At 45.7% G+C, this 71747-nt stretch overlaps 2 protein-coding genes across 2 annotated transcripts; one reads left to right on the top strand and one right to left on the bottom strand.

The window, feature by feature from the left end:
- Positions 1 to 22498: 22498 nt before the first annotated feature.
- On the bottom strand, positions 22499 to 25905 carry ZIC1 (Zic family member 1; the record flags this gene model as incomplete). The annotated part of the gene is made up of 3 exons (XM_080825046.1): positions 22499 to 22696; positions 23370 to 23533; positions 24924 to 25905. The coding sequence occupies 3 exons, from the start codon at positions 25903 to 25905 to the stop codon at positions 22499 to 22501; spliced, it is 1344 nt and encodes a 447-aa protein (XP_080681172.1).
- A 6187-nt stretch (positions 25906 to 32092) lies between these two features.
- On the top strand, positions 32093 to 45696 carry ZIC4 (Zic family member 4; the record flags this gene model as incomplete). The annotated part of the gene is given in 5 exon segments (XM_080801483.1): positions 32093 to 32206; positions 32208 to 32228; positions 33395 to 33479; positions 39991 to 40608; positions 45209 to 45696. Coding segments are annotated over 5 exon segments (1326 nt in total).
- Between the last annotated feature and the right edge of the window lie 26051 nt (positions 45697 to 71747).

Here is a 71747-nt window from a genome sequence, read left to right as displayed (position 1 = left end):
GTTCCTTCCCATCAATAAACACCCTTTTTAAAATTTCTTTTCAGTATTCCAGAATTCATTGTTTATGCACCACACCCAGTGCTCCATGCAATATGTGCCCTCCATAATACCCACAACCAGGCTCACCCAACCCCCCAACCCCCTCTCCAAAACCCTCAGTTTGTCTCTCAGGTCCACAGTCTCTCCTGGTTTGTCTCCCCCTCCGATTTCCCCCAACTCACTTCTCCTCTCCATCTCCCAATGTCTTCCATGTTATTCATTATGCTCCACAAGTAAGTGAAACCATATGATACTTGACTCTCTCTGCTTGACTTACTTCACTCAGCATAATCTCTTCCAGTCCTGTTCATGTTGGTACAAAAGTTGGGTATTCATCCTTTCTGATAGAGGTACAATACTCCATTATATATATGGACCATATCTTCTTTATCCATTCATCCATTGAAGGGCATCTTGGTTCTTTCCACAGTTTGGCGACTGTGGCCATTGCTGCTATGAATATTGAGGTACGTGTGGTCCTTCTTTTCACTACATCTGTATCTTTGGGGTAAATACCCAGTAGTACAATTGCAGGGTCATAGAGTAGCTCTATTTTAATTTCTTTTAATTTCTTAAGGAATCTCCACACTGTTTTCCAAAGCGGCTGCAACAACTTGCATTCCCACCAACAGTGTAAGAGGGTTCCCCTTTCTCCACATCCTCTCCAACATTGTCTTAATCAATTTTGGCCATTCTAACTGGTGTAAGGTGGTATCTCAATGTGGTTTTGATTTGAATCTCCCTGATGGCTAATGATTATGAACATTTTTTCATGTGTCTGTTAGCCATTTGTATGTCTTCTTTGGAGAAGTGTCTGTTCATGTCTTTTGTCCATTTTTTGACGTGATTATCTGTTTTGTGTGTGTTGAGTTTGAGCAGTTCTTTATAGATCTTGGATATCAGCTCTTTGTCTGTAGTGTCATACGTGAATATCTTCTCCCATTCCGTGGGTTGCCTCTTTGTTTTGTAGACTGTTTCCTTTGCTAAATAAACACTCTTTTAAATCAACTACATTAAATAGAATTCTATTCCCTGTGATGTTTGAATCTTGACTTAAATACCAATATCTTTTCTGTAGTATAAACTAAGACAATAACCCAACATTGGAAAAATTATAAAATATAAGAAAGTGTGCTCAATGGTGAACCCACTGCTTTTAATTAAAATATATAAGAAGGCGGGGCGCCTGGGTGGCTCAGTGGGTTGAGCCTCTGCCTTTGGCTCAGGTCATGATCTCAGGGTCCTGGGATCAAGCCCCGCATCGGGCTCTCTGCTCAGCAGGGAGCCTGCTTCCTCCTCTCTCTCTCTGCCTACCTCTCTGCCTGTTTGTGATCTCTGTCAAATAAATAAATAAAATCTTTAAAAAAAATATATATATATATATGTAAGAAGGCTAAGACCAAGCCTGATTCTTTTTGTTGCAGGATTGCTCAAATCTGTATTAATTTGCATACCCTCATTATTTAAGTTTCATCACTGTTAAAGCTATTCTCAATATTTATTCAGCAAAAACTCCTTAATTCTGCCATACATTCCCATCAATTAAAACAGCTGTTTTCAGCCTGAATATCTCAAATCCTTGGTGGAGAGAGTTTCATGTAATTTGCTCCTACTAATAAAGTACATAAATTTATGACTTTTTTCCCTTTTTATAAACTTGAAAAGTTACAGTTCCTTGCATTCCCATATGCATTCATTAGCGGAAGAGAATATGGTGGGTTTACAGGTGGAACGACAAGATTCACACATTATCATCAGCCTGTTTTACTATGTCCCCAACAAATAATTTGAAATATCCAAAGGGGATATGTGACACAAGTGTGAGCCTCTTAACAGACCAGTCACTGACTCAGAAAGGCATTTTCTGGAGTTAGGGCATCCACAAAAACAGCACCTATTACACTGTTCCATCTCACTTAGTACTATTTCATTTATTATTTTCTGAAACTTTTTCTACTTGTTTCTTTTGTTTGTTTGTTTTGTCTTTCTTTTTCACTTGAAAAAATTCCATGGGCTCACTATTTCCGTAGGCTCTAGAACCCGAGATGCCTGTTTTGTTCCTCACCATTTCCGTAACACCTTAGAATATGCTGCACCCCACACAAAACAGGTACTCAGCAAAGACTTGTAGAGAAGATTAAGGGAATGGTTTAATTGACATGCCAAATGAATTCCCACTCTAGCACCTTTAGATTTTGTCTTTCCTAAGCCAGACTCCCCTTCCTCTTGTTCTCTTCATGACTGGTTCCTTCACATCATTTAGGTCTCAGCTTAAATGTAAGCTCCTCAGAAAGGCCACTGATTACACTAACCTCTCCACCCCTCAACGCCTCCCTGTCACACTACACTGATTTAGTTTAAGCATGGCACTTACAACTATCTGAAGTTCCCTTTTGTATGTATTCCTTCCATCTTAATTGTTGTCGCTACCTACCCCCACCACAGGAATATAAGCTCCATGAGGAACTTTGATTTATCACTGCATCTCCAGACCTTAGAAGAGGGCCTGGGACTCAGAAGTCATTCACCAGTATTTGTTAAATGAATGAATGAAAGGTTGAGAATTGCAGTTTTAAAATATATATGTAAAATACATGCCCACTGCTCTTCAGTATTAGGCAACAGACAACAAATTAAATTGCTATATGCGTAAATAATTTTTGAACAATTAAAATTTCACATAATATCTAGATAAAAAAGATTGACAAATTATATTTCCAGGTGTATTTAGAATCCTGGTTGGGTGCAAGTTGCTCATAATCAGTAGCTTGTTTAACTTTGACTATCCTCACTTACTAGTTTCCAAGAAAGAAAATCTTTCTACCTTTCCTTATATAGACTAGAAAATGAAATTGCAAAGGAGATTTCACTAAAATTAAACCACAACTATTTAGATTTGTTAAATGTATGCTACTGTCCAGTGTATTTTTGTATACAAACACAATTCCTAAAGGAAGAAAATGTTCAATTCTAAAATCCCAACAAACCCCCCCAAACAAACAAAACAAACAAAAAACTTGCATGTTTATATCCACAAACAGAATTTAGTTTCACTTCACAACAGATTCAGATCTAAAAGCGGGGGAGGGGTCCCTCCTCTGGGACAGAAAAATCACAATTATAATCTCCCCAAGTCATCTGTTACTGAATTGGTGCATAGTAAGCAGAATGGAACTGTTAAATATGGAGACATTCACCACTAAGTCAATCCTATATTATGTCCTGCAGTATTTCCACTATACAACCATCACCAACCAATAGGTGGGCATCTGTAAGATCTCCCTTATACTCATCACTTTTGGGGAATCTTTTCTAATTAACTTCATTCAGTCAACAATTCGGACAACCAGTCAAAACAGATAAAAATGCTTACCCTCATGGAGTTTACATTCTAACTACATCACATTTACTTTATAGATAGATAAAACTAAAAAATGAATAAAAAATAAATAAATATAGATAAAAATGGAATGATGAATAGCAGATACTTGATAGAGATGAATATATAGAGTCAGAGATACACCAACAGATACTATGGTTGGTACATAAACACATAGTTATCCTATATCTCCCAGGGCAGTCAGAATTATATCACTAAAGATTATGTTTGGGATATAAATCAGTTATGTTGCTTTCCAATTGTTTTCCTGTAACATTATGTGTGCATGTTACCCTCATTATGGGCTTCCCCTGAGCAGAAATATGTTCTTCATTTTCTTTGTACTATGTTCAGGGGCAAGTTGCACAGTGCCCCCAAATAGGCTATGAGTTCATTAATTGAATGTTTGTTGAATAATACATTGCATTTATAAGGTGTTTTTAACTTTTTAAAAGGCATTTTCATGCATATTATCATTATTAATATCATGTACATATTCTTACTCTAATGCTAGATCAAGAAGAAGACAGCTATTATAGTAAGGGTAATGGCAGTAACACAAGTAGTATGTTTGAGACCACCAGCCTTGTTTGCTAAGACTCTGTCCAAGGTTGTTGCTGTTTGCCTTTTGTTTTTGGAATCTCTATGGAAGTCCAGACTCTAGAAATCACAGCACACCAGGAAGTTTAAAATTACAGCAACAGAGCAGGAGAAAGGAAACAACTTTGGGCCCAGAGAAAAATTGAAATCCAAGGGCACAATCTAGGGCTTTACTCAATGACTTTCAAACTTTACTTTGTTAAAATGTAGATTCCCAATCAACACCCTAACCCATATATTCTCATTCCTTAGACATGAAGTGAAGTGCAGGAATATGAATTTGTATAAATACCTCCCCCCCCACAAAATATTCTGACCCAAAGAGCACCTGGGTGGCTCAGTCAGTTAAGTGTTTGCCTGTGTCTCAGGTCATGATCCCGGAGTCCTGGGATCGAGACCTGCATCAGAATCCCTGCTCAGCAGGGAGTCTGTGTCTCCCCCTGCCCTCACCCTTTTTGTGTTCTCTCTTACATATCTCTCTGTCAAATAAATAAATAAATACAGTCTTCAAAAATTATTCTGACCCGGGGCGCCTGGGTGGCTCAGTGGGTTAAGACTTTGCCTTTGGCTCAGGTCATGATCTCAGGGTCCTGGGATCGAGCCCGGCATTGGGCTCTCTGCTCAGCGGGGAGCCTGCTTCCCCCTCTCTCTCTGCCTGCCTCTCTGCCTACTTGTGATCTCCTTCTATCAAATAAACAAATAAATGAAATCTTAAAAAAAAAAGAGGGGGGTGTCCTGGGTGGCTCAGCGGGTTAAAGCCTCTGCCTTCAGCTAGGGTCATAATCCCTGGGTCCTGGGATTGAGTCCTGCATTGGGCTCTCTGCTTAGTGGGGAGCCTTCTTCCCCCCTGTATCTGTCTGCCTCTCTGCCTACTTGTGATCTCTGTCAAATAAATAAATAAAATCTTTAAAAAAAAATTATTCTGACCCAAGTCTTCTGAGAAACACTGGTCCAGAGAGAGCTTCCCTGACTGCAAAGGCTGGGCTGGGGGCCGGGGATGGTTAGTCAGTTCAGTGAATGGCTTCCACAGCTTGGCTTAGTATCAAAAGTCTGTTACAACAAGCATAACAGAGTGATAAGAAAAGCCATCCTTTCTGAGTGCTCTCATAAGAACCACTGCTGCTGGAGATCTACCCCAGGGAGGAAAGAACTAGAATGCTTCTAATGACCTAGTTTCATGGTACTACCTACACTGGTTTGAATCCTTGGGGAGATTTGGGTCCCAAGCAGGAAAATCTAGCATAGTCAGAACATGGAAGAAAACTATGACAGGATGCCAATCTCTGGGCAGGACAGCTTGAGAGAAAGATAATTTTGTACTTTAAAGGGTTTAGTTATTCTTATCCCTAATATTCTAGATCTGGTTAGAAAATGGAGAAGGGCAACATAAGCTAAAACTAGAGGTCCACTATAAAGACTGAAATCTGAAAATCATAATTCAATTCCAAGTTCCATGAGTTACATTATGAGGATGCTGTGTTTTCCATTTCCATCAGGAATGGCCTAGAAATCAAGTGTGAAGGACAGGTGTGTTATGGAAGGAGAAAGAATGAGGCAGAAGTTAACCCTGAACTTCAAGTCTATATTTCTCACCAGAAAAGTAGATGGCACAGCATTATGCTATCACAAGAATTTCATTTTAAAATCTATAGCTATCATTATTTTCCCCACATGATAAGAGAGGTTCTACCATAATCAATGCATAAAACAACCACAAGTAGAAAGTAACAAACAGATCTTTTCATTGATATTGGAACATTTAGATGACAAACATCCAAGTAACTGCAAGTTTAAATTATTAAGCTACATTTTTGCGGGCAAGCTGTTATGAACTGATATCTAATATATAGGGATATATGGAAAAATATTAGCATTTATTTAAATCAGAGGAAGAATTTTTATATATGTAAAAACTAACATCGAAAGAGGTTCATTGTCTTTTCCAAGTACACACTTGGTTAGTCCAGGATAAAAGAAGTAAAATTTTACCTTGTTAATTTTAAAGTCCAAACAATTTTTAATAAAAGCCTTTTGATTTCTCTGCAGAGAGATAGATGATAGATAGATAGACAGACACTTTAGTGGAGTTCTTCCTGAACTTTTATCTTTTTTTTTCCTGCTAGTTTATTAAGAAAAAAATTAAATATATACAGAAGTAGAAAGAATATTATCATGATCCCAAATACCCATCACCCTGCAATAAAAGTCTTAGTTCTTACACTCACTCATACCCACCCCTCATCCAAGGTTATCTGAAGCAATTCCCAGACATCACATCATTTCATCCATAAATAGTTTAGCATAAAGCTCTAAAAGATCAGTTCTCTCTTTTGAAAAATCAACCACAACACATAGTTTCATATAACTTAATGAGATAAGGAAACATACATTTAAATCACAGTGCATAAATTCATATTTATTACTATATTGATAATTGGGGTATGGCCTTGGGTGGTATAAAGCTGAAATTCAATGCATTTAAGTGATAGTTTTTCAAGTACAATGTTTTTCCATACCAGTACAAGTTCATATGATTTCTTATTAAAAGGAATTCCTAGTCATCACATTTTCCCCAAATCAGAAACTTTTGAGTGAATTATTCTCACTCCATTATCAGTACTAGACTCTGGAAATTGTGAGATTTCCCACTTCAGGCTTTCATCTTCATTGATTATGATGATAATCAACCGAATTATTCTTTTCCTCTTGATAACTATAGAGCTCCTTGATTCCAGTGGCTAATAAAAGCTCTGGTATTGGAAGCAAAACTGTTTAAAGGATCAAGAATAGCAACCCAAAGCTCAAACTCAAAGCTCAGTGTTTCAGAAAAACATACTAGTTGCCCCTCTGCTTCAGAGCAAACATTAACTACATATTAGTTAAGTAACAAATATTTACATATTAAATAATATGATGTCTAGGATGTGCTTCAAAATAATCCTGGGGAAGAACAGTGGATGGAAGTACAAACTACATTGACTGTGAGTTGATAAATGCTCAAGTTGGGTGATAGAGATTTATTACATTATTCTATTTTGTGTATGTTTGAAATTGTTCAAAATAAAACGTTTTACAAAAAGGATAAAAAACACATGAAAATGACAAAACCAAATCCTCAAACATACCTTGCAACCCCTCTTGCCTGAACCGACTCACCCAAACAGCTAGCAAGTACAAATCATACTGATCTGGGTTGTACCACTTTGCAATTGACCCAAAGAACAGCAACCGAAGAAAAAGCAAAACAAAACAAAACAAAAATAGAAACAAAACAAACAAACAAACAAACAAAAAAACCAGGAATCTGAATAATATATAAACTAACCAGTTATTTCTAATTCTTTGATTAGTTACCAGTTAGTCCTACTTAGTTTCTAAAGAACCTGAATGCAACACTTTTCAGAAAACATGAATTATTCCTCGGTTTTGTAGGGTGACTATGAAATCTTATAAAGTGGACATGAAATTTCCTTGGAAAATACTGCCAGAAAATCACGTCAGTCTTAGGGAAAGCGAAAATACATGGCTTAATATTTCAGAACAAATCGAAAATTCATGAAAAATTAGTCATATGCCGATACTACTATAGTAAATATTTTTTAAAACTGAATAAAAATTTAAAAAGAACCATAATAAAAATAAGAAAAAGATTTATTTGTTAGTGACAACAGAATCTTTATTTAGATTAAACAAATAATAGAAAGAGAGAGACCCTGTACAATTCTGCAGAGGGGAAAATGTCCTGGTGACCAATCCATGTCCTCTTTTGAGGTATTTGCCTGGAGTTGTCAGAACTTGGTCTCTGCTTGGTCTGACCCACTTCAATCATTAAAATGGACACCCTGGTTGCTGAAAAGCTCTGCCCAGCCCCAGAGCCCAGCATTCACAGAGTTTAAGTCCATCAAGGGAGCCCAGGCTAGCTGATTACAGATGGGCACTTGGACAAAACTTCCCCCCAAAAGACAAAGGCCTGGCAAGGATTCAGGCATCGAGCTCACAACACCACTACCACCATCCTGAGAAAGGTCTTTTGAAAATTTCATATTACCTTAGGTTCCAGAGCAAGCGAGAGAAGAGAAGAGGGGGAGGTAAAGGGGAGAAAAAGAAAAGGAGCAAAAGAGGGCATGAAGGAAGGAGAAGAAAAATCCATGACACGATATTTTGTTCTGATTTTCTAAATCAGCAAGTGACACCCAATATCTTCTTTTTTTTTTAATTTTTTTCAGTATTCCAAAATTCATTGTTGATGCACCACACACAATATCTTAAGAGAATCAAAAACTTAAACATTTCCTAATCGGTTTTGTTTATGCCTCTCTTACGACAAATACCACATTTTACTTTATATTTTGACTAACTGTATATGTCTCTCCTATTATATTCCTGGAGGGAAGAAAGCATTTGAAATTGATTTTTGAAATGCCATAGTTTCCATAACAATAACTATACTTATCTTTAATGTTTGCCGGGTTCATTAATTAATCAATCAATTGGCCTAGTCAAGTGCAGTTAACTGATAGGTAAGTAACAAGCAGCAGCTGCAGAACCTGTGGATTGGATGGTGTACACCCTGGATTTAGCTCTTCACACTGATCTAGCAAGGAGAGTGTGCAGGAGCATTGTGTTTTCTTCTTATTCTTGTTACTTTGGACTGTGGGATTTGTATAGCTTTCAGTTCATTAATACATATAGGAAGCATATTTTACACGATTTGCATATGAGCAGAACTTAGCTTAAACTTCCCAAATCCAGATCCTTAAACAATTAAATTTAATAGTGTTTCCATCTCCTAAGCACCCTCTGCCCCTGGCTTATGAAAATATTCTTTGTAAGTCACGTAAACAAAACACTAGAAATGTATTTCATTTCCTTGCCAAACTAAGAAAGAGAAAAAGATAGGTTCCCTGTATCATTCCTAGTTTAATAGAATGTGTATATCTGAAACAAGACTCATAGAAAAGAAAACCTTAACAACGAGGTTTTACAATTAGGAGTTGCTAGTTTATTTCATTTATATCCAAATCAGTTAAGAAGATTTCCCTGATTTCATTTTTTTTCACAAATAAAATTCTACCATTCAAAGTTTTTCTTTCTTTAATACATAAACAAGACTAAGTAAGATCACTACTTTGAGGACTATATAAAAATGTAGTGAGTATCTTGTCTAGGGCACTGATTTCACAAGTGAAAAAGCTAAGTAAGAACCAAGAATATTAACTGACTTTACGAGGTCAGCAAGTGAAATCATGATTGAAGCAGTATAAAAATTGTACAAATCACTTATTTGAAGATACACACACACAATAACCTTTAAATGTGGTCCTTCGATTCAATTATTGCCTTAAATCTGTAAATATTTATTGATTCAGGAACTATAATAATACTAGCTGACTTTTTTTTAATCTAATGAATATCCTACGGTTTTTCTCAACCAGGGTGTTATATACATAGTCGGGAATATATCTCAGGCTCATAAATTTCAGCCTGCTGTACCAAAAATAGCAGAGCTTTCTGGAAAGATTTATAGTATATAAAAGTAGTAGGACGGAAAACAGAAACAGCACCAAAGTTGTTGAATACCAGCTAACTGTTGTCCTCGACTCCAAATATTTTTTTTTCCAGCTCACACACATTTTTGGAATTTTAAATAAAAATTTAGGTATAACAAGCCATAAAAATAGGTAATAATTATAAAAGAAAAAAAAATGTTTGACCCTGGACCTTTGTTTGTTTTCATTTCCCTAAGTGAGGTTTCTTTTGATTTTTCTTTTTGTGCACAAGCATCTCTTTTCTAATATATTTAACACACACAATTCTTGGAAATTTTTATTGATCCATGCTTATGGAATTTTGTACATTTATTAATGTGACCATTTAAACTGTCCTTCATAAAGATTTCAATACTGCAAATATATTTATAAGTTTTATAAGAATGTGCTCCATTTTTACTCATATTTTACAAAATAATTATTGCACACTTCAGAGGAATCTATACATATTTGTTAAATGTTTACCATATAATGATTGGTTAAAACTAAATTACTAATCTGAGAATAAAAGGTCATCATCACAGTTCTGAATCAAAAGCTGCCTGCAGGACTCTAAAACTTCCAAAGGAAAAATTAAAGTTCAGTCAGTTGTTTTTCTGTCTGTAAAACACTAAGCAAATTACCTGCCTTTCAAAGTGCTTTTCAAGATATTTCTACCTCCTATAGATAGAACTAGAAAGACTTTTCATACTGGCCCTGTAGATACTGACAAATACATTTTATATTTATGTGTATGAAGATAATTTTATATTTTTGAGAGGTGCTACTTACTAGTTTTATGCAGTGATACATGGCAGCTTCATTTTTATATGCAGGATCTCTCAAACAACTAATTCGACAAGAGAATCTCAAAAAAGTTATTTATGCCAAATAAGATAATATTCAAGAAGTTTAAATTTGTGGATTATTGTTCTTACTTTCATAAAAATTATCTTAATTTGAATGAGTTTTTAGTTTAATTCTAATATCACTTTGTTCTTTTTCCAGAAAATCACCTCACATCACCTGTGGAATTCTGTCATATAAGGCATGATTTTTTTTTTTTTTTTCCTTTTGTGGAGAAGAGCCCAAGAGAGAATTCGCACCACAATGACCCTGCTGTGCCCTATGTTTATTCGGCAGTAATCCTCAGGGAAAGGATTTTGAAAATGTATTAGAGCTAGAACCAAGAACTGATGTTATTTTGAAGAAGTTAGTACTGCTTAAAATTCTATTTTAAGTCAGATATTATATGTGTAATTCCTTTTAAAAAAAAGAAAAAAGAAAGAAAGAAAAGCTGCGTTTGATGTTACAAATGAAAGGTTTTGTTCCCGATACCGAATTACACTATTCATTTATCTTGGCCCTATTGGTGTAGGTGGAGTTTTTTCCCCTCCTTTTTTACTCAACAACAACGATAGTATCAGATCTCAGACTAAGAATCTGACCAAACAGAAAGGATGATGTGAAGATGTGAACATCCTAGATCCAGCTTTATGAAGCAACGCTCCCCCACCCCACCCACACACATGCACACCCTTGGTTGATAGAGATGATTAAGCTCCTCAAGCTTGAATCTATCTACAGGGAAGTTGGAGCATGCAGTTCCCACACGCACAAGTATTGACGCTTCCGCCAAGAACCCTCAAACCAGTTACAAAGTGAGGAGCTCAAATCTACAAAAGGGTGGATCCAGGGGGCAGACGGGAACGCAGGAGGGTGTGAAGTTAATAACTATGCTTTGAGAAACCGAAACGCTTATTATATCAAATACATGTTATATATATTATATGTATAATGTACATATCATATATATTATATATTATATAGCCAGCTCCCACTTGAATAATAATAGCTTGAGCTTTCTTTGCAACATTTATCGTCTAATAATTAACGATGCCCGCGCGGGGCACCTTGTGGCCAGGGCTTGGGTTCGGGCGACCGGGAGCCCCTGACGTCAGCGGCAGCGCGGCCTGCGTCGGGTCCGCGAGTGGACCAAGGCCGTTGGGGGGCTTTGGGGAGGGAGCCCGGGGCAGGGCTAGATGTAACCCCAGAAAGATGGAAAGGGGCTTCCTTCACGCCAGCCAGAAAGTCACCTCGCATTTAGAACCTCAGCGTTCGTGGCTCCGGGGGGCACTCGCGGGTACCCCAGACTTGTGAGCACGTCTGGAGGCCCAAACCCAGGTGTAGGCTCCCTGGGTTAGACGAGGGCGGGGGCTGTAGAGAAGGTTGCCAAAGAAACTAAGAACAAGTCTGTAAGCGGCGATCGCTTTCTTCCTTCACTCTTACAAGATCGTAAATCAGCGTTACACTGTTTCCACCGACACCCAAAAGTGGACCTTAAAATGAAACACACCCTCCGCTTCCACCTCAGCTTGACACAACTTGGAAGTTGGTGATCCTGGGCAGTTTCTCGCCCAGAGGCCAGTAGCTGGTGATCGCAGCCTGGGGGAGGAGGGTGCTGGGACCCGCCTCTGGGGGAAAATGAACTCGATCGATGTCGCAGTTCACTAGCCACAGTCTTTCCTTTCTCTTTTCTCTGACAGCCTTTCCCTTCTTTCTCCACTCTCTTCTTAACTCTTAGACTAGCTTTTACAACCCTTCCAAGCCTGAGAGGTTCTCAAGATTTGGGGAAGGTGTGGTTTTTCCAAAGGAGGCCAGGACGTCTGTCTTCTCGAAAAGTGTTCATTCAGCCCGCGCAGTTGTCCTTGTCCTAAGGATTGGGAACCAGCGTTTAGCGAGCCATAGGCCTGTGCCTGGGACGCTATCTACAGAACTCATTCTGGAGCAAATCCTGTAGCTCTGTAGGCCCTGTCTGGATTTCTTCTATGTAGGCTTTTGGAGAATGATTTCTGCCCATTAGTTTCCTTATTTTTACACTATCTTTTTTTTTTTTTATGATAGTGTCTTTCTCGTTTAATTTCCCATCTTTTCATCTACACTCAGTGGACACAGGGGGATGGAGATAGAGATTCCCTGAGCAAAGACACGAGGCCAAAAACTGTTTCGTGTACGTTTTCGCCTGGAATAAATTCGAGTCACAGGAACCGCCCCTGCGCAAACCCCGCATAACCCAGCGGCGGAAACCAGCACTCAGGTGCAGAAAACTTCCTTTGCTTCTGCGGTACTCTGCGCAGGACAGCACCGTAAGGAAGTCAGCGGGTAGAGGGTCGAGAGGCACAGAGCAGAACACCATTTCGCTTCGTCCTCCCCTGCACTCTCAGAGTGGCTGGGAACTTAGATAAGAGCGAATTCCCCCCCCCCCCCTTTTAGCGGGCTCTGCTATTGGGGGAAAGAAAAGAAAGCATTTTCTGTCTGTGCCTTTTTAAGTTAGACCTTTAATGTCGACTTAAATAAAATGACACCTTCCTGGGTCAGTCAATTAATACCGCGGGAGCCGCGGCGCCTTCCAAGTGGCTGCAGCAAAGTCCCCGACTCCAGCCCCATCCGTGTGGCCAGGGAGCTGCAGGTTCAGCCGCGGCGCCCCTGGCCAGGGTCCTAGCCGCCAGCCTGCCTTCGCTTTCTGGGCTCCAAAGTCTGGAGACAAATCGAACCAAATCAAGTTGAGGGACCCATCAACTTTGAAATAGCTTTAAAATCTGCGATTCTCCTCTGTATGTGCCCCACTGCCTGGCGGATATAAATTCTGACACTCTTACTAACTCTACTGAGTAAAATGTTAACTCAAAATATATGAATCTCAAAGAAGAATTATTGTCATAACTGTGCCGCTGCCTTCACAGCCTTGCCTGGTGTTAGGATTTGATACAACAGAATTCATTAGAATGAATGATTAACCTTATTTATAAGCATTTCCTCAAAGTGGCGACTTGGAAAATTTCAGGAATTGTTCAAAGAAGGTTTTTGGTTTTATGTTGTTTGTTTTTTAAGGAGATAGGAATGTGTCTTTTACGGGGTGTCCTTCACTGCCCTTTTCAGGCAGCGATTGGCCCTCCTGACATTTAGTTAAGCCTCGGGACTTAAAAAGATCATTTCCTCGTACACTAATTTGAGCAAAATCTGGATTCAGAGTGTGGGTTTACACGCCCAGCTCGAATGTCTAATGTATCAAATCCTCGTTAACGAACGGCCCGCTCCGTGGCCGTGTCAGCCAAAGGTCAGCCCCGTGCAACAGGGCAGCGCGGTTCAAAAGCACTCTTCCAGAGCCCAGCCTACCCCTCCCCCCAAAAATCCATCTTTCACATTTCAATAATAGAGCACACAGAGTTCCAACAAGAAATACCAAAGCTGTTTTTCTTTCCTTCCTTCTTTCTTCGCATTAGTGACATGTAAACGACGTGTCCTAGGGCAACTACTGAAAAATTTAAGTTTATTCCCCCCCCCCCCCCGAGGAAAGGGAGTGGAGTTAGTGGACAAGGTAATTGTCGAAATGTCCTCAAGAGGCACGTATATTTGAGAAGCGTGACTGAGAAATCTTCACTTAAAATAGTAACAACAACGACGACGACGACGAAGACTTCACAGCATTCAAATGGAAACCATGAGTAAACTTTGTTGGATACCTTAGGGATTAGAAACTGCTTTGGGGAAGGGACGGTTCTCCTCCCCTGCTACTAGCCAAATACACACACACACACACACACACACACACTTTAGAGACCAGCAGAAAGCTCCTGCTTAAAAAGGTAGGTTTTGGTGTCTACAGGGACAAAGAGGATCCAGGAGAGCGAGGATCCTTTTCGCTTCCGCCTCACTAGGGAGCCCCGCGACATTTCTGACTACCTTGGGGTCCTCGGCGTTCATACACAGCAGCCGCAGAGGCTGGATTGGCGCGGCTGCTCCAAATCAACCCAACTTCTCAGCGCGCGCCTCGGGCCACGCGCGTGCACGAAGTCGCGGGCCCAGTCAGCTAGGAAGGTGGAGGGGCGGGGTGGGGGAAGAACGCGACTTACCAAGTCTGGGGTCTAGATTTCGGGAAAGGTTGGCAGCAGACAGAAGCCGGGCAGATAGTCCTACCGAAGACGGGCAATATGGGCAGGGACTAAGGCGCGAGTGGGGGAAGGAAAGCGCCTGTCTGGTTTGGGGTCCATCTTGGCCCCGGCCCGCTCCCCCGCCGTCGCTTCCGCAGACTAAACTCGGACTGACCGGAGGAGGCCACAGAGCCCGCCTCGCCTCCATCAGGCCAGAGCCTCCGGGCCTCCGGGGCTCTGGCGCCGACCCGGGGGCGCCGTGGGGGTGGTTGGGGGGGAGGGGAGAGGCGTCCCCACTCTCTGGCCCGGGAGAGAGCAACCACGTCGCCAGCAAGGATGCTGGCGGCCAAGCTGAGCAGCCGGGCAAGTCCGTCGCGCCCGGCCGCTGGCTAGCAGACCCCGGCCCGCTCCCGCCCCCGCCCCTCCCTTCCGTCAAGCCCCTCGCCAAATGAAAAGGGTTCTTTGGGCCCTGGCCTTTTGGGGAGGAACGCAAGAACCCACGCTGAGTTTGAGCTTTCTGCTCACAGTGAGCCCGACACAGGTCTTCATCATAAGCATGGAGTCCGTGGACTCTAGATCCACCCCCCCCCAACACGCAACAACGCGTTCGAACACAAAGGGACCCAAATCGCGAAAGGTTCCCTGTGAGGTGGGTCTTGTGGCGGGGAGGGTTCGATCAAGCGACTGCCATCGGGACTGGACGCTGGGCTCTCCGGCCTCTGGGGAACTCAGACAAGAGAACTCCTGCTCCAACCCGTTAGGCCAAATCCCCGGGTGTGCGGGTGACGGGCTTCTGCCAGGTCTCTGTGGGTCCAGGTCCCTGTGGCTTTTCTCATGCCATCTTCGTATTATCAAGCTCTGAGACCTAGAGCCTGGGAAAGAGGAAAGGCCTTGTCCTGGAAGGAACATTTCCAAAACCACTGGGCCGCGCGCCCTTAAGCTGAAGACTTAGTGAGTGGTGGCTGTCAGAAAAAATGATGCTATGACACCCCACTCCCCTACCCCGCCCCGCCAAGAACTGGAAGGGTGAAGCTGGCCCTGGGTTACAGTGCAGTGACACAAGGCCTCTCCTGTTGGCAGTGGGGGAAGCAAGAGGAATGGGTGTCATGGAATGGGTCCACCCATTCACTTACAAGTAAAATCCAGAGGAGGATTGGAACCTGTGGCAGCCATTATCTGATGACCCGGGACCTAGGATTTCGACTAAAACACCCAAAGACAGAACTCTATAGAGGCTGATCTCAGAATAATCCAGGAACCCTCCACCACCCCTCCCCTTTGTTTACAAGCTGGTCACTCCACCGGACAGGTTACATACTGACTCTGGAACTGTCAATACAATGGCCACAAAATATCATGTAACGTGCAGGACTCCAAGAATGTCACCAGTGCCTGAAACTCCTGATTTCTCTCGCCGAATCCCACACTTTCCAGGTCTCTCAGTCAGGGCAGTTCCTCTACCAGTCATCAGCTAAGCACGTTTGAGCTTAACAAAACTACATCAACTAGAGAGCTGACAAGCATCATTTGGGAAGGGTCGATGAAAACCTTAGACCAAGCTGCTGCTAGCCCCCTAAATGGGTAAGTGGTGGCTGGGACACAGAGGAAGAGCAGCTAGGAGAGAGAAAGGAAAGGGGGAGAGAGGCAGATAAGGGGACATTCAGGCCTATAGCTGGGCAAAGAGGGTGGGCGCTAGGAAAACCCCTTTTCCCCTCCCCTCATCTCAGACTTGGGCTCTGTTTAGGCACCAGATAAGAGGAAGGTACGTATTCTCCTTGGAACTAAGGGAGAAGAAGGGCCAGGGTGCAGCTTCCGGCTTAGGAGAGGACAGGCAGAGGGAGAATTCTCAATGTGCTTGTCTCTTGGCCGGGGCTTACGCACATCGCAGGGCACGACCCTTGGGATGAGGGAGACTCTGCCTGGCCCGCTCAGCTCGCATTTCGGGTAACAACAGCACAGGCTCGAGCCTACGCTAGTCTGCCTGGCTTTGTGAACTCACTTAAACCAACGTGGTTTGAAAACAAACACGTGCAGCTTCCTCGCCGCACTATTTTGGCAGCCCGGCCAGCGGCTTTCACAGGCCTGAGCCTCTGAGAGGTTCCCTCAGCAGCCCGCGTGGGCAAAGGCGCCTCCTGCATATTCATCAGCACGTGGAACCGCGGGCCGCGGGCCGCGCATGCGTACAGCTCTCCCAGCCGCAGCCCCGGCCCGCGGCAGCGACTTGGAAAGCGCCCCACCGGGCTGCAGGGTGGCGCAAAGGGCCCCGCGAACGCGGACCGTCCGGCCCTCTGTGGAGGTGCTTTGGGGAAGTGTTGCTGTTTCGCTCCCCCCATCCCGACACACACATCCACCCAAAAAAGCGTGTTTATATTTTTTCAGGAAATTCTCCAGGACAAAAATCTCCCTTGACTCAGAGACTCGTCCACTTCTATCCTTTCTCTTGGTTTTACCTTCCTCCACAACTCAGTTTTCTTTGCGAGAAGCTAGGCTTTTCCAGGATAGAAAAAATTTTAAAGGAATCAGGATGTGAGCTTTTCTTGCCCTCTTTACTGTCTGTATGTTTTCTGTAGCTTAATGGGAATTGTCACACAAAGGATAGATTTACTAAGGTATCTAGCCTTCAAACGTCTGGTGGGTGTTGTTTTTTAAGATATGAATTCCGTGTTTATATCCACGTTTAATAGTTGATTCTTGTGTAGGTGAAAATATCACTAATTTTCACAACCAGTGAATTTCTCTGCATATACTAGAGATTCCTTGCAACCATCACAGGCAACCAAAATATTGTGGACAGATGACAGCAGTCGTATGTCTTTAGCATTTTCACGGCCAAATAATGTCATTTCCATACTAGATAGCTAAATCCTACTTTTTATTCTTGAAAAATCCACCTCCAGTATAGCATCAATTAGAAACTTCATACTGTTCTAGCTCCTTGCTCTAAAGTGGAAATAAACCATAGGAACTAATGCCAGGATTTAGCTTGCATGGTAAAAATAGTCCCTGGTTTGGCTTGATCTTGTTTCCTCTTGCTCAGGGAGAGACTCTGGAGCAACCAGTCTTGCATAAATTAATGGAGAATATTGCCCATTCTCTGTGTATATTACACCATTATATTCGCAATAAACTTTGAAGAAAAGACTCAAATGTGACATATCATAGAAAGTTATTAACATGTTTCTTATTTTTCCCCAAACTAGTGATTATCACTTGAAAAAAAATAGATTGCTGTTTAGTTACCCTTATAAAATATTACTTTCTATATCTAACCAGTTTGAATGAGTACATATTACTGATGATGATGAGGTTGTAAAAAGCTGAGAGTACCATGTGCAATATGCACCTTCAGTGGTTAACTGGCATAGTTAGGATACATCTTTTCATTGCCACTCTATTTCCAAGAATTCTAAAACCAGAGAGTGATATCAACTGTGACCATCTTCATGGAAACATTTTTTTTTCCTAATATAAACACACAGTTCTAAGAACCACACTTGATACTAGGAGGAAGCGAGAACTTGTACCTAGAGAGGAGGAAATAAATTTGTAATTAGTATTTCACGTTGAAAAAAAAAAAAGAAATGTGCGTTGGGAGTGTCTGAAATCTGATGGTTTCATATATAGTTCACAAGTAATCAAAAGCACCACAAGTTCAATGTCTTCCTTTGGAGTTTGCCAGACCATATACAGTTACTCCCCAAGCCATCTTAAACTGATGCTGCTCTTTAAGGACCATAGCCTTCTCCAAGCTGCTTCCTGGAAAGAAGTATGTTTTGGTACTAACTACACCAGCACTTATTCACCAGGGGTCCAATACTTATTGTATCTTGGCCCCAAAAAGGAGATGTCTGGAAGGTTTGAGGTTGGGAGTGTAGTTTTGTTGCCAGTCCTTTAAAAGTTCTGAGAAAACTTCACAATCAACAAATAAAAACATCTAAATGCCAGGCCCATCACCAAAGAAGGTTAGTGCTATTTTCATTGTCAGCTAAAGCAAAAAAAAAAAAAAAAAAAAAAAAAATGATAAGCATATGGGCCAATTGAAAGGTTACATCTTTCTTTTGGAGGTGGTTTGCTTCTTAAAGGTTAACTTGAATGCTTGACTTTAAAAAATCAAAATCATCAGCTGCAAATGCTTAAAGCAGTTGGGGGTAGCTTTTGAAGAAGAAAACAAAGGATCTGAAATGTTTGAAAATTACTTAACCCCCATATAAATGGTGCTTGTATATTTATATGCTTACTCTATAAATGTACACACACATATCACAACTCATTTCTCTTCATTTCTCAAATATGATTGCTTGTACTTAGGCATTTTTGTTGACACAATATAACTTTTTAATAACTTGTCAGTTGTTCTAATCACTTGATAGTACCGAGAATACAATGCAGTGGAAATATGAATCAGGATGGTTTTCTGCCTAAATCAAAATCCACAGCTACACACAGAAACCAGCCATTTGCAGCATATTCAGCTCCTGCTAAATAGGGTCTAACAATATATCTCGCTGTTCACATTCATGTATTTCAAAACCTAATAGCCCATGAAGAAAAGTATGAAGAATACATCTCAAGAAGCAGACATTAAAGGTACCAGCAAAATAATAGACTACATTTAAGTTTGAAGCATTATTTTAAGCAACCTACATCATTAATGACTTTTCCTTTGTGGTGGGTGTTGGGGAAGAGAATGCATAATGGGCATTGGCATAAATACTGCCTTCTACTGTAAAAGTTCCTTTCCTGTGAGTGAGATTATTCACAAACACACACAGTATTCCTCGAATGATTTTTTTAAAAATTATTTGGCCAAAGCCAAAAAAAAAAAAACAAACCTTTTAAATGTGAAGTAGTTTTGAAAATAAGTATTAACCCCTAAAATTTATATTTAAAATATCCTATAAATGATATATCATAGTATATTTAATTATTATACACAATGATATTAAAGTTAAAAATCACCCAAAACATAACAAATAGTGACACATTTATATTTCCAAAATTGAAGTAAACTGCTTTTAAGAATGGTCAAAGAAAAAATGCACTCGCTTACTATCTTCTTAAATGTACTAACAAAGTTTAAAAATACTGTTGTTATTATTATGATTATTATGATTATTATCATAAATACTCATGGTCAGGATCCCAGACATTTTGATCTCTATGGGAAGGGGAAGGATTATTAATTGAGGTGTTTATCTTTCTTTCTTAGAAAGATGAACTATCTTCATTCCTCTTTCTATTTTTTTTTGGGGGGGGGCTTAATGTCTAGTGTCACTTCAAATACTACACTGTTAATCAATCTGAAACCTCCAAAGCCAACTGGGGACAGCTTTTGGTCTCACAAATTTTAGGAGCTAGCTGCATTTCTTGTTTAGGTGTTCAGCTTCCTTAAATCTCGCTAAACCTTGCAAGGTGGCGCTCTTTTCATGAAAGGTTGATATTTACTCTTATAATCACAATAGTATTTTTTAAAAAGTTAAACACCACCATCTTCCAGTTTTTCATGTGCTACATAAACTGCACCAATTCCCCTCTTTCACTAATGAAAACTTTGTTGGCCAAAAGTGACAAATACAAATGGCAAGAGATGAAAAGACATGTCAACAAAGGATTTTTTAAAAGAATTTAACATTTTGATTTTGTAATTGGTCAATGATATACTCTGAAAAATTAATGTCTCTTTGAAATAGATGTCAGTATCTTAAGGGGTTCTCATACTTTTGCAGGGTTTCCCCCCTCTTACTTTCCTTCTCAGAGTCAGTATGGCCTATGTTTTCCTGAACACACATAGTATATTTTAAAAAGCAGGTCCAGGTTCATCCTTGTCCACAGTGAGGTCAGTTTCTGCCTCCTGCTCTGACACATCCACACCCTTGCAGTTACAGCCAAGGCCCTGATTTGTGATCTCCCCTACGTTGTCTGCTTAATGGGGCGATCATGCAAGCTACAACCAGAGACAAAGAAGCTCGCGTTCCTACCAGCACAGCTAACTTCGAAGGAGCAGCATAGCTTGCAAATCTATCAAACTAAACTGCAAGAAAGACAATCTGATTTAGAGAAAAGGCGTTCTGCTACAGTCATTAAGCACAAGTAATTTAGATTTTTTATATTGTCTCCTCATTTACAAATTTACTGTATCAACGCCAGCCAATGGAACGAATTTCTTAAGTAAATGAGAAATAAATAAAAGAGATAGAAAGATAATCAAATTACAGAAAATAATTCTCTTCCCTAGATGTATTTTTGAAAGAACTAATAACAGTGGCAAAATTATAGGAATAATAACATATCATAGGAAGTAATTAATTTAAATTAGCATCACATTTGAAGAAATATAAGTAAACCGCTTTATGGACGTTTACTTTTGTACAAAGAAGGAAGGTCTGTAAAAGCATGCATCAACATCCTGAAAATTAGTTATGGCCATAAATGGTTTAATTGAAGACAGCAATTTAAAATATGATATTGTAAATCTGCAACTCGGTTTCAGCCCAGAGAATTTAATTTGGGGGGCAGCGGAACCCTCTGCTTCAAGTTCATTTGCAACACTGCAGAGTGAGCCCCCAAGCTTCTGATAATTCACCTACATTAATATTGATGTCGCCTGTGCAATCTATTTCTGTTATTTTTATGGTTGTTATTCTACGTCTGCAAAGGTCATTTAAATTATACAGCGGCCGAAAATTTGTTTCATAAATTTTGATATAAATACTAATTACACCCTCTCGGAGAGCCAGCAGGGTAGCGTTCATTTATCACGTTTATACGACCTGCAATGACAGAAAGGGAAGGCGAGGGAGACTGGAAAAGCTTTTCTAGAGACCCACTAATGCTGGCCGAAGAGGCAGCAGGTTGCTGGGGGTGAAGAAGAAATTCCTACCACAATCACTGAGATTTAAGAATCTTTAATAAGGTACGAAAGGTTACCAAACAGTTCTGGAAACTAAAGTGTACATACGAGTTTTTCTAGCCATAAATATTGAATAGCTTTAACATGAATAAACCGGCCCTTTACATGCGGATAAATATGGAAACTAGGAATTATATACATTATGTGGTTGTATCTTTTGCCAAAAGCAACGGACAGTTATAGTTTATATCTTTTTTAATATCACTTTACATAAACAAATGGAACAGTTTGACACGCAGATCCAGGCTCGTACTATACGAAATCTTGACAGGACGTGAAACAACATTTTACTGCACTAAAGTACTTAGACTTTGGGACGAGAAATGTTTGCACTTTATACAAAAAAAAAAAAAAAAAAAAAAGCACATTAATACCAATAATATTCTGTTAGGTCGACGTGGAGACTGTAATCGTACAAAGTAATTCACATTTTGGTACACATTTACTAGAACATTCTTGCCATTCAGTACAAACAGTTGGCTTTCGGCCGCCCACCCCCCACCCCCTCCCGCCCGCCCGCCCGCCCGGCCCCTCCCCCCTCCCCCAATGCAAAGACCACAACGCCACGAACCCACCCGCCCGCTCCAACCGAGATATAACTATTTACAGAATCCAACAGTACAGTTTTAAGCTAATAATTCTGTATTTACAAGAATGCAAAGTAAAACAAAAACAAACAAACAAAACAGAAGCCCAGAGAGCCTGTTCGATTCCGACGAGAAGCTGGCCCTCGGTCGGGGTTGGCAGCACTCGGACAGGCAGCCGCCTTCTCCTCGACCACCCTCCCGCCCCTTGGCTACCAAACCTTTGCCAACAACAACAAAAAAAAGAAAACAAAACAAAAACCAAAAAAAAAAAAAAAGGAAAAAGAAAGAAAGAGGAAAGAAAATAAAGAAAAAAAAGGAAAAAAAATAAGGGTTTGGGGCTTTCTTTCTCTTACTCGGTCCTGGGTCTATTGGCAGGTTTAAAAAAAAAAATAGGACTGCGGTGTCTGGGGCGGGGGGAGGGGTAGGGGGGCTGTGTTGATTCGCAGGGTTCATTCAGTAATATTTTGTGTACGTGTGTGTTCAGTCTCTTAAATAGGGTTTTGTTCGGTGTTTTGTTTCTGATTTTAAACGTACCATTCATTAAAATTGGAAGAGAGCGCGCTGTGGCCGGCTGTGTGGTGGACTGCGGAGGAGGAAGGCGACAGGGAGCTGGTGGTCGGGTTGTCTGTGGAGGGAGACACGATGGTGGGCGGCGTGGAGGACTCGTAGCCGGAGCTGGCGGCGGGCGAAGGCTGCGAGCCCTGCGAGGAGGATTCGTGGACCTGCGGGAATAAAGTCGCGTTTTTACGGAGATAAAGAGCCCGCGCGGCGGCGGCCTAGGACGGGTGAAGGCCGCGTGCCGTCTCCCCACGCAGCGCTGAAGCCCCTTGAGCTCGTGGGAGGCCTGACCCGCCGGACTTAGGCTTGGTTGCCCGCCTCCGCCCCGCAGGGCTCCAGGGAGGGACAGCGCCCCCGGGACTCACAAAAGAAAAATAGATCTGGGAAGGGGGAGGCAGGATTTGAGGCAAGAGTTGGCGAGGGTCCCTCCTGCAGCCGTTGTACTTTGCTTGCGCAGGTTTAGGTAAGCAAATGATTAGGTCTGTGTGCAAGAGCCCAGCACTTCTGCCAAGGCTGCCAGCTACAATGGCGGCAGCTCCCGCAGAGTCAACGCGCTGGTACAGCCCTGGCTACCTCCCTACCTGGGCCAAATTCAGTCACGTACTTCCTTCTTTTTACTTTCATTATTTAAAAGTAAACTTAGAACACCCTTGGGTGCCCTCATGACCCTTTCCAGCCCCCGCCTTCTCTGCCCAGCCGCACTCAGCTAAGTGGAACCTTGGCCTCTCTGCCTCCGCCAGCTCCTTCCACCACCCGGCTGCCACTCGCCGCTAGGCCCTGGCAGAAGAGCAGAGCGGGTCCTGGCTCAAAGGCGGGCAGCGAGAGCGCGGCGATTACCTTCATGTGTTTGCGCAGCGAACTGGGGTGCGTGTAGGACTTGTCGCACATCTTGCAAAGATAGGGCTTGTCGCTCGTGTGCACGTGCATGTGCTTCTTGCGGTCGCTGCTATTGGCAAAGCGTCGGTCACAGCCTTCGAACTCGCACTTGAAGGGCTTCTCCCCTGGTGCGAAGGCAAGAAAGAGAGAAGTCTGATGATTAACAAATCCTGCGGGTATTTTTAAAATTTTAAACAATGATTTAAAAAATAATAAAAAAAATAAAAAGACAGCAGCTCAGTGTTAGTACTTTGCAAGTTAAAAAACCCGGGTCTTCAACAAAATCGTCTATCTGCAGTGGGATTATAAATATCTGAACTACTTTAACTCCTAATCCAATTACATCCATATTTAATTTTTTTTTATTATTATCAGTGATGGTAGTTTTTCTAGATCCCAGAGTGGCTGCTGGTTTTTCTGCCCAGAGCTATACAGACAACTTCGGGCGGCTTCTACCTAGCTCTTGCTTTCTAATTTTCACATTGAGAACTGATTCTCCTGCTGTTTTGCTCTTCTCTCCTCCCCCTACCCCCTCCCCGACGCTCCGCACCCCCCTCGTCGCCTCCTCCACCCCACCCCACTCACACTCACATTTTATAAGGTAATCTGGGCCGAGAGCTCGGCGCCGCAAATTCTTCCTTCACTGGCTTTAAACCCCAAGTTCCAAACGCGGTTCACAGAAATCACCCAGGCAAACCAGAATAGGGAAGCAGACAGGATTTCTGGCCTTGCTGGCGCTAGGAGCCCGGAATGGCCTGCCGGCTCAGACCACAGCCTTGAGCTCGCCGCGAACTTTTCTTTTAACTGTTCCTGGCTGGTCTCTTTATTTTTAAAGGCTAATACAGAGCATTCGGTGTTTTGAAACAATCTCATAAAATCTAATTGACAAAAAAAGACTTCTCCGCCTTCTATTGACTCTCCCAACTCTTCAAGCTTACTCAAAAACAAGTCACTACTAAAATTGGGCTCTTTAAATATGCATAAGCCTCCAAAAGCCTCCTCAGGCCCAACTTATTTGCTTTCAATACCCCCCCTTCGGTTTTTGTTTCTTTCTCTGCGCCTTCATCCCACCTCCTCCAATTTCCTTAGTTCCTTCATTTGAAAACATCTTCACTAAGGTGCCTAGAGGTAGACGGTAGCCAGAAGCAAATGTTTAGATTTGTCTGCAGCTGGAGCGGCTGGCGCCTCCGCCGCCGGCAAGGACCGGCCACCTCTCCTGGCATTGCGTGCTGCAAGGGCTCCACAAAGCTGGGCTTGTCTTTCTGCACTCCCAGCCTTTTTTTAGCCCTCATGTAAAAATCTATATTCCTAGATACCTCTTGTCCGATCCTCTCTACACCTCTTCGTAAGTTCAAGCCTCAAACTAAAACAGCGCACACTTTCACTGCCTGCCTGCTGGAACCTGACGCCCAGAACCAACCACGGCCCGGTTTGTGCGCCCCGGCGGCTGACTTTTGAACTTCGGGTCCCAGGCCCAGGATGGGGGGTGGGGGCTCAAGAACGGCGGTTTCGTACCTGTGTGCGTCCTTTTGTGGATCTTTAAGTTCTCAGAACGCGCGAAGACCTTGCCGCAGCCGGGAAAGGGGCAGGGGAAGGGCTTCTCGCCCGTGTGCACGCGGATGTGGTTGACCAGTTTGTATTTGGCTTTGAAGGGCTTGCCCTCGCGCGGACACTCCTCCCAAAAGCAGATGTGGTTACTCTGCTCAGGTCCGCCGACGTGCTCCACGGTGACGTGCGTGACCAGCTCGTGCATGGTGCTGAAAGTTTTGTTGCACGACTTTTTGGGGTTGGCCAGCTGCTCGGGCTCGATCCACTTGCAGATGAGCTCCTGCTTGATGGGTTGGCGCATGTAACGGAAGAAGGCGCCAGCGCCGTGATGCGCGGCCATGTTCACGTTCATGGGCCCGTAACCGTGCAGCTGCGGCGCGGCATAATGCTCCGAACGCGGGCTGGTCACCTGGCCGTACTGTTCGGGCCGCGGGTACATGTCCCCGGAGAAGCCAAGCCTCATCTGCCCGTTGACCACGTTGGGCGACGCGTGGCCCGCCGCCTGCTCGTGAAGGCCAGGGAAGAGGAGGTGGCCCGCGGCGTCCGTGTGACCGTGTGGGCCCCCGAAGCCTCCGGCTGAAGCAGCGAACAGACTGTGTTGAGCGCTGGCTGCCGCTGCCGCGTCGCCAAAGCCCCGGTTGCGGAACAGAAAGTCCCGCGTGGAGTTGAAAGCTGCGCTCGAATAGGAGCCGACGTGGCCCGGGTGGTGGTGATGGCCCAGGGCCGCGGCAGCCGCGTAGCCGGGGGCCTGCGACGTGAAGGCCGTCTGGCCGGCGGAGGCCAGCTCGTGAGAGCTGGGGTTGAGCTTGAAGGCGCCCATGCCGTCGGCGAACGGGTTGATGCCCAGGCCCACGTCGCGCTCGGCCACGTCGCCCGCCGAGTGGTGGCGGGACGCGCCAAAGGTGGTCACGCCGATCGCGGGGTACTGGGGGCCGGCGTCCAGGAGCATCGTGGCTGCTCGGGGCGAGCCCCGGCCTCCCCCGCCCCCCCCACCCTCGCCCGCCGAGGAGGGAAAATCAGGAGGAGGAGGAGGAGGAGGAGGAACGGGAGGCGGAGGAAGAGGAAGAAGAAGAAGAGGAGGGAGGAGGAGTCGACCCACCTCGCGAAGTCCTAGCCCGCAGGCAGCGGCGCCACGCGCCGGGACGCCCGCCTGACCAAGCGCCTGGAAGCCGGACGGCTCCGGGCCGCAGGCAAGGCGGGCTCCCGCGCCCGCCAAGCAAACCCCGCCGGCCCGGCTCGCACTTTTCGCCGCTCAGTCTCTGCCGAGAGGACCCTGCGTCAAGGCTGCCCAGGGAAAGGCGTGGAGCATCTCAGCCCCCCAAAAAAAAACTTCCTCCCGGATTTGTAGCATAGAGGAATGTGAGCGCCGGAGCCGCTACTACTCGCCCTTTCTCCGCCTCGCGCCGTATGCCCCTCCTTACTTCTCCACTAGCCCCTCGCCCTTTCTTTTCTCTCTCTCTCCTTTCTCTCACGCTCGCCTTCTCGCTCCTTCACTCTCCTTTTTCCCCCTCTGCTTTTTGCGGAAAAAAAGGGGGGGGGGAGAAAAAAGAAAGAAAGAAAAAGCCAAAGAAAAGGCGCAAATCATGCACAATATTGTCTTTTGCGGTTTATCTTCCTGGGGAGAAACTTTCACCTCCTCAGCCGGGCGGTGAGCGCGAGACTGATAGCAGCAATCATTCCTGCAGATAAATGAATTGAAAGGACGACACCGTCCCCCCCTTGATGAATGGGAGCAGGGGGAGGTGTCACGTGCTGCTGACGCGGGCGCCCATTGGTGTGCCCGCTCTCCCCCCGCCTGCAGCCGCCGCGCCAACGGAGGGCGCGCCGAGGCGCCGCGCGCCGTTCATTGGCCCGCCCGCCTCATCAATCCCAGGTATTGTAAAGCGCTTGACATCCCCTTTTGACAAACAGGGCTGCCAGGAGTAGCAACTTTTTTTTTTTTTAAGCCAAATTTTTCCCTCTTCTCATGGAAAAATTGTTTCGCCACGATGCCTTTTCCTTCTTGCAGTTATATACACTCTCTCCTTTTATCCCCCCCCTCTCTCCCATTCCCTCTTCTTCTCCCATCCCCTCTCACTCTCTATTTCTATCTCTCTCATCTTTCTTTTTTCTCTATCTTGTCCTTCTTCAAACCTGCTCTTAGCTAAGCGATTTAGCTACTCGGGGCGTCTCCGAGAGTAGGAGGTGGGGATGGGGCTGGTAAACACAGGCACTTCCAGAATGTCCCGATTCAGCAACTTTCTTTTCTTTCTTCTCCCCTCTCCTCCCCAGCCCCTTCTAGGGCAGCAAAGGAGGCTTTTGTTATTTGCTCCTTTTGAAGTTTGCTTCCCTCTAGCCTCGTCCCCCTCCTGTTCATAATTTAAGATCTCGGTAGCACACAGGCACTTGGCTAACTATTTACAAGAAATGTGATTTCTCAGGGTAATCAGTTGCCTCATTTTCTCACTTTTATCAGATCGATAAGGCTTCCTGCTCTCCCCGCCGCCCCCCCCCCCTCAAATAAGCACAGGTGGAAGAGAGCTCTTAACTTTCCAGGTTGTTGAGAAGGCATTTTTTGTGTGGGGGGGGGAATTGGAAACATTGTTGCAGAGTTGGTGGGGTTTTTTTTCTTTCTCTCCAGTGTTATTCTTTTTTTCTTCCTTTTCCCTAGTCTCCCTGGTCTGCCCCCCACTAACCCCCTCCCTCTGCACTCCTGTTCCCAACCGAGGCCCCTTTCATTCAGGTAAAACTGTAAATTTCCCAACGCGCCATTGTTCTTCAATACTGCCCAAAGCTCTCTAGAAATCCCCGAATACTTTTTTGGTATTTAAATCCCCGATAGATAGCACCAATGTAAATTTTGTGACATTCAAACCTTTTCTGGTTCACAAATCAGTCACCCTTGTCACAGTTATTGAAATTCCGCAACTCGCCACACCAGGACGGTGGAAAAAGCGGGCGCGGTCTTTGTTGCCGACCAGGCTTTTGATCGCCAGAGAAAATTTACTTACCTTCAGATGAGTGAGCAGAAAAAGAAATAACACTCCCTTTGATTTAGTTAGGAAAATGCAGACATTTGGATTCAGTGCAAACATACAACACTCGCTTGTTTTCGCGATGCGGCCCTCGATTAACCTGTCTTTGCCCAGCGCAAAGTCTATTCAACAACTGCGCGTAGTTGCTTTTTGTCCCGTCCACAAAGAGCCATTGACTATATATTAAAATGATTGTTGAAAGGTAGAGGAGTATGGCACTTAAAAGCAGGGGGAAAAAAAATCCCTGTGACTCAATCAATTAAGGCGGGCAACATTTATGCATTTCAAAAAATGCACGCAGATGCGGGGGGTTGGGGGATGAAGGCTGCATTTCTCGCAGCTCTGTTTAAAACCCAACAGCCCGAGCCGGGCCGAGGGTTTAGCTGAAGCGTCTGCATATTCATTAGGTCTAATTATTTTCTAGTAAGGAAAACACAAAAAGCCAAGAGTCGGAATCCTTCAATTTGCCCTTTGTTTCTAACTTCATTTGGCTTCTTTGCAGCTGAATCAGAGCCCTAAACTCTTCTCAGACAAAGAAAACTCAACTCATCCTTTCACTAGCGGCCCCGTTGGGAAACTCACCAGTTCCCCAGCGAGAGGAAAATGAAAATGAATATTTTTTTGCCTAGTCGCCCGCGCTGGCCACACTGGCTGGAGGAAGGCAGGGTCAGTGTCGGCCTCTTCTTGCCTTTTTAATTTTCTGGTCTTTTCATCGACTAGATTCTTGCTTGGTGTTGGCAGGCTGAATTGCCCTTTCCCTGGCTCTCTCGGCTCAAAACTCAACTTGTGTATCTGGGATGGTTTCCCGGTGTCTGAAGGGACCTGACCAGCATTTGTACTTATTGTGCTGGGAAATAGAAAATTGAGAAAGAAAAAAAAAATCATATGTTCTGCTCCAGCAACAAGTCTGAATATAGCAGCCCAGCATTCCCTGCCAACTTTGAGTGGAACCAGTATGGGGAACAGAGGGAAAGGGCTAGGACTCAAGGGGTGGTTTTTCAAAACAAACAAACAACAACAACAACAAAAAAAAACCCACAAAAACAAACAAACAAACAAAAACTATTATATGGTTTGTTCAAAAAGATGTATCAGAACTACTCAGTCTTCTCTGCTGTCTACAGAGGAAAATTGAATCTTGCCTCCACTGCAGTTGTAAAAACCTTATTTGCAAGGAGAAGTTTTCTCTAGAGGCTGTAGTGCTCTCACTAGGGAGAACAAATATTGAACCCACCTCGCCTGCCGTTCAAAAAAAAAAAAAAAAAAAAAAACAAGGGAGGGGACCTGAGGGGGAATGGTAGCCGTTGGGAGGGGGAGAGGGAAAGTAATTCTTCAAAAAAGAAAAGTCAGTCTTCTCTCTCCAGTCCGTGGAAAATCCAAGGGGGACGTTGACAAGAGGGTATTTTTAGGAAACGCTTCCAAATATTCAGGGTAAGAGTGAATGTGAGGGAAAAAAAAAAAAAAGTTGTGGGTTGTAGAAGTTATCAAGTGGGATTTGCGGCGCTCTCTGCAGGAAACGCAAGCGGCTCCAGTTCAAAGCCACATGCACCAACGTGACATATAAGCCATTAAAATATCATCCTGACGGCTCATTTCTGCTTCATCATACATTCCCTAACTGCTTCCCGAAAGCTGGAAAAGGAGAAATGAAGGATGACCGCCTCGCTGGAACCACAAAAGAGAGGCTTGGAGGGGTTTGTGGTTCCCCCTCCGCCACCCCAAAGTGATGTGCAGAAATGAGGAGATCCCGGCAACAGGTGGAGCAGGGTAAGTGCCTGAGTCCAGGGGGCAGATAGACGGAACCTCTACCGCCAGCAGCTGGGTAGCAAGCGCCCTTAGCGGGGCCAGTGGCACCCAAACCCCACTGGGGAAAGAGGCCCAGCTAGACTTTCTCCCCATCCCCTCCCTCACTAGCCCCCCAACCGTGAGTATAGGCCCCACCCCACTGACACTGAGGGGAGGAGGGGGCCCTACCGCGGAGGGGCAGCGCTGGGGATGAGTCCATCTTTTCTTCCCAGGGAGGGGGTGGGCAAGGAGGACGAACGGGGCTCCCACTGGCACCCGGACCTAGAGCAGCTCGTTGCCCACCCGCCTATCTTCCCCTCCTTGTAAACTGCCTGGGTGCCCCATTGTGGGCACAAGAAGGGGAGTCGTGGAGGAGAGCTTCCTTTGCTCCAAGTGAGCGGGACCCTCGCCAGGAGAAGGGCCCTGCAGGCAGCTTCTCTCCCTGCTCCTGCTAGGATGGCAGGGAGGAACTCGGCTTCCCCTTTCCAGAGTCAATGGAGCTAAGTTAGCCTGGCAGGCAGCAAGATGATGGGACTTCTCCGCCCCAACCTGACGGCAGATGCCGGCTGGGTCGACGATGGGGTCGGGATCCTCGCCCTCGCGCATCCTGGTTCTGCCTTAGGACGTTGACCGCTGGGATCCGCTCTCTGCGCGCGGCCGGCCATGGGTTTGGGATTTGGATTTCTTTCTTCCGAATGCGAGCAAGGGCTATGACTAGCTCTCTGGGGGAGCAGGCCGCAGCAGCCTAGAATTCTGGGCACTACCTTAGACATCTAGGGACACAGGAAATTAGGGACAAGTGAGGCGGGAACAGAGTTGGTTTGTGAAAGAAAGCTAGGACTGCCTCAAAGGGTTGACCGGGAAGTTTGGGGTTGATGAATGAGGTGGGCTGTCCGTGGGGACAGCTGGGAGCCAGCGAGGTCTTGGGAATGGAGAAGGGGCATTGAGGGGCTTCACCTTGGCTGGCACTGTCTGCAAGAGACTCCCTTTGGATTCCAAGGTCACATTTCTACCCTCTTACGGACATCGTCGGCCTCAGAGCGACCCAAAGCGAGGCACCAACTTCCTTCCCTCTATCTAGCTGCGGGCAGGTGGGGGTGCGGAAGTGTTCAAAGGGAAGATTAAATGTCTCGGCTGATCCTTCAGGCGACTCACTAACATAGACTCTACTCTGGGTACACGGAGGTCACCCAGCCTTCAGCCCAGAGCAGGGAAACCCAAGCTAATTCCTCTAGGGAACAGAAGAATGAGAAAAGGCCAGCACACAACCCAGCCTCGCTGCCCGACTTCCTGGGGCTGGACAGCCGGATGGAGGGAAGTCGGGGAGATGCCGGGGCAGCTGACAACAGCAGGCCGCCAGCAGAAGCCCGATGTCTTTAGGGTTTCTGCTTGAGAGCTCCCAGGCTGGCTGAAGGGCTCCTGCTCTGCACCCGCCCCAGGTGAGCTGTGGCTAAAAGGCGGGCATGCCTTTGCCTGTGCGCCTGCGGGTTAATCAGTGTGGAGCAGCATTGATGGCTCGGGGACTGAAATCTCTGGTTTGGGAAGTGGACTGTAGGTGACCTCTGACCTTGGGCAGGCCTGCGCTGTCTAGGGAGACCTCACAAGGTACAGCTTTGGTGTTCCCCCAAAGGAAAATTGTGCCTTTTGCGTGTACCCAGGGGCCCATCTGCTTGGCTCTCTCCCAGAAAGATCAATTACCATTGTTGGCTGGCACTCCTTCCTCTCCTCAAGGTGTGAGGAGGAAGGTAGATTCCAATAAGTCTCCAGGTTGTGCTCCTGACTCCTGAACAAGTGGCCCCGGGAGTGTGAGGAGACAAATCAGGAGCAGTCATTTGAGGAAAACCTCACCAGGCATTTTCAGAGCTTTTATATCTCTGGGTTGGTGGGGATCTTAGGTTCAGGGGCCCAGGGATTGCCCCCATAGTCTTTCATCCCACCTTCAGTGAGATAACTGGCTTGCTCAGTGGACTTAGAGTTTTAACCAAAGGAGACAATTTTTTACCCTGATTCCCTACACCAGTCTGGTGATGGAGCTACTACAGAGAAGCTTACAGTGCCAGTTGCCAGTCCAAAGTCCAGCCTCTGCATTTGCTGGCATGCCTGTGGGTTTGTAATGCACAAAAGACTGCCAGGATCTGGGGGTAGAAGTGACCCAGGCCTCTTAAGGGGTGAGGGGAGGGACTTGGGCAACATTGTTGGTGGACGGGCCTCTCTAGGGAAACTCACACCCATTTCCCTCTGAGGCAAAAAAGTAAATTCTATTAGTTCCAACCAACCAGGACTTTTCCCGTGCCAGACATCCTGCCATGAGGAAATTTTAGAGCGGGTATGCCCAGCATGCCACCTTTCTGTAGGAATGTAAAGTTGGGCCTCCTTTCTTTCCTGATTTGTGCAGGAAGGAGCTTATTATTTGGGGGGACAGAAGCCTTTTGGGTAGAAAGAATTGAAAATAAATAAAACCCTCTGGGAAAAGGTGAGTCTATCCGCTGCCCCCACCCCTCAGGCTTAGACCTAGGAAAGAAGGGAGATGGAAGGGTGAAAACACACAAGCTAGTTTAAACCCAGATTGGGGGTTGAGGGAGAGAGAAAGAGATCTTTGAGCATAGAGAATTGGAAAGGCTTTGAGATAGCAGAGCCCCATTTGGATTTGGCCTGTGGTTCAACAAGTTAAACAATCGCTTGTTCTGTGGGCTGGAGTGTCAAGACAGGCAGACGTCCTCATTGACAGAGGGCGTGCTGTGTTTGTCCAGCCTGAGACCTTTTCAATGACTGTTTGTCTTTCTAGGCCAAGCGAGGGTTGGGGCAGGGTGGATCGACTCTGTCTTGCTGTTCCACTGTCTTTAGCGTTGCCTGACAGATGCAAAGGTCCTCAGGATGGGTTTCAGGCTTTAAGATGGCCAAAGCCTTGGTAGCATTATCCACAAAGTGAATTTGATAAGGGATACAAATATAACAGGGGGTTGGGAAAGTATTTCTGACATTATTAACTAAGAAATGGAGACAACTAGGACCAAATGATAGAAATGATACTTTATTTTTCTATTATGGTGAATTTTATATTAGCTTCAAAAAATCAACCAATGATGATTTCCAAATGGGTTTGGAGGTGGAAGTCATATGACGGTAAATGTTCCCATATCACTATGGGCAAGATGTACAAATTTACAAGGAAGTTTCTCTCTTCTTAATTCCAATACTTGTACCTCAGTTTTTAACCTAATGTCCCAGAGGACACACAGCCCTCTCCGTTACATTTCACTAAATTCAGAAAACTTAAAGAAAATAATGGGAATTTCTCATAGAATAAATTTAAATTCTAGAAGTCAGAGGTGTTTGAATGCTGACTTGTGCTTAAATTCTATCTACAAGGGAAATCAGCAAATGAGTTACACCAGAGAAATATCGAGTAGGGAAAAGATTTTTAACATTTTTTAATCACAAAGGCTATGTCATTTTGCAATAAATATGGGTAGTTCCCACCAGAATCCTCTTCTTCCACTTTTAAATTTGAAAATGGTCTATGAAAGACTGGAAAGACTCTTCAGACCAACACTGATAGATTCTGGCCTCACAATCTTGCCATGCAAACATGTATAAAATTGTTTGACGAGTGACTGTCCCTTTTTTCTTCCCAAACAGGTTCAAAGTCAGAAAATGAGATATAAGACTTCCTTGGTGATGAGGAAAAGATTACGGCTTTACCGAAACTCCCTGAAAGAGTCTAGTAAGTTAAAATTCTTTTTTGAATATTGGTTTGTTTAAGTTATTTTTTTAAGTGGGAAGTTTTGTTTTGTCTTTTAGTTATGTTGGGTTGTGAGCTTGGAGGTGTTTCTTGAGTTCCAATGAAACTGAGAACAACACCTTGGTGTTTGATGCATTTGCACACAAATCAGCTACACAACGTCCCACCAGCAGCCAGCTAATCCCCCTCAATGCCTACTCATCTGGACATTCTAGAATTAATATTTGACGACTCTCTCATTGAAACAACAACCCCTGACCTTCTGTAGTTCCACTGTCACATTATTCTATGACATATTCATCTTGGATTCATTTCCAGACAATTTGATTGGAATGAGGTTTGACATGTATTGGCTTCCATGAAAGGAGCAGACTTTGATCTTGGTGATGGGGTTTACATGATATGCATCATCTTTACCAGGGACACCAGCCTTCTGCAATGTGGCGGCAACTATGTTCCCACAATGTGGTGTCTGAACAGGGAATGACTGACAGCTGCTCTGTCAGGAATACCTCCATTGTGAAGAATTTAATTTAATATTCCATTTAGAATAAGCATATGATTTGGGGTTGGGTGTTTTCCCTTCCAGGCGCTTCTAGTTTCCCTCATTTCATTCAACTACACCACCAGCTGATGGTTGCCTCCAAGGTATTCCCTTGTTGGAAGGAAAAGCAACCTTCTTAACAAAAGTTAAATGGACAACTCAGGAAATGGCTTTCTTCTATTATTTTTGGGATAATTTGATAGCAGAATTCTCAAGAGACATGTGCTTATTATGTAAATTCAGTTGTTTTAATTCCTCAGTGCTGTTCTGGAAGATCCTTTCACCATGTTTCTTAATCTTTTTTTTTTTTAAGATTTTATTTATTTATTTGACAGAGAAAGAGAGATCACAAGTAGGCAGGGAGGCAGGCAAAGAGAGAGGGGGAAGCAGGCTCCCTGCTGAGCAGAGAGCCTGACAGGGGGTTCCCTCCCAGGATCCTGAGATCATGACCTGACCCGAAGGCAGAGGCTTAACCCACTGAGCCACCCAGGCACCCCCCATATTTTAAATCTTTTGTCCAAAGATATTTAGCAGAACCTTTGCTTGGAAATTAAATTTTATCCAAGTATATATTTTTTCATACTCAGTTCCATTAATGATGATTAAAACCCAAACTTCCATAGCTGAGGAGAGGAATAGCTTCCTTTATGTCCAAAATCTTAGATCTCATCTCCTTTGTACAATTTGGGCTAGGACATATGGTGGGCTCCTGGGTCTTAAGTTATTTATTTATTTTTCATAAGACTAGAGACAACCTCTCACTGCAGGAATCTAAAGTCTGTCTGTGAATAGCCTATAAAGAGACTTGTCCCTTGTTTTGGTGACAACCTGGCTAGAAACAGGGAAAAAGGACTGAACAAGTGACAGCAGATCTAGATGCAGAACATTCAGACAAAAAGGCTTGCTCTTGTCCAGGCTCTGTGCAGTGGCCATCAGCTCCTGGGATCCTGCTCAAAGCATAACCTGCAACAGATAATCATCATTTAGCATTTCTCAAAATATCAAAGTAGAAAAATAGCCCAGCTATTGATCTGAAATCTCCCCTATTTCTTTCCTTCCAAAGGAGAGAGGTCAAACATTTCCTTTTGAAGTCAGTAATGGAAGGAGCTCTGGCAGATGGTAGGGCCACCAAATGTCATATTTCTATACAACAGGCCCCCAAAATCACTTTGACCAGGCTGAGGTGAACAAATGTGCTTAGGGCAGGATTCTGGACACTGGACGGATGTTTGGTGTCTGGTGGTGGAGCTTGTTCCAAACAGCCCCCTACAAAAGCCTCCAGAGCTTCTTTGCCTTCTGCTGAAGATCTCTGGGCTGCAGAATATGTCTCTTTTTTTCTGAAAATCAAGCAGGAAAGTGAACTCAACAATGCTGTAACCCCCAGCATGGTTAGAAATAGAATGATCAGCCAAGCATTTGGTACTGGGAGTCAAGGTGGTGAGATAACTTTCTGAAAGAGAGGAACACCACTCTTCAGCTTGCCCTATCAAGTCAATGAAATCTGGACTCTTTCTTAGCTGGCGCTGGAAGACTTAAAGAAACAGCTCTGAAAACTAAAACACTTCTCCCTGCCATCAGTTCCCCACCTGTCATCTACAGTTACCTGGATACTGCTTTAGAGATTATTTCAGAGATATGCCTTGAAGATCCTTATGTAATTACTCTGAGTTCCCTGTCTATAAATGCTAGTAGGTAAAATGGGTTTGTTTTTTCCCCATGTCTCTGTCCCTGGGAAAATGTTCCTTTGGGAGAATTCCTGGCCCATTTCTGTATTTAGCCAACATGTGAACCATGTGGCTCCAAGGAATTTTGTAAGGATCAGGCAGCCTTAGTGACCTGCAGGTCAAGTAACCTCTGGCTACTCAAGCAGCATCTATCCTGGATGGGTCCATATGTTTTTAGTACTTCAAGAGAATGCTGCATCTGGGAAGGAGCTCTATGGGGCCAGGTTACTGTCAGTGAATTTGGCTGAATCAGACCTATCTGCCCTTTCACTGTTGGCACAAAAAGCCACACACATGTTCAAAGTTTTTCAAGGGTAAAGTTAGTATGAGTATGCAGCATACTAACACTCTACAAGTATAAAACCTCTGCTTCTTATCCCCAGAGTCTACAAAAACAGTGCTTAGAATTCAGGGGTCCACAAACTTGGAAGGGGAAAATTGTATCTTTATTTTCACCACCTTCTAATGGATAGTTACAGTTTTTTTTTTTTTTTTCCTAACACATGTGTTGTTAACAAAAACAGGACTATTAGAGTTCACTGCCATCACAAGGCTTCCAAAAGTGTCCATGGACTAAAACAACCTAAAATACCCCTGTTTTCTGCTGTTATTCAAAGCTTTTGATGCAGTGAAGTCACAGTATATATATTAAGAGATCCATTTTTGTGCAAATCAGAGATTTAATGAAAATAAAAGTGGATGATGAGTTTGATAAACATCCTAAACAGTAGGTTGCAGATCACAGAGGTCCAGGTGGAAAGGAAAATATTTTTATTGCTGGACTACTGCTGAAGTATCCCTGCACTTAGGCCTGAATGCTGCAGGAGAAGCTGACTAAGCTCTATGTTGAGAGATGGTTAGGAGAAACAGCTGGAGAAGGGATCCCAGGGAAGAGCACACTCCTTTTGGGTTTGGGGGGTTTATATTGTTTTTCTGGGTTTTTTTTGGGGGGGGGGTTGTGTTCGCCTGTTCATTTGTCCTTAGAAGGCCTTCATGAGTTCAGCCCAGACTTGCCTAGACAGCTGCAACATTCAACAGACATCTGAGTTGGGGGCAGCCTTGAAACCACTCTGAGACCCAGCCTGACCATCATGTTGAGGAAGGGAAAACAAGACAGGGGACAAGAGAGGAGGCTTCTGTGAGCAGAAGGGTAAATTCCAGAAAGTGAGAGTATGGGAGAAGGTAAAAGCCAGGAAGGAGGCAAGTCCTCAAAGCCTAGTCTCAACACTAAGTAGAAGTCCTTGGTTTCCAGAGCAGAAGGAATTTGGCTGTTAAAAGCACTCCTTCAACATTTTCTTCTCTCTTCTCTTCTCTCTCTTCCGTTCCCTTCCCTTCCCTTCCCTCTTCTTTCTTTCTGTGTTTTGTTTTAATGCTAAGGCATCATCTATTGGTTGCATTGCATAAGCTCTTCCAGACGGCCAGAGGAGCAGAAAGACCTGGACTTGTTAAAGCCGAGGGAAAATGTGGAAGTTAATCCCTCCCTAAGATGCGACCCGGAGCAGGGAACAAAACATTAAATGAAGAAAGTCTCAAAGAATCTGCCAACCATTATAAATAAGTTAGTTATTTTTTTAAAGATTAGATTTATTTGGCAGAGAGAGACAGTGAGAGAGGGAGCACAAGCAGGGGGATTAGGAGAGGGAGAAGCAGGCCTCCCACCTAGCAAGGAGCTACAGGAGGGGCTCCATCCCAGGACCCCAGGATCAGGACCCTAGCCAAAGGCAGATTCTTAAGGACTGAGCCACCCAGGCGCCCCTAAGTTAATTATTTTTAAAATTTTAAAAGAAACCCCCTTTACTAACTAGGAAACATGTAAGAATAGTTCTTGGTGCTGGGGATGGGTGGGACAGCTCAATCAAGTCCGAGTCAGACTTCCTTGCAATCTGTCCAAACTTCTCACATCTGCTAGGGATACAGGGTCTTTTACTAAATCCTTTAAACTTCTCTTAAAAATCCAAGCCTTTCTCTGCTCTGGAGTCACTTTCTATGGCCTCTAGAGAAGCCCAAGTACTTAAAGTTGGCATTTTTGGCTACAGAGAGCAAGGCAGGCAACAGAGCGAGCAGCCCTTTAAATCGCCAAGCTGTGCAGCCGGCCCTAGCCAGTCCGCGGCGCAAACAAAGAACACTTGGCTATGCTAGGCCAAAACGGAAAGGGTTTTTTTTTGTTGTTGTTGTTTGGTTGGTTTTTGTTTGTTTGTTTGTTTGTTTTTCCCGCCGGCCAATCCCCACTCCAAAACTATGGACCCTCAGCCCCGGAGGGCGTCCCGTGAGAATAGGCCGTGGGTCCGCAGTCCCTTGCACAGCCTAGGAGGGGAAACTTGGCGTCCACTCTTCTCAGAGCCCTGAAGGCTAGCGAGGAGAGAGGCAGAGTCTCCGGCCGCAGGCAACAAGTGGTGAGAGCTGAAACTGGAAGTGATCCCCCAAGGTCCTTTCCCAAAGGCTCCATTTTGCAGCAGGGTACAGAGCTCAAGACCGCAAACTGACTGGGGAGACCACCGGGTGAGGGAGGACCTGTTTCTCCTTGCAGCATGCCCATCGCCTTTGTTTCTTTGGCCACCCGGTCCTCGAGACGAAGGGATTTGTGGCGAAGAGGATTCTTAGCCCCCCTTGAGAGGGTAACGTCTTGAGAGGGTAGTGGGTTCGAGGTTTGTGTCTTCCAGGTCATCACTGCCTCAGGCCCACTCTGGCTTGAGTCTGGGCGGGATTCTTGGGCTGGTACTTGCAAGGAGCAGGCAAGGCCAAGTGGAAAGAATAGAGTCGGGAGGAGGGAAAGGGGAGGGAAAGAATAAAGAATCCAAGGAAATGAGAGAAAGAAATGAAGGACACAAGAAATTTCGGCGAAAGCGAAAAAATAAAGCCCAAAGGCTGCTAGGCTAGGAGTTCGTCTGCTCCGGGTCGCATAGTCTGCAGTCCCTGGAAACAGGCCCCCTCCTCCTCGGGCTCCTGGGACAAACTGATGAAGCAGGCCTCCATCCTCGCGCGCCCTGAGCTGCCCTTCAGCCCCGGTAGGGCTGGATCTGCCCGTCTAATAGCCGGCGTACTTTACGTACAGTGCAACATCCCCTCCCTGAAGTCGTGGTGAAAGAAGGCAGAGCTCAGCCCCGCTCACTTCCAGGAGCAGTGAGGCAGAGCAGATCTACTCAGCTTTCGAGAAAGGAGGGGGAGGGGGCTCAAGAGGAGAGAAAAGAATCCGTGCCCGGGTCAGAGCGCATGAGCAGTAGAAGCAAGAAATGCTGGGGGGTAGGGTGGGGTAAGGTGGAGATGCGCGGGAGCAGGAGTGAGAGAGAGAAAGAGGGAGAGAGAGAGAGAAAGAGAGAGAGAGAGAGAAAGTGCGTGTGTGTGTGTGTGTGTGTGTGTGTGTGTGTGTGTGTGTATCCGCGTGCGGCGGGACCTGTCATTGCTGACGTCGGGCCGGGCTGCGGGCCAATAGGCGACCTAGGTGATTGTTCCTCTCCGCGGGCCCGGGCCGTGGCCCGGAATCTCTATTCACTTCCTCACGCGTCCCGCTGCTACCTCTGTAGTGTACTGGATTTCAAGTAGACATTAAAGACCACGGGGAGTGGGTGGGGGACACAACCAGAAACTTTAGGGGAGAGAAAAAAAAAAAAAACTTTGCATAAGTTTCTTTGTGGTTGTTCTTTCCTCTCCCCGCTGTCGGGTGACTGGTGTGAACCGCCTGACCTAAGGGAGCTCTGGGGAGCCCGGGACGGGATGTAGCAGGCCGCGCTTTCCCAGACGAACTAGGCACTGAAATTAGTATATATAATCCGGAGGCTTCCGCACCACTACCACCTAAAACATCACCATTTGCCTCACGTTCATTCCCCCGCAGGGCTCCGAGACCCCGATCGCCCCAGGGAGTTGGCTGCCAAAGCACGCTTGGGGCTCAGGTCGGACCCCTCCGGAGCAGAGCCCGGGCCCCCCAGAAACCCACACACTCAGCACTGCGCGCCCTACTGCCCCTTCCACCTGCCCCGCAGCCTCCATCCTTCTCCCGCTCATGGAACGGCAGGGGGCTCTACCGAACTGCCGCCCAGCCTGTTCGCAGCGGAGGCGCTTGGCCTCTCGCTGTCCACTCGGTTCGCTGCCGCCTCTGTCTGGCTCCCGGTCCTGGTGCTGACGGCAGAGGCCGTAGTGTGGCTGGGCTGGGCCTGCCCCCCGGGGCCCGTTGGAATGCTCAGCCCACGCCGCCCGTTCTCACGAGCGCTATTTGTCTCGACAACAGGTAGCAGCTCCGGACACCATGGCCCCCAGCTTGCTGCCGCCTCCAGCCCCTCGGTGTTCCAGGGCCTTCAAGAGCAGCCGCCCCAGGCCTCCCCCAGCGGCACTTTGAACGGACTCCTGCGTCTGGGGTTCCCTGGAGACATGTACGCGCGACCCGAGCCCTTTGCGCCAGGGCCGGTGGCCCGCAGCGACGCCCTGGCAGCTGCCGCGGCCCTGCACGGCTACGGGGGCATGAACCTGACCGTGAACCTCGCCGCGCCCCACGGTCCCGGCGCCTTCTTCCGCTACATGCGCCAGCCGATCAAACAGGAGCTCATCTGCAAGTGGCTGGCAGCGGATAGCCCCGCGCCCCCGCGCCTCTGCTCCAAAACTTTCAGCACCATGCACGAGCTGGTCACGCACGTCACGGTGGAACACGTCGGCGGCCCGGAGCAGGCCAACCACATCTGCTTCTGGGAGGAGTGTCCGCGCCAGGGCAAGCCCTTTAAAGCCAAATACAAACTTGTAAATCACATCCGCGTGCACACGGGCGAGAAACCCTTCCCCTGTCCTTTCCCGGGGTGTGGGAAGGTCTTTGCTAGATCAGAAAATCTCAAAATACACAAAAGAACTCACACAGGTCAGTATTCGGCACTGTCTGTCTCGTGCGGACCCTCTGGGGAAGCAGGCGGCCTCTTCTGGGCCCTCGGGGCTGGATTTCCTCAAGTTCCATCTGGGAGGAGGGGGGATTTCTTGGTGTTCCATGAGCCAAGTCCATAAAATATTAATTATGCCCTTCTATTAGAATCACAGAAGTTTCCTGAGGCTGTGTGTGGGGAGGACAGTGCAGGATTTTTGCTCTTGGGGAGGGGGCAAGTGTGAACGTGCTTGGGTCTCTGTGTGTGATAGTGTGTGTTCCCTATCATCGAGTTTGATTTTTCAGGTTTTAAAATGGTACTGTTCCTCAAAGTCCTAAAGACATAGAACCAATTTAATTTTCCTGATCTATTTAGAATCCTGTCGAAGGTATTCTTCCATGGGGTGGCTGACCACCACCTGAACTGAGGGGTCATGAGGCCGTTGGTGCCTTTAAGATTTAGGGTCTCATGGGCTAACTTTGCCCCCGTTTTGGAGCCTTGGTGACCTGACACTTGGGACATTTGACAAACCTTTTTGCTTCAGCAGAGATCCAAGGAGACTCATCTACCTTAAATGTCATTTACTGAGCTGTTAAGTGAAATGGGGACATGTGTCAACCGCATCTGTTAGTTCTAGTTAAAAGAAAGAAAAGGAGCCTGCTCAGGAGCATGCAAAGTTGAACTCCTCTGGCCAGAAGCATCTCTAATTAATGCAATTGCAAGGAGAAAGTTTTCACACTTCCCAGAACAGCCTGTGAAGTTACATTAATTAGTTTAGCAGCCAACGTTGTACTCTACCTAGCTAGGGTTTTCCTCGCCCAAACTCTCTGGAAGTTTAAGAAATCAACAGCTCCCCTCCACTATTTTGGGGGTAGGAGAAGGGGACTAGTGGGGAGAGAAGAGGACGAATTAAGTTTCAGGTTGGTGCCTCACTTCTCTTACTCTCTTGGAGCTCTACCTTACTCACCTCTATTATTGGTGGAAATATCGGCAAGTATTAGTTGAAGGACTCCCCCAGGCTGGCACAGCTGGGGAAAGAAATTAGCAAAGCCCGCTTTCTCTCCCAAACCTTGCATCTCAGGGAAGGTCCCTGGCCTGACACTGGCACAGGAGGAATCCAGACCAAAGTTCACTCATAGTATCCTACTTTAATTACATAGCATATCTAGAAATGTACAGTTTTACTAACTGTTTCCAGTATCCTTCCCCCCACCCCAGGCGCGCAAGCATTTGTTCCCCTTTCCCAACCTCCGAGTTTTATCCCGGGGGAGGGGAGAATTGAGGCCCCATCACCTCCCACAGTCTCGCTACTCCAGGAGCTGACGGCCTGTACTGCGAAGATAGACACCCAGTCCTGAGCCAGAGAAGGAACTCATTTTTAATGACAGGGTTTTTTTTAAACAAACAAACTTTTACTGCTCTTTGCCGGCCTACTGTTTGAAGTCCATGAAGCAGAAAATGGTTAAATTCTTAGTGCAATCGACCTACAGCAGAGAAGCAAGTTCAGTGCGCCTGGGCTGGCTCAGGTTTGCGTCTATTCAGGACAGAATTCTAAGTGCGTCCTTTCCGCTGGCAGTCCTGATTCATTATCGCTGGAGTTTAAAAAAAAAAAAAAAATCTACTGAGCCTCGCCTGCTCCGGCGTTTCCTTCAAACCCCCCTCCTAAGTAATGAAAAGAGAGAGAGAGAGAAGAGAAACAAAAAAACAAAATGTTTCTCAAATGGCAATAGACCTCACTACAAATTATTCATGAAGACAGTTCTCGATTCAACAGGAAAATAATTGCCTTTTCAAATATTAATGGCGTTTCATTTCCTCGAGTCGCGGAAGCGGCGAACAGGAGCTGATTTCTCAAGAGTTGAGATTCTCCCGGATCTGAATCCCGGGCCTGGCTTCGGAGGCAGCTGCCCCAAGCCCATGCCGAAAGGTTTCACTTTGTGGCGGTCACAGCAATCCCGGAACAATGGTGCCGCCGCGAGGGAGATGCGGGCCAGTCGCTGCGCTCCACCCGGACCCCGCCGCCTGCCCCCCTTTCGGGGGCCCTCGGCTGTGGAATTGCCCCACCTTTCTAGGCAGTCTATAGAGAGAGGCAGGGCTGGGTATCCAAGGTAGAGAGAGTCTGCGCCGGGACACAGACGCTCGATAACCTGGCCAAGCCACAAGTGCGAGAAAATGGCGCTAGCGGAACTGCGCCGCAGCTTGCGAACTTTTGTCAGGCGGGCTTGGCGCAGGGCCGGGGAGGAGGCCTCTCCCGGCTGCTGAGCCTCAGGGAGGGGACTCCGGGCCTTTCAAGACTTAACCCCGGGCTAAGGTTGAGGCCGCTCGGGACCCGCTGCAGGGCCCTAGCCCAACCCTGCCTCTCCACATCTACCCACCCACCCATCCAGGGCGCAGCGCCTAGATCTGGTGGGAAGGAAGGGGGCGGGATGCAGTGCATTGGGGGTGGGAGTGGGGGCGCGTTGTTGGGCAAAGAGTCCAGGGAGCCTCCTGCAGCTGGGGAGAGGCCGGGAGGGCGCGGGGCAGGGGGCGCGGCCTCACCTGGCATCCCTGGGGCCTCCGAACTTCCAAGCTGCTCGAATCACCTTCAGTGCCCTGTTTTTTCCCTCTGCTCCTCGTCTGGGATGAAATCATTGTTTCTGTTTTACATGAATGTCCAACGAGGTGCCCACAAATGGGATAAGTGTGTGTGGGAATATTTGGGGAGGGGGGGCAATCAACCTCCAATTCTTTTCCTCCTCTGTGTTCTCAGCAAATCTTGTTTTCTTTTGCAGGCCCTGAACTGCATGGTTCTTGTAAGTGATTTTAGAAAGAAAAGAAGGAAGGGAGAAAGAAAAGTTTTAGTTTTGCAGATGCCAAAAGGGATCAGAGGGGAGAAAATAAGGGGCAAATAGGGACACTGATGTATTCTCCATCTTTCTCGTTTTTGTTTTTGTTTTTAATAAAATGGTACCGGCGTGCCGAGAAATAGCAGAGGCCAGCACCGCCCAGTGCTCCACTGTACTAGCAGTACTCCTGCAGGGTCAGGACGCAGCGACCGGTCGGTGCCAGAACCCTGGGCTCACAATCCGCAGCTGCACCGAGGCGAGGGTTGTGCGCAAACCTTTGACTCCGCCTGAGCTGCAGCCTGGCTCAGCACTAAGGTCTTTCTTTGTTCAAACCTGCCCCAAAGCACCCGTCTTTCCTGGGAGCGGCAGGAGAAGCGACCACAAAGGCAACAGTCCTCCAGCCATGCATCTCTTTCTTAGCCAGACGCCTGGTAGCCTTTCTCTCAATCTAGAGCGCCCAGTGGCATCCATTTGTTTAAGACGCCTAGATACTTCCTCCCCACCTTTCCACAGCATCTGCAGCTCCAGCAGGAACCTGGGCTTCCAGGTTCTTGGGGTCTTTTCCACCCCTACATTGCAGCGAATCCAGCCGCCGGTGAGCTCCGGGATTGGGGCTCGGTCCTCGGCGAATATTTCCACCCTAACGCGCGCTCGCGCCTTCCCGCGGCTCTACAGGGGATCGCACAGCGGATCCGAGCCCCAGGCGGGTCTACCCTGGCTGCCCGCTTGTCTTCCCGGCCTGGTCTTATCTCAGCAGCTGCGCTCATCCGGAAACCGCCGAGCTCAAGAGTACGATTACGCGAGAGGCCTCGGATCCCGCTTGGCCCAGGGAAACCCTGCAGCGCCCGCCTCTCAGCTCAGACCTGCGAGGCCCGACCGCCGGGCGTGGGTGGTCTGGGGAGGCTATTCGACCTCTCAAGTCATTTTGGACTGGGAGAGCCGGCTGCCCGCGGCAGTGTCTCCGGGAGGCCGCTAGAGCAGCGTAATAAAATATTATTGCCGGCGCGCGTAACTGGAGGGATTCCGGACGGTTTAGGCAAGATTTGAAGAATGCTGCTAAATGTTTGCCCTCAGGGGGTAGAAGGGAAGGGGGAGGGGGCTCCATTTCCCGTAAAAATCGCGTCTGAATTGAATCATTGCTCAGAATACCTTTCCCTGCAGCACGAATCCACATTATGCATATGCCGTATGCATGGGCTGCGCATCTTTAAATTATTCCATCGCCTTGGCGTTTGCACAAAACCTACTTTAGGAAACGGTTTGGGCCACGGTGGGGTGTGCGCGGGGTGAACCGCTGGATGGTGTGTGTGTGTGTGTGTGTGTGTGTGTGTGTGTGTGTGGTGGGGGCGGGGAGAGAAACGTTTGGCTAGAACCAGCAACTTTAAATTAAGCCGATGCTAGCTCCTCAGTCAACTTACTTCGGGCAAAGGTACTTCTTGGCCCCGGGTGGGGAAATTTGGAGGAAAACAACCGGAATGGATCACGATGGAAACTCGACAAAGATGGAGTCTTTGTCGCTCCTCCTCCTCTGTACCCTCCCCCACCACCCCCTGGCCCAGGCGGGAGAGGGGGAGGGGTGGCGGCGTGCTGGAGGAAGCTCGGTGCGCGTTATGAGCGGGAGAAGGGGGTGCTGGTCCTGAGAGGCGAAAAGGAAGGAGGTTTCTGAAAATCTTATGTGGGTCTTTTCTAAAAAATGAAAAAGAAATTGAGAAGGTCGGTGAGGCCGGGCCGGGGCCACGACCCACGCACGCTAATGTCTCTGCCTTCCCTCCACCAGGGGAGAAGCCCTTCAGGTGCGAGTTCGAGGGCTGCGAGCGGCGCTTCGCCAACAGCAGCGACCGCAAGAAGCACTCGCACGTGCACACGAGCGACAAGCCATACACGTGCAAAGTGCGGGGCTGCGACAAGTGCTACACGCACCCCAGCTCTCTGCGTAAGCACATGAAGGTGCACGGGCGCTCACCGCCGCCGCCTAGCTCTGGCTACGACTCGGCCACGCCGTCTGCCCTCGTGTCGCCCTCGTCGGACTTCGGCCGCGAGCCCCCAGTGGCCTCCTCGGCGGCGGCGGTGGCGCGTGGCGCCGAACTGAGCGAATGGTACGTGTGTCAGGGCGCCGGCCCCGCCGCAGCTGCCCCCGGCGCGCCCCCAAGCCCCCAGCCACCACCTGGCCCAGTCGCCGCTACCGCCTCCGGTATTAGGGCTGCTGCTGTGGTTGCCGCTTCTGGTACACGGACTGCTAGTCTCGGCGGGGTTATTGAGGCTTGAAGAGAGGGTGAGGAAGGAAGAAAGGAAGGGAAGGAGGGAGAAAGGAAGGTAACCACTAAAGGTGTTAGAGCTCGTATAGGGTATTGATATAATGTCCGTTATTTTGAAATACAAATATGTAAATATGGTTCCCGTATTTATTCCACAGTCACACCCAGCACCCTCCACCCACTCACACAGACACCCTCGAGACTGGGTGGCCCCAGCATTCGTGTAGAGAAAGTACAGAAAGATACAGGGAGAAGGGAGAAAAGACACATTAGAAGAATTTATGTGCAAACTTGGCAACTGCAGGTGGTGAAATTAAGATCACAAAGTCCTCTCCTGGTTCACAGAATGAGAAATGTTTTGCTCAAGGCCTGGGTGGCTCGGATTGCCACCCCTACTCTCTTCCCAGCCCCCATTCGGAGTCTCCTCCAAAGTTGCAATTGGTGGCAGAGGGAATTCTGAGCCGATATCTTGCCTATTTCCTTCTACTTTTGCCTCTCTACCTTTCCCCACTCCTTCAGCTATTGAAACAAAAATGCATAAGCCACAGATCCCAATTTTTCCAACTACTTATAGAAAGGAGATCAAAGGGAGAGGGTTTTAAGCACCTAACCCTGGCATCATGTGCCACTCTCCCACAGACTGGCTCAAGCACACAAATTTATCTGTCTGCCTGTCTGTCTGCCTCGTATACATTTTATACTTGGGGTAGGATGTGAGTCCTAACAACAGAAAATGGAGACAAAAGAGTGCTAGAGGGGCTTTTGGATTCAGTACTCTGAAGACTCAGGGGACCAATCACCCTCTCCCCACAACACCCCCCCCTTGTAGAGGTGCTGCCTGTGGAATATTGTGGGTGCTTGGCGCTGGGGGTACAGAGTGGGCCAATGACGTCGCTGAGCCAAGGCCTCCACAGTGAAGGGATTTGGCCTAGGCAATAGTGTCTGGATAAATCACACCAAAACAAAACAAAACAAAACACACCTCACAATTGTTGGTCTTATTTTTAAAAAGCTGTGCATGTGGTGGGGAGTAGACAAGAGATGGCTGCAATGATAAATATTTTAAAGGTAAACACCCAATGGATCTAGATTGAATGTGTATTCTACACGCTGGGTACCAAGTCCCCAGATAAAGAACCAGATGTTGGTGGCAGAGGAGAGGAAAGTCTTTGCAATTGTTGCCCAGCAGGGGAGAAATCAGGGCCTGTTTCCCAGTCTACCACCCTCTGCAGGGAGGATGGGGCTACCCTAAATCCTTGCTAACATGAGGGAGGAGAGTAGAAAAAAAAGAAGGGTGGGAAAAGCTTTGGTAGCCCTATCCCAATCCCTTAAGAATTTAGACATAGGTAGGGCAGTGGTAGTCCCACCTAGGGGGAGGCCCCTAGACTGCCCAACAAACAAGTCCTGGTCCTGCCACTCTGCTGGGTTTTCTTCTACACTCTTCTCTTCAGACACTATTAGACAATTTTCACTCCTGCCCTGCAGCCCCATTTTCATCAGATAAATGATGTCCTAACTGTAGTGGGATTGTTTTCATTATCCCTAATAAAAACCAGAATATTCGAAATATATCCTTAGCGAATCCATACTTGTGGAAGTGGTACTGTAATCCCCTCCCCCATCCTCCTTACCCATACAATAGAGTCCAGAGGCCGCCTGGCCAAGGGCAGGCGGTCTGCGGCAAACAACTCGTTCCCATCGGGAAACGACCGCCCCACCACCAAGGTGCAGAGGGCATCTGAAGAACTTGCTTCTTCTGACGTTAAAAAATTCTCCCCTCTCCAAATAGGATTCATTTCTTTCTCTTCTATTTCTAGACCGCGGTTTGCCTTCTACTCCAATCCAAAATAGTAAAATAAAATAAAAATGCTTGGTCGGCCACTAATAGCCTTTAATTTTTCATTTGCTTGTTACAGATGTCCACCGCGTTGCTCGCAAGGTAATCTCGCCCAACGCAGCTGAGCGCCCGCATCTAGCGCCTGCGACATCAAAGGGTCCGCGCACAAAGCAATGTTTCTTCGCCACGGTGCATCTTCATGGTAAGTTAGGATTTCTATGGCAATGGGCAAGTTGCACTGAAATCCTGAAAGGCCGAGCCTGGAGCCCGTCCAGGCTTTTCATTAAGGACATAATATTTACGTCTAACAGGCCTTTTTTCTTGTGTATACAAGTATATATTTTTGTTTGACGCGGACTAAATCATTTTCATTTAATTTCCGGTAAACAAAACCCACGCGAATGGGCACTTGTTCCCGATCATAATAAAAATGGATAATAATGTGAGGGAAGAAAAGGGCCGCTTGAATCGCCGCTCAGCCCTCTTTGTTTCTGCTTTCTGCGGTGATCAGAGGGCGCATTTGGGTTTGATGGCGAGTTTCTAAAGGCGAGGAAATGGTTTGTAAGAGGGGAAAGAAAAGGAGAAAGGTCTAATCAAGCTCGGGTTGTTCAAAGAGTCGGGTTTTGGGGTTGAAAGTGTGAGTTTGACGGTGCATCAGCATGCCGCGTTAGGCTCGCCATGGAAATGCGCGCGGGGAGCGGCCGCTTCAAAGGCGGCACACTTCACTGCAGACACTCTATTAAGATACATTTGCGCTGACCTTTGCTTTCACGCCATTTAATACTGTCACTGCGTTCTCCAGTATATACTTCCTCTTTGGGACCAGCCTTGCCCGCGTTTAGGGGTTCACCCCACACTTCTGTGGGGAGGGGTCGCTTCTGTGCCAGGGACGCCTTCAGGAAAGGGAGGAGCCGGACTCCGTACATCTTGACTGCGCCCCAAAGAAGCTCCAGGGTCAAGAGTAAATAACTTCAGGGCAATCTCAGAAGTTTAACAAATGAGCATCCCCAGCTCGATTTTGTGCAAAGCGCCTCTCCTGCAACTTGAGCAGGGTGGAGGCCTGAATTTGAAAGGCACTTGTGGAGGGGGCACCCTGGATGAGGTCGGTGGTGGAGTTCAGACTGTGCCTTTGGGACATTTCCACTCTGGCCCCCAGAACAGCCCATTCTGCCCCTCCATCCCAGAAATCTCTTGCAGCCCCTGCCCCACACTTGTTTCTCCCTGGCGTGGGGTATAGGATACCCCTCAGGCCTACTCTGGCCCTGGGCATGAACTCAAGAGCCCAAGGCCAAGGGGATAGGGAAGATGGCAGGAAAGTTAGAAGTCCATGTTCCCTTAATTGTCTTGTTGTTTATTTTATCCAAGTACCCCAGTGAATAGGGGAAAAATAAACACGGTGAAAAAAAAATCAAACAGTAGAGTCTTCTTTAGTGCCAGTCCTTGTGGTTGAATAAAAAGGATGGTCCGCTTTCTATTGAGCTGAGAAATCTTTGAAGTGGGAGTTATTATCTGAGACATTCCTGCTTGTCGTCCTAACAACGCTGATGAAACGTAAAAGGTTCTTTGTCAGCGATTTGTTCTCCTCTCTGTCAAACTCCCTCTGCCCCGTTAGTTTCAAACCGTTTCTAAAGAGATAAAATCAAACTTCTCTTTAAAAAAAAAAAAAATACATGCACACTACACCAACTGATAACTTTAGGACTAAGTCCTGCTACAGAAAAAACAAAAGCGACACAGAGACATCAGGTCCAAGGTCTGTGAAGGTGCACAGATGTTGAGGGGGCCCTTTACACTGGCTCTGGAACAGGGGGGAAAGAATGCAGAGAAGGTGTAGGCAGAGGGTACATACCCCAAGCACACACTGTGTGTCTGCTTCTCTCTGCACTGGCCTGCACTCATCAGTCCCATCCGGGTACTTGGATGAGCTTCCTTGGGACCCTCCTTAAACTGTCAATATTCTTGCCAACCATCCTTGGAACCTAAGAGGCTGCAGCCAAGCAATTGTTAATATTTCATGCTCCTTCAAAGATGATCCTCTTAAAAATAGACCCATTGTGTGTTTCTTCCTACTAGCTGCAAGCAATCAGAAAGCCCCTTTGATTGATAGAAAGTAGAGTGGCTTGAGGGAGGGACTTTTTTATAATTTCCTGTTTTCTTCAGAATCTTGGCAATTGGAGTTCAGAAAGTTCAGTTTACAAGATAGTGTCCCCAAAGTGCATGCAAATACCCTCCTCCCATCCACATATGCAGTTCTTCATTTAATATTGTGCCCTGGAAAGAAAATTTCACCCTGTCCGGCTTTCCCCAAACCTCCCAATGTGGTTTTAAAGGTGGTTTAAATAAACAAGGATGTACCGGCCTCCCCACTCTGTGTGTGCCAAATAAATGATTTGTAAAGAAGTTTCCCCAAGCTGTAACCCATGCTGTTATTATAGTTGCTGCAAAATGTTGTCTCTTATATTGATTTTTATTTGTTTACTGGAGGTCCCCATATGTTTGTTTATATCGCTAATTTATGGGAAAATGTAATGATTGCAATGAATGTGAATTATACAGACAGGCAAATGTTTTGTAATCATAAATTCACACACACACACACACACACACACATGCACAAAGCTTGACTGAAATCTTAGACTATTTGGTACATCTCCACCACTGTTTGTGATTTATCAGCTCTCCCCTTACATCCTTATATTATGAACTAACCTGAAAGGGAAAAAAATTGTTTTGTATTTGATTGAAAGTGATTGTTCAATGAAAAACATAGTTGAAAGCTGTGGCTTTAATCTTGCTGTAAATATGTAAATGAATTAAAATCTGTGATTCTCTTTCCCTCCAAAGAGCATTGTGTACATGGAGCTCCATTTTGCTGTTTTCTTTGGTAATAAATGTTGTGATGTTTCCCTTCCTCTTTTGAATTCGAGTGTCCTGTTATTATTGCTTCATCATCTAGGGAAAGATCTGGGGTCCTCCTGAAGCCTCCAGTCCTTTCCCCTGCCCTCCCTCGCGGTTTTACAGGAACACCTCTGAAGCCTAGTTGTTCCAGGCAGCAAAACGGAGGGACCCACTGGAGAGGCCATTGTGAAGGAGGCCTCCCTCGCCCCCAATTTCACCCCAGTAACACTGACATTCATCAGCCAATTTACATTATAGGAGGGGGGAAAGTAAACCGATGCTCTCAAGGTCGTCTTGGAAAGGTAGCCTTCCCACTCCTCCGACATGGTGCGCCCTCTCACGAACCACCTTTGACTTCCCAGACAAAAGCTTAATAGTTGTCGGAAATAAACACAGGGAAAGAAAAAAAAAAAAAAAGGTGAAGCTGGCTTAAGCCTCGGGCATAGTTGCCCGCAAGAGTATTCCTAGCTGGATCCCACTCCCTCCTGGAGGGGCGGATGCTCGGACTTCAAGGTTCCCAAATGAGTGCGCCGAAAGGCCAAGCCCTGAGACTGACCACAGCCCACAGGGACTCTTCCCTGGGGCCTGACTGCGATCCTCAGCGGGTTTTAGCGTCGGGTGCGGGAGTTCTTTTTGGTCCTGCCACTAGAGAAATTATTTCAGAGGTAACAGAACCTCTTAGAACGTCGGAGCCTTCCTACCACCTCCACTGAGCTCACGGAGCCCCGAGGGCTCCGGCGACACCTCGCCCCACCCCACCCCCTCCTGCGCAGGCTCCGGGTCCCCAGACACGTTGCCTCGACGCTTTCAACTAGTTCCCGTGGGTCCGGCTAGGAGTCGTGGGCTGCGCTAAGTGGGAGGGTCACAGCTGTTGGGTTTGGAGTGCTAGGTCGCCTTAGAGAACACCTTGGAGAAGCCGCTCTTGGGGCCAAGGCTGCAGTCCTGAGAAAGTTGGGGGAAGGGCCCCGGCACTCAAAGGCGAGAGGGCGACGCGCGGGTGTGAAAAGAGCAAAGGAAGGCCCCAGGGGCTGCCAAGACTGGTCCGAGTCGCTGGGAACCGCGAGGGAGGAGGGCCATAGGGCATTAGTACAGGGATTTGCGCCCCCTCCCGTCCCTCTCGAGGAAAGGTCCCCCTCCTGCGGCTCAGGGACAAGTTAGAGGGGCCTCTACTGCTGCTTCAGTCTCCCCTACACGGCTTCCTTGAGACAGAACTCATTAAAGCCCTTTCACCGACAGTCACTGTGCTGGGGAGCAGGTGGGGATTAGGAAGGAACCACCAGCTCACCGCTTCGCTCCGTCCGCGCACACAGAGAGCCCAAACCCAGGCCTTTCACCCGCCCTCGGCCTCCCTCTCAGGATAGCGCTGTGCAGCGAGGGCGCCCGGGAGTTTACGCTCAAACCACTCCTGGGAGTGGAGGGAGAAGAGAGTGTGAGGAGGGGTGGCTGCCCTTGGCATCCAGTGCTTGTCGTGCTCTGGGACATTTCAGCGCCCCTGACGCTAAGAGAGCGCAGGCTTCTTTCCAGAAACCATTATTTTTTGGCAGAATGCTGAATGGTGTAACCTTTGGTGGGGGAGGGTTGAATTAACCGGTCCCCAAGTGCCCTTAGCTAGCCTCACCCTAGACACAAACGCACATGTCCTCTGGGGGTTACTCCCCTCCCACCGCGGAGTGGCTGCGGCAAGGACAGTTTGGGGGTTCCTTAACCTGCTAATGATCTCCACCGAGCATTTCCTCCTTTGTCATCCGAGTCAGAGCACCAGGCAAAAACTTCTGGCCTGGTGGGAAGACTTCGGATTGGAGCCAGTCTCTCAGGCTTGTCCACATATGGCTCTCTGCCCCTGGATAAGTTGATGAAACTTCCTTGTGCTTCAGTTTCCTCATCGGGTAAAATAGAATTTAAAGTAATCTCCCTCACAAACTTCTTTCAAGCGTTAAATAAGATATTCCTTGAAACATTTAACATTTACATGTTGTTAAATGCTTATTAATGTTAGCATCACTTATACGATTCCAACTTCATCCTTCAGACATGTCCCCTAGTTCCTCCCAGAATCAGATCTCCAGATCTCACTAGAAACTGTGGTACCTCCTGGGGCTTCAAGCTCCGAGGCTGGGCATACCTCTTCAGGCAGCCCTGAGACTAGATGAGTGTTCTGAAACCTTGTGAGTTAATGGTCTCAAAGAGTTCTAGAGCTTGGTCCCATGGGACACGAAGATAGACAGTAATTTATTTCTAAAAGGCCCAAGAAAAATGAGAGGGAATCAGTTTATTTCAGTGTGGGTCCAAGCTGGAGAAACGCAATCATCTTGATGTCACTCCCATGATTTGTTAAGACAGTGGTACTGCAGTAAACTCCATGGCCTGCCCTGCCCAGAGGTTCATTTATTTTTGTTATAAGTCTGCAGCTAGTGTGAGATAGGCATTGGATTTTTTAAGACCTGGGTGTGAAGGGAGGGAATATGCGAGTGGGGGGGCAAGGGTGACCCAGGACCTGTGCATTTGGACAAAAATCACACAAAATGAGGGTTGCTGGGGGGAGGGGGGTCGGGAGAGGGTTGTGGGGTTATGGACATTGGGGAGGGTATGTGCTATGGTGAGTGCTGTGAAGTGTGTAAACCTGGCAATTCACAGACTTGTATCCCTGGGGCTAATAATACATTATATGTTTATTAAAAATTTTTAAAAAATTTTAAAAAAATCACACAAAAGCACGTTTTTCCCAGGAAGGCATCAGAAGTTTTTTGATTGTTTGTTTGTTTTAAGATTTTTACTCTTAAGTAATCTCTGCATCCTATGTGGGGCTCAAACTCATTCCCAAGATCAAGAGTTGCTTGCTCTACTTACTGAGTCACCCAGGTGTCCCAGAACCTTTTTTTTTTTTTTTTTTAATGATCATAGTTTTCTTGTACTGAATTTTCATTCTGGGAAAATTAATAATGTCTTGGTCATCAGGTGACCACAATAACATGTTCCACTTGTCACAAACTTCCTGTCTGGGCATCAGGACAGCACTGCTTTTTCGCCCAGATATCTTCAATGGGGAAAATGAGAGTTTTCTAGGAACTTGATAAAGTTCAGATCCCAAAACCATTCAGGAAAAAGAAACTCATTAAACAACTAGGAGAAGTCTTGGGGTTTGCCTCTGAATCTTCCAGTAGCCTTGCAAACATCCAAAACAGCTGCATAGAAAAAAAGAGAAAGAAAAATTAAAAAACCTCAGGATACAAGTTAATCAAATGTAAATATGACCAGGGAGATGGATTTGAAATTTGTCTTGCTTTTTTGGCTTCTTTAGATCCAGTGAAACTCTATATGAGCCAACATGCAGGGCAAGAATATTGATCAATTCAAAACAAGTCAGGCAGAGCTGTACATGGTTCTGAACCTCATAATGAAAGGGCAGCCTTGGGAAATGTTTGCAGAGGGAAGAAACCAAAATTGGGTAAATTTCTATGGTTTTGGCTGTACCATGCAGTTGCAGAATAATGTCCAAAAGAAGGGGTAAAAAACCCCATCAGCAATATTATCAGATGATTTATGCCAAGTATCAAAAGGATGACCCTGCTTTTTCATGTTTGTGGCTGACAGCTGGCCCATGCAACATCAGATTAGCCAGATGAAGATAGTGTTCCTTGCCAGAACTGGGGAGAAAATGCAGACAGCTCAAGCTCCTTGGCTTCAGCTACTGCAAAGTTTTGCTCAGGGTTTAATGGAGGTCTTTAGCTTTTGCACTCATCAATGTATTCAGTAAGTGTTAAAAAGATTCACCCAGCATCTTAGTGAAAAGTGTTTTGCCTGAAATGCGCATATTTCTAAATCATGAATACTAGGCATCTGCCCCTGAAAGATTTGCTTATTTATTTCCTCTGGGAGAAATGAAGAAGGTTGCCTAATACCTCATGTACATAAGCAGTTCTCAGTCACACTGCAGCAACTTTCACCTGAGAAAATTTAAGTGTTTCAAACATGCTATAAAAATTTCCCCTACATTTTCCGCCAGTGCATTTAGTAAGCAAGGACTCCATAGTCAAATGCTTTCTATCATTCAAAAAAACCTGCCAATTAAAAAAAAAAAAACTGTTGTAGAAAAACAGAGCTTCCTTTAACTGTGAAATATCATTTCATTGTAAAAAGTTAAAAAAGGAGCGGTAATCCAACTTCCGGATACTGTTCTGAATTATTTCACCAGACCCTTTTAAAAGGGGATTAGCAGGGCTTTGGAAGCAAAATCCTTCTGTTTTATTCAATCTCTGATTTTATGTTATAATTACTGGTTGTAAAGACTCTGGAATTAGTATGCAGGCACCGTCAGGACACGATGCAGGTGCTATTCTAATGGTTCAGCTTTTTAATTAAGAAAAGAGGTAAGAAAATTGAATCATAAAAACACTTTTGTGAGAGCTGAGAACATTGAAGCGACTGCATGAATAAAGCCTTTATACCTTCCCCTGACAGGTCAGCTACCAAGGCACTGACTTACGACCTTTTCAGGGGCAGACAATAGCTAAAAGCTTCCTCACCTTGTCCCCACCAAACCTTCTCTTCTAAGACAGATCTTATGGAAATTGCTTTAAGTAGATTGCCCTCCCCAAAATAAATAAATAAATAAATAAAATACTGCAGTTAGAATAGATACATATCCATATTGAAATGACTGTTCTTAGGTTCCAACCACAGATGTCTTTCTTGTTCTCTGGATCCCTTCTCATGAGATGGGGAGGGGGTTGTATGGGAGGCACAGATAGTGTATGAGAGAATGGAACCTGTCTTGAAATGCCCACAGAGAGAGAGGCAGGGCCAAGGCCAAGGTAGACGCCTCCCTCAGTTACTGGCAAACACAACAGAAAGAGAGGCAGGGCTGCAAGTTGTTCTGCACTTCTTTGAAATGGGCTCTTCTTGGAGGAAGAGATTTAGCTTGAAAGCAATGCTCTTCTTGAAGGCATCCTGTCAGGGGGTGTGCTTAGTCCTTTGTAAGTTCCTTCAGCTCTCCAGTCACCCCCAGGTGACCATCTGTGAGTAAAACTGTTATTGCCCACAACACTTCAACACAAGTTCCCCAGCTCTCCCCCAAAGTAATGCTGGAGGGCCTGCAACCTTGAGATATTACCACTGGACCTGTTCTCAGGCCCTGGAGCCCCCATGATTCTCCTATCCCAGGCTTTGTCAAAGCTGAGAGCCCAGATGTGAACTCTCAGGGAAGCCCCCACTCTGTCTTCCTTGGGCTCCAGTAAAACTCCACCCATCACTCTTTTTTCCCCACCCCTCCTGAATCTGGGGTCCTGGTCTATGACCAGCAACCCAGGCCGTGCCCTTTCTGAGGAGGCCGGGCTCGCCTGGGCCCAGCCTAGGACAATGCGAGTATTAGGATATCAGCCGCCCTCGCAATGATCACGCGTTCAACGATTTTGTTTTCACGGCTGAGGGGGCTTTTTTCCAATGTAAATCAAGCGCTTTAGTTATTAAGGCCGAACACTAATCTCCAACAACCTTGACATAATGTGGCCGGGCGCGCCGGCCCACTTCGCACCTGCAGTCTGAATAGGGCGCCTTGTCAATGGGGGACACGCTTGTTGCCCCGGCTTGCAAAGGAGGGGAGTGAATAAGTCAAGCTTTGTGAATGCCCATGCGCGCTCTCCCTCCCGCCTTTGATCACGGAAAATGTCTTCTAATTTGTCCCTTTTTCATTGTAACAACATTTTCAAGGCTCTTTCTATTTTTTCCCAACCACATTTTTATAAAGAACATAAATCGCCCCCCAAAACAAAAGGGGCGCGCCCCGGCCAACTGGCGCCATCCGCTTCAGTGTTTTGAGGCCCTGGAAAGTTTGTTGCTTCTTGAAGCTGGCCTCACAGCAAACACTGTCTGGAAGACCCCCACAGTCTAGAGCTCCATATCCTGGCTTCTGGGAGGAGGGTGGTAACTGGCTGTGGGAAGGGAATGTAGAGGGGACTCTATTTTGGGGGACAGGAGAAGGATCCATCCTAGGGTAGGGATCAGAAGGGCTTTGGAGCTAAGATTCATATGGTCAAGACCCAGGAGCAAAAGTGTCCCTAGGGGATGTTATGCCACTTCCTGGCCTCTCCTGAACTGAGCAGGCAGTTCCCAGACTCCGTGGAAGTGGAAATGGGTTATCCACCTTCTGTTACACGAGGCTGATGTAGGTGCTCACAGCCCTCTAAGCCAGCCTTTCACAATAGCTTCTCTCCTCTTATCATCCTACTCCTGCAATCAGCAGTGGTCCTGAATCCTCCAAAGAACCATGGAATTAGAGGGTATCTGAAGAGGCTACCTGCCCAGAGACACTCCCCCAGGTCTTCTGTGGGAAGCCAGAGCATTTTAGATTATACACTCTCTCCCCACAAAATCCTACAAGAAAACAGAATCAATGTCATTTTATTCAGGGCCATGAAGCAACTGCCTTGTGGAATGTGGATTTTATTTGGATTGCAATTCACTCGAAGTCTTTCTCCATGAACGCAGGCAATAATGATGCTGATGTCTCATTTGGCCGGATATTATCAAGTTGCAAATCAAGGAGCAACCTCTGCTTCTCCCACATCCCTACTCTCAACCTTAAGTTTGGATTTCCAAATGTTTGGGGGAACCTCTTGCCAAAAACACTTTTATCCTAGAGTTTTAACTTTATCCCCTTCTCCCAGATTAAATAATTTTTCTTAAAGGCAGGCTGAGACTTTTTTTTTTTTCTTTTTTCCCCCTGTTAGTCATTACTTTAGTGCAGGCTCCGGGTAAGAAAACTAACATAACCCACTAATACAGTTTAAAACACTTTGATGTCTTGCCAAGAAACACTTCCTTCAAGAGAGAAGTCAACATTTGTTTTTCACATTAAATGGCGTTTAGTTGCCAGTGGAAAAAAAAAATAATTCTAAGGACCACTTTTTAATTCGATGGATAACAACCGCAGGGGTCTAAAAGAAAATAACGACGATAGCTATAGACACAAATAACTAAATTACCAAAACGTTAGTATATCTCCCGGCTTCATTAATATGTAACAGACTCCCCAGTTAATCTCCAAAAGCTAGTGTTCCCCCTGTAAAATAGCACTCTGGGACGAATTGTACATGAGATCAATCACTGCTAATGCAGGAAGGTTTACTGCAGGAAAGAAAAAAAAAAAGCTATTTACACCTTCAAATAGAAGCTTTTCAGATTTAAGTGTAAGAGCCATACATCACCAAGAATAAATGATTATGAATTGGTAAACGCGCCCTCCAGCGATTAGCTATGCGACGCTATTTATCATTTCTTGGGTGGTGATGGTGGTGGAGGTTTTTTCCTCTTCTCCTTTGCCTTCTCTTTAAAATCATCTGACTATTTGGAAAGAAGATCTTGACAAGCAGAGGAGAAGGGGGGGGGGAATACACCGCGGGAAAGTTTGTTTTTGCATATCTCTAAGTCATCAAAACATGGCCATGCAGATATAAACAGGGTCATATATGGAGAGCCTAACAGAAAACAATGCAGTCTTTGTATTGTTTCATTTGTTATTAGGAGATTAGTTGCCCATTGAAGTTGACACATCAGCAGGTATATATTTTCTCTCCTTCCCTCTCTTTGTTGATCCCCTCCCTCAGTGTATTTCTCTGTATCTAGTCCACTCATTTTGGTAGTTCACCTTCAGTGCATTCATTCATTCATCAGTCCATCCACCTATCTATCTATCTATCTATCTATCTAATCTTCAGGAACTTTTCTTTTATGTGTGCGGGGCGCCGCAAATCTGCGCTGGCGCCGGGGTGCGTGGCAGCGTGCCTGCGCAAGACTGCCGCCGGGAGCCCGCCCAGCTACAGTTGTCCAGGGAAACCGTGCTCCTGCCAAGGCATGGGGTCAGGGACTCCTGGGGACCCCGCTTGCTGTTTGCAACACAAAAGCATATGCAGCCCCTAAACACTCCAAGAGAGACAAAGGCTGGAGCCGAGGACTAACTTAACCCTGGTTAAAAGTAACCCACAGCCCACCTCCTTGGCCCAGTCCAGCTCTGGAGGACAGGGAGAGTCGCAGACACCCGGCTAGGGCCAAGGGCTATCAGACCTAGGCACCAGCCGTGGCTGGGTTGGGATCGATGTTGGGGGTGGGAGGGGTGGCGAATCCCAGCGTTAAAGTAAGAATCACTTCTATCGCAGGGTAGAAGGGCAACCCACGCCGCTAAAATGATAGTGTAGCAGTCAGGGATCGGTACGAAGTTTGGGCCCGCTGGGCTGAGGGTTTGTCCGCCAGCAGTGCGGACCTGAGGGATCTTTGGTGGGACAGCGGCTGCGCTAGCTTCACCTGGCAGTGGAAACGTTAGTAGTGGTGTCCTCAGTTCTCGTGCCAAATGTCTAGCCGGAGGCAAGATAGAGAAGTTCATAGGCAGGGACTCACCTGCCCACTGCTCTGGAGGCGACTTGAGACCACGTTAGGCAATGGCCCCAACTTTAATAGCTGGGTGGGACTCTACAGGCATTCTTTAAGGGCCGCAGTCCCTCTGCATCCATTTGGGGATGCTGGGTGTTTGAACTGGGGAGGAGGAGAAGGTTTGGAGGCCAGTTACTGTGGGCTAGTAGGACCTCCAACTGAAAGCGAAGATCAGGAAACAATTATTACATGCACCTGGTGACCCACAAATTCGGATTTGAGTGGTGTCAAGAGCCTTTTTCTTTAGGTTGGAGAGATTTTAATATGGCAGGTAGGGGATTTATGGCTGTAAGTCTGTCATAGCAGGTAACATCCTAAGGGATCTTTCAAGCAAGTCTCAAAGTTGTGGAATAAACCCAGGGCGTGCCCCCCATAGGCAGGAAAAGTGTCTATTTCAGATTTACTATTTACAGTTTGCTTTTAAAGTTAAACATTTACAAAGTGTTGTACCTGTGCAAACAAAAGGAAGATTCCTTTGCCCCACCAAAAAAAAGTTGATAAAAATAGTTGGAGGTTGAATCTGAAGTATCTAATAATACATTCCCAATTTAAAAATATATTATGGAGTTATTAGGGAGTGGGGAGAGAAATGAAATGTCCCTTATTTTAATTTCATGCTCTATTTTGTAAACTTTTCTTCTCATTCCCTCAACGGAATCTTCTCCTGTTTTGATAGCTTATGACAAGCTGATGTAGAAAATCTTGAAGGATAAGTTCAGACATACTGACCTTTGGGGAATGGATTTCTCTGTTACTTTTTAAAGCTGCTACAGTACTGTGCTTTGGGAAAGAGAAATGGAGAGAAGGAATGAGCTCAGAAGTTTGAAAAAGGAAACATAAATTCCTCTTGTATCTCCCTCCCAAGAAGCCTTTAATACTTTGCACCTAACATTGACTCAGGAAGGAAAAAAAAAATGTTGATAATAAGCACTGTGAAATAAGCAAATTGTCATCCTGAAGATTTAATTTTGTAACTCCATCAAAGCATATTATTCATTTACTTTCTATTGTTCTTCAAAATTTTATTCTTAATTTTAAAATTTAATGCCATTATTTTCTTCTGTACAACTCATTTTTGAAATAAAAGATTCCCTTTATGATATGTTTTCAATAGGGAGTCTCTAAAGATCTATAATATTATTATTTATCTGAGTTTTGTAGCTCTGAGGGCTGTATACACGATGTAATTGCTTTAACATGTTTTCATAAATTACATTCAGAAATGTGTCATAGTAAATTACCTTTGTAATAAAATGTAAAAAATGCAAATGGCTGTTGTCTTTATTACGTTTTAAACCATTGGTTTATCTGCACTATTTCACTTGTCACTTGCACAATATGTTGGCTAAAGGGGCGGCACAGTTTGATAACAGAGAGCTGGGTCCTGTGTGTAATCTTGCAGGCACGTACAGTTTGGGTCATTTCCTCATCTCCCGCAGAAAAGACATTATCCCGCTCATATTTACATACTTTTCAATATTTGTCAAACAATCATAAATTATAAATTAATGAAATGTTCGACAGTCTTCAGAGATCAGACTAATGAAGACATTTACCTTTTTGGTGATTTTGAGTCTCATCTTTGTAAGTTTAATGACATTTTGACGCTCACGCTTTATTAGGCTTTATTAGATTTGTCCTTCACTCCCGCTGTCATTCAGATGTCTCTGCAGAAACATCACCTGCTTCAGGTACAAGAACAAATCAACTTCGAACAGGAAACCTTCAAAACAGGGACTCTGCTACCTTAGTTTTGAGAATTAATGTTGACTTGGGTCTAAAAGACCACTAGAAATTTTTACAGTGACATTTTTAATGAGGCTGCTGTTACATTTATTTCACTAGCAAGCAATAACATGGAAACTCAGAAGTGCGGCTGAGATGTGCTATAATTTCAAAGTGGTTTACAGTAGCAGTATCAGGAATGAGGGAAAGCAGCTCTTATCTTGGTTTCATCTTTTGGAATTTTATAAAATTTTCTTTAGATTGAAGATGTGTGCACAGTTCGTAAACCAGCTCTTGAGTCCAGAGAAAGGGGTCTCATTTAGAACTTGGTTTAAATCAGGGGATGGGCTCCATCTCACCCAGCTTTGGTCCTAGACAGGCAAAGAACTGCTCCCAAATACCACCACCCATTAGATGCTTCATTGACCCTTTATACTCAGAGGGAACCGCAGGTATGTTCCTGCTCAGCCCAGGACAGGAAAGAGATGGCGTAAGTGCCAAGTGTCTGTGAAGTTGACACATTTCCCCAGAAAATGTTGACTCCCCATGCTCTCATTATGATTGATGGCCACAGGGCTTTTTAATAAAATTATAGGTGATGAATTTAATTCAATCCAGAGAGGTCAAACGACCAGTCTTGACTTAAGATTCAAATAGTAAATCACACGGAACAAATGCACATGATCACCACCCACCCCAGCCGTGGGTGGAAGGGAGCTGGGGCTTTGGCGCCATCTTACTCTAAACAAAGGGCAAGGAGCCCAGGAAGTCAGAATGTCAATGTCTCTGTCATCAGGTTGGGTAATTTTATTAGCTCTCTTGCAAATTTTATCAACTCGTGTTAGTACACACTACCCCGCAGTGCCACCAGACGCTTTACTTCCCTTAGCCTTGCCCACGAAGGGCATGCATCCTTTGGGACAGAGCGTCGTTTGTGGAGGTGAGAAGGGAGTCCTAGAATGGGTAGAGCTCACATTCTCCCATGATTATCTTAAGTAGAAAGAGGTGTGTGTGTGTGTGTGTGTGTGTCTGTGTGTGTGTGTGAGAGAGAGAGAGAGAGAGAGAGAGGGGAGCCAACGGTGGCTGCCCAGCTGCAAGCCTTTGCCTTTATACAAGTCCATTACGTCCTCTTCCAGTAAACGAGCGCGAGGCATTCGCTGTGGAAAGCAGGAAGCGGACTTCCAATTCCCTCTCAGAGCGTGGACTTGTAGTTTAGCCTTTGCCCCTTTATGAAATATATATCAGGAATAAAACGGCGGCCCATTAAAGGCCACAATCAGAACCTATAAAAATGTTGGGAGCGACTTCGAGATATTTCCAAACACTACTTTTTTAATACACAACAGAGAGTTATTAAGCGGCTTCTTGGTGTAGCGAGCATGGCTTCCGCAATCATCAAAAATTGATATGTACCGCTAGTAAAGTAATTATGCGCCATCCTGAGGATAAGGGAGCGGGCAATTGTTAATCCACTTGCACACCCGTTGACTTGCAGCATCAAGCTGCAAATAGCTTAATTAAGTCATACACGTGGACTATAACCATATTGCTCCGTTGCATTATGCACACTATATCTCAATTTATTGGGACAATTAATGCGAAAGCTTCCACCTCGGGCGGGTGCACCATCCACCCTGTGCCCAAGTTCCTTTCCGTTGATACTTGCCCAGAAAGCCAGAACCAACCCAGAAAGCCAAGAACAAGTGAGAATTAAGAGGGAGAGAGTAAGAGAGATGTCGTACTGGGGGTGGAGGTGGGATTTGTGAGCGAACTTTGGCCCGCCGAGTTGTTAGAAGGGGGTGTCATAAAAGTCGAGGCAAAATGAATGCTTTGGACAGACCATCATTCATCATGTCTGAGCTGCTCACCTATTTAAGTGGGAAGAGTCCCAGTAGTTTTATTATAATTGTAAAGCACAAAGCAAAAGCCATTTATTAATCATAAGAAATCTTCAGCCCAGAAGGTCAGGGGTCTGTTAGGACAGTTATTTAAACACACCCCACCCCACCCTCACAAACTTCTATTGGCTACCAGTGGTTCATTTCTGAGTTAAAGCTGTAGAAATCTTCAGGTTAAACCAAATCTATATCCCCCCATTTACAAATGACCAAGACACAAACTCCTGTCAGGTTATTCCTCCCTCTCCTATTTCCATTTTTGAAGGCGTAAAAATATTCAAGGTGACCAGAGACTGGAAATTCTGTCACCTGCATGGAAAGGAACCTTAGCAACAGTGGGGTGTCAGCAAAGAGAGGATGGCGACTGCACAGAGGGTCCAGCTTCCCCCACGGGGGCAAGACTCTGAGATCCCGGGTCAGAGTTGGACTTTTGGTACCCTCGCTGTTGAGGTGGCAGAGGACCTGGACCAATGCACCTGGAATACCAGACAGTGCACTAATTTGAGTACGAGGAGGAAGATACCCAGGGTAGACAAAAATTGATAGAAGTCTAGTCCTCATTGGCTCCCCACACTCGGTGGAGCCCAGGAACGACTTTTCCACGCTTCAAACATCACAAATAAGTGGGGGACTCCAAGCGGTGGTCAAAGGGCTTATGTGCCACTAAATGCTGGTAAATGTGGGCCAGCCCCACATCTTGTGGGTTTTTAGCATGTTGGCCCCCCAAAATGGGGACATTGGTTTTTATCGCGTAATTCAGAGGTGCGTGCTCTGCTGTGTCTCCTTCCTCCAGGGTCCGGGAGCATTGAGGGCTGTGACTTCCATTCAAGGGCAGCCACCCATCCTCCCCCTTCCCCCTGCGGTCAGCCGGGGAGAAGGGGGATGTTTTCTCCCGGCATTCTCTGCGGAAAATAAAAGTACTTGAGCGGGAAAACGGAGGTGTGAACTTCGAGTGTGCCAGGCTGACGCTGCTCTCAGTCTCCCGAGCATCTTTCTCTGATTCCTTCTTCAGGTTCTTTTTCCTTCACTTCCAAAAGGTAGAAAAGCATCGCCTCGTCTTTTCCAAAAGATCTTCTCCAACTGAGCTTTGGAGGTTTTTTCCTGGGGTCCGTTCACCTTTAAGGGAGGAGGGTTGGGGCTACTTCAGGTCTTCCCGCAGTTACCTGGGGTTCTGCAGCTTGCCCTGGAAAAGGAATGGGGTGACCAGTCACCCCGTGAAGCTAGGTTGTGGCGGTTGTGGAGAGTTGGTCCCATCCTGGGATTGTCCAGGTCTCTGTCAGGCTCCAAAGGTCCAAGACTGTACACTTTTGGATCTTCCCAGCTAACAGAGTGAGGGCATGGATCCAGATAACCACTTACTGGGAGCTTATGCTTTGAGGTTCCCTCAACAGCAAAACCTATGTCAGCATTTATAGTAAAAAACAACAGCACCAGTAATACCAACACATAAGTGCATTTATCATGCACTTTCTATATCTGTTTTGCTTTCACAGTCCTATTTAAAGCTAACGAACAAACAAAAAACACCATTTGAAACAGATTCTATTTTTGTGCCCATTTTAGAGATGAGGAAACAGAGTTGGAGTTTAAATGGTTTTGTTCATAGTCCCTCAGCCAGGAAGCGGCAGAGACAGTACTTAGAGCAGCTTGCATCTGAAGGGTCCACTGTTCTCCTTCCTTGGGTTGCCTCTCCCCTTAAGGAAACCTGGGGCAGTTCAGTTATTGCCTTCCCCTTCTTGGCATGGTGGGCTCCAGGAACTTGAGACATCTCTAGTGCTACTCCTTGCTCTCCAGGATACTATCTTCTTTCATACCCATGCCCCCAAATCTCCTGCAATTGGGAGGGGGGTATCTTTCAGACTTAGACCTGGGTCCACCGGGTCCTAAATCACCAAATCCTTTGGAAAACCCTCCCCTTCACCACACCCAGTTCCCAGGGCCAGTAGAGCCTTAGTCAGGCTAGGGTGGAGTACATCCCGAGGCCTTCCCGGAGGTGGTGGCCAAACTCTTTGATCTGACTAAATCTTGTCAGGGCTGATGACAAGCGATAAGATCCAGGGTGGCTTCAGGCCCTTCCCCCTATCTGGAAAGGAAGAGCTCCAGGTGCTGTGAACGTTTATCACTTCTCCAACCTCCTATTTCTCTGTTTAACCAACATCTGACTCCAAGAATGGGGCTCAAAAATGATGCATATTAATTTCACAATTCCCATCCCAAAGTCGGGATGGAAATTCTGTTGCCACCCCAATCTGTGCCTCTCTGACCCCTAAGAATGTTATAAGATGCCCCTAAGAAATTTACTGAGAAGACAATGCTTTTGTGTGTTGGGATCGGAAGGGAGGAATCTGCAAGGGTACAAGGTGGAGGGGTGAGCCAAACTCTTCCTATTTTCCGAGGTGGCAGGGGATGGGAATGGGGAGTGAGGCTGGGTGGGATGAACATGTTAGCCTTTATTTCAAAAGTCTTAGCTGCCCTGAGGCGTCAAAGGGCCTGGCATTTGAACGAAGATCCTGACGATGGCCCGCGATGAGCGGGCCCACCGCCTTCACAGTTAGCTTTGCTCGGTGCCGTGCGCTCAAAAGTTTAACTCTTTTATCAAAGGGGAAATTGAAAACTGACTTCTGCAAATCCCAAGACGGGGTCTCACCAGAGAGAGAAACTTCTGGGGTGGGAAGAGAGGTGGGGGACCAAAAGGGAGGTGGAAAAAAGAGCGGGGAAATCAATTGAAAAAAAAAAAATAAAGATACACGCGGGATTAAATAAGCTAAGAAGCTCAGCCGCCGGGATTCTAGATCTGGGTTTTGAAACCAAGAGGGTCCCTCTACCTTTGGCCATCTGGCTGCTTTAAGCTCTGCCCCATGCTGTATGATTTTAGCTGAAAATCTCTTCCGTTGCAGCTTCTCTTTTATTGAATTCATCAAAAGCAAACTTTCCCTGAGTTTTTTTTTTTTTTTTAAGACGGCTAAAATAATACGCCGACCACTGTGACATTCTCCGCGCCCAGGCCATTTTTCATAACGCCGCGGATCCGCTTTTGTGCCTCTGAGGCGACTAAACAGATGAATAACGAGCAAAGTCTCCAGAAAGTAAGCTAGCAGCTTTTCTCAGCTCTAAAAAAGTTAACTGAAATGAGAAGTGCATGTAAAAACCCACACCCAAAGATGGGGGCCACACTTTTATTACTCTGAATGACAACGACGTCTTTTTAAAAGCAACTAACTCCCACACCCACACACGCGCGCCGCGCGCGCACACACACACACACACTTACACGCACACCAGCACACTTGCTCACACAAACTACACAAACTTTAAGCCTTGTGAAGCTGCCCGGGAGGTGTTTTGGAAATTTTGGTAAAGAAAGAATGAAGGAAGAAGTATTTGAGGCAGATTCTAGCTGGCAAGATCTGAGAAGGGTAAAACCCGGTTTTATTTAGTTTTAGATGTTTTTGTTGTGTTTTGTTAGTTTTTTGTTTTTTGTTGTTGTCTTTTTTTTTTTTTTTCTTCTTTAACCACAACTAGTTTGCAAGTTGTTTTCTGGCAAGAGGAAAGAAAAGGCTGCAGAACTAAAGGAAGAATCAAAATGTTAAAGGACGCTCAAAATGTAGTATTGTGGCAGGTCGGGGTAAGTTACTTTTTTTTCTTCCTGTTTTCTCTTTGGTTTTGGAACGCAGTAAAAATGCGCTTGGAGTAGAGTTTTCCTGTTGTTTTTAGGGGAGAGAAAGTAACTCCAGGCTCCCTCCTGGAGTGGCCGCCTCCTGCGACTTTGCTCTGGTTTTGCGAGTGGTTTATAGGGAGGTGCTTTCTTCCCGACCCCTGTCATCACAGTCCCAGGGGCCAGCGAGCCAAGAGTGCTGGGGTTTGGAGAGCCGCGCTCCAGCCACAGAGGCAACAAGTCACCGACTCTAGCCCCGGGCCAGAGCCGCGCCGCTCCGCAGCTGAGCCAGTGGCTCGCCAGTCTCAGGAATGAGTATTGCACGTGTAAACTACTTGCTTGTGGACGCGCACAGCTGCGACCCTCGGGTTTATCAGGGGAAAAAACTCTTCCCTTAAATGGACGGTTTGGAAAAACTCAGCCATTGGTTCTCGCCAGATGATTATTGATGCAAAGTAAACCCTAGGGTTGGAGCGCGCGCGCGTTTGTTTAACCCTAAAAGTATTCCACTTCCGAGTTGCTCAAGTTGACGTCCACTCGAAATTGTTTGTATTTTTTTCAGGTACTAGGAAAATAGCTAGGAGTGATTTGTTGGAGATGGTGTAGACATATTAGTGTGAGAAGCATATTTCCCCAGAAAGCAATGTCCTGTGTTCCCTGAATTGCGGGGAAGTGGCCCCAAAGAAACTCGAAAGGCGGCTCCATGCACGCGCGTACGCATTTCCACAGACATGTGTTACGAATGCGTAGTTATAGGCACTTTGCTCTCACTAACCCGAGGCTCTGGGACTCGGTTCAGTGGTGTGAATACTATTGTTAGTCTGCTGTGTATTTCATGGCATGGATATTAGGCGCCCGTGCCGAGTGGTCGTTCATTTAAGCACCAAACAGCGACCTGCAAACGTCTGCCGCGAGCCAGATTTTATTTATTATTAGTTCTCCCCTACTCAGGAACGAGGAATAAGCACGTGCTGCGCCAAAGATTGGGCAGGACTGATCCAGATGTTGGCCAATGCGACTTTGCCAGTTATTTCTGAGCGAGCCGAGAGAAATTGACTAGGCAGCCGGAGAGAAATTGACAAGGGAGCTGATGGTTCATCGGAGTCGATTTTGTTCCTGAGCAGGCGCGACTCCTCCGCCTGGGTCTGGCGGGGCGAGCATATAAAATGCAACTTTTGCCCCATTGGTTCGCTAGGTGAATTAGCGCATACTGGGACTGAACAGTCCTTGACCTTTGCCTTTATGTTTGCGCAAATGTTTGCCTAAAACACAATCGGCCTTGACAAGGGAGCATGCTACCGTGTGACACTGCCTATTCACCAGATAGATGTTCCCTGCCACACACGACCCAGAGCAGCATTTTAAATAGCTTAGGTATTTGTACAAACCGTATAAATTAATGTCGGATGATTGCTAGTTGCTAGTTAAATACAAGACAATTTGGATGTAGGATACACATCTCTCTTCAGTCTTTCTTTTCTTTTCTTTTCAGAAAAGTCGGTAAGATGACCAGGAAACAAAACTGGTAGTGAAGGAAAGTTTATGTTTAGGGAAGGCAACAGATTCTTCTTTGATAAAATGGGCACAAGAATGTAGTTCCCTCACAAATGACTTTTCCACAAAGATGGGGAGTGAATGAAGCAAGAGAGAGGAACAGTGGGGAAAACTGAGGGACTAATGCTCAGGACAATTAGTAATGGGGAGTTTGGGGAAATGAACCCGAAGATCCTGGAGGATTTATTGTTCCTGGAGGAGCCTGTGAGTCAAGAGGCTCTCAGGACTCTGGGAACCTGGTGGGACTGGGGAAGTTTGACCGATTCCTGAGCTTTATGGTTCTGAATACTTTCCCCAATAAAACTAAATACTTTAGCAGGAGGAGAAAACATCTTGTAAAAATCTAGAATTGGTTTAAACCTTCTTTTAACTTCCACATTGTAGGTTTGAAATGATTTAGAGACCTAGGCTGCCTTTCCCTGAACTTTGACATAAGAAAAAAAGATGAATTTCCTTTGGCTGTGGTTTCTAGCTGGGTTCAGAATTTTCCAAATTCCTTTCATTACCAGCAAGATGGCAAAATCTCACCAATTTCGAGGGCTTAATTTCTGGGGGCAGATCGGACTGCAGAGACAGGGAGGACAAATTAAGAAAAACAGGGACACTCGCAGTGTTCTTTTTAGGGAGTGCCATTCCTTTGGGAGAGAGGAGTATTTATTTTCTTCGTTCCAAGAGGATGCAGTTGACCAGGACAGTACCAATCCAAGCCACAACCTGGGGATACAAATTTGAATGTCTGAGAGCCACTGGCTTTTCTCCAAACATTGGCCAGGTTGCTTTCAGGCTTCCCTTAACCATCTGCAGGTGGTGGGTCACCAGTTCTCCCTTGGAAGCCCTTTTTCTTGTTTTCTGGGCAGAATATACCTTCTTTCTGGTGGGCTATGAGTCAGAGCAGGGGGAAGTTTGTTAACAAAAAACCCAAACAGAATAAGGCTGTATTCCACACAAAATTTTGGTGATGCACCAAAGTAGCAGAAATGTATAAACAACAACACCAGAATGCAAAAGAGAAAAGATAAATTTAAGAACAAGCACCTTGCAGAGAAGTAATATGGAGAGGCTTGCAAGAAGAGTAAATACAAGGTGATATAGAAAATAATTAAGGAGACTTCCTCTATTTTTAAATAATCCTCCCACAAATTTCTTAGTTAACAGATCAGATTTGTTAGTTTACCTTCATTATTTAACTAATAATGTGTCAGATATGAACCATTTCAAAAACAAGTCTGTAAGTTTGGCAGAAAATGTGAAGGGTAGACTATGTAGTTTGGCTTTGGGTTTAGAAATGCAAGCAACTAGATATGCATAGAAATCATATTTCAGTTCTCAGAAGGTATCTGCTTATTTCCTTAAACTTGTAACCATCTTAACTATTTTTTTAAAAAATTGTTTCATTTTAAGATAAAATGACTCGATTGTCTCTTCTCTGCCCCTTCTCGTTCAATCTCTTAGAGAATTTAGGAATTAAAGATACATAGAAATGCACACTTTAGAACTCTATTCTCTGAGATATTCTACAGTGACACGGAGGAAGCAAGGCAGTAATATGTTTCTAGCCTTTAGCAATATGTTTCTAGTTATCTTGTAGCTGTGCTTGTGGTAGATGAAATTCATTTAAACTTATATGTGAACTGGGACCTAGAATTTATAATCCATGATGATGAATATAAGCAACTTAGGTTCAAGCTAGTTGTAAAAATCAGTTTGGGAACTCAAAAAATTTTACAAATTTGCTTAGTTTGAAATGCATATATATTTAATAAAACACATCAAGTTAGAAAAAAATCAACATCTTAGATAAAATAGAGTTCTCACACATATATATATCCTAGGTATCAAGTATTCAAGTATTTAGTCCACACATTCATTTGGTTATTCGATTATAATGAACCAAATTGAAGATGAGAGAGGATCAGTTCAATTAATTTATGATAGACATCTAGAAATTGTGCATATTTCTGGCCAGAGCAGATATACCATTAAATATTTATATTGTGAAATCTGTAGGTGGTTTTATCTAGCAGTGCTCAAGAGGACATATAGTAATTAATTGATACAAATAAAAACATAGCATAAATCCCAAAACTATTCTTACACAAACAAGTATCACAACTTTAATGGAGAAGAAAGGAGGGATTTTCTTTTATTGTTTTTGGAAATAATTAAGCTTTTACAGTAATGTTATTTTTCTTAAAGCAAAAAATTTAGTAGTAATAAAGGTATAAAAAATCTGCTTATATCTATATTCAAAAAATTAAGATAGCTGATTCATTCTTATGAGTTGAATATTGGAGGAAAATCTCTGCTGAAAATCATTTGCATATGAAATTAACATTCATTTAAGTAAGATGATTGCATTACCAGACACTGAAACTGTAAACTCTTTTAGATGACTCTGTAGTATATGTTAACATTTACATTAATAGTTTTCTTTCTGGCTTGATTATGAAATGTCATCTGCCAGGATGTGTGAAACTTTGTATTTTACTATGCATTGAAATTAAGGTAAAGAAGTAAATTTAGGTTTCAGGTGCTGGAGACCCCAGAACTTCCTCCCATTCTATCTCCTTGAAGCTAATTCTCCCCCACAATTTATGTAGACACAGATTATATTGTTTTAAAAATTCCTCAGCAATTACTTGCTATTAAATTCCACTCTACTCTGCACATGAAAACTTACAGATGGCTTGGAGGTATGCGAATTTAACTATTATCAAACCTGAGCTGGAATAGCCCAAATTTGTTCATGTGAACAGCCAGGCCTTGCTAAAATTGAAGTTCAGAGACCAGACATTCCCTAGTTGGTCACAGGTCTAGACTTTCTTGGTACAGAGAAAGAAAGACTCTTTCTTACCCCCATTTTTATTCACAATCTCTGATTAAATAAATTGTGCTCTGATTTCCAATGCCTATTGCATCCAAAATGCAATTATTACCTATTCCTACCAAAGACAATGGGGATTCTTGGGAATACTGACTAGGGCTTGGGTTTCAGATGGCATTTGGAAGGGAGTTTTAAGACCTGTTCCTATGGACCATCATGGAAAAATCCCAGGTTTTGAGAAAGGCTCCATCCTCTTTATTGTAAATGTTGTGAATTCAGAATTATAGGAGGAGTGAGCAGTGAAGGCATTAGAGGGGGAGTGCAGGGTCCAGGAAAGTGCCCACACCTGAGAGGTGTGGAAACCACATTCTCACCTGACATATCCCGGAGTCCCTTAGTTTGATAACAGGGCGTAGCCAAGTGCCAGTGTTAATCAGTCACTTACAGAAGCCGATCCCCACAGGGAGCACCAGCATGGCAGGTACTCAGAGCATTTGGAGGGATGAGGTCTCACTCTCTGATTTATTTGAAAGCAGGCTGGTGGGGGAGCAAGGGACCAGGAGTCAAGTTTTCCTGGCTCCTGGTTCTGTCCTGGGTGCTTAGCTAACCACTATTCATTTGTACTCCCTGTCTTTCCACAGCAGCTTGGAGCAAGGTGCACCTTACCCACTCCACCCTCCCCATTCACCTACTCCCACCTCCCCTTAAACCTTACACCCTGTCACCCTTTCTTACTCCTTCAGCCCTTCACAGACCTCCTCACTCCTTCACAGTCCTTCCCATTCCTAACTCCTCCTCCCCTCCCCCTTCCACTCACACACAATACCACAAGCCCCTCAGCTCTCCTCAACCCTCCTTACTTCTCTCACTCCTCCCGGACCCCTTACCACCGCATACCTCTTCAGCACATAACCCTTTGTGTCCTGTGCATCCTCTCACAGTCCTCTGCTATTTGTGCCTCTCCCCCATCCTTTCACATCGGTCACTCTCCTATCTTCACACCTCCTCATTTTCCACAGTCTGCACATGCCCCTAGCATCTCCCCTCTTCTTACACCCACCATATTCACATCTCCCGCACCCCTCACACATACCCCACACTCACACTTGTACAGTCACTCGTGCACAGAAGACACCCCCTCAGACTGCCTTCTGTCCAGTGGCATTTGAGCTCCTCCCTGTTCTTCACCTTTGACCCCTCTTTCCTGCACTGCTTCCTTCTATACCTAAGGGTCAGCATCTCCCTGTCC

Source organism: Martes martes, assembly GCF_963455335.1.
Source record: "Martes martes genome assembly, chromosome: 1".
In the NCBI taxonomy this organism is placed as follows: Eukaryota; Metazoa; Chordata; class Mammalia; order Carnivora; family Mustelidae; genus Martes; species Martes martes.
The sequence above is the reverse complement of the archived record's forward strand: the minus strand, read 5'-3'. Positions and strand labels throughout refer to the sequence as shown.